The 71,941-nt window shown below is 46.6% G+C and overlaps 3 protein-coding genes across 4 annotated transcripts in view; all 3 read left to right on the top strand.

Moving 5' to 3' along the window:
• LOC146346564 (mas-related G-protein coupled receptor member H-like) overlaps positions 1–985 on the top strand; it is a 5,559-nt gene extending 4,574 nt beyond the window's left edge. For both annotated transcript variants that reach the window (XM_084848727.1, XM_084848724.1), the window contains exon 2: positions 1–985. This exon is cut by the window's left edge. The gene's annotated coding sequence lies outside the window, so the exon portion shown is untranslated.
• A 16,205-nt stretch (positions 986–17,190) lies between these two features.
• Positions 17,191–57,757, top strand: LOC146346562 (mas-related G-protein coupled receptor member H-like). The gene is made up of 6 exons (XM_084848722.1): positions 17,191–17,275; positions 28,299–28,432; positions 32,196–32,455; positions 44,744–45,011; positions 45,611–45,915; positions 55,651–57,757. The coding sequence occupies exon 6, from the start codon at positions 56,161–56,163 to the stop codon at positions 57,163–57,165; it is 1,005 nt and encodes a 334-aa protein (XP_084704848.1). The 5' UTR covers positions 17,191–17,275; positions 28,299–28,432; positions 32,196–32,455; positions 44,744–45,011; positions 45,611–45,915; positions 55,651–56,160; the 3' UTR covers positions 57,166–57,757.
• LOC146346563 (proto-oncogene Mas-like) lies at positions 17,193–23,168 on the top strand. The gene is made up of 2 exons (XM_084848723.1): positions 17,193–17,275; positions 19,984–23,168. Exon 2 carries the CDS (start codon positions 20,419–20,421, stop codon positions 21,415–21,417), a length of 999 nt encoding a protein of 332 aa, XP_084704849.1. The 5' UTR covers positions 17,193–17,275; positions 19,984–20,418; the 3' UTR covers positions 21,418–23,168.
• Positions 57,758–71,941: the final 14,184 nt, after the last annotated feature.

The raw sequence follows: 71,941 nt of genomic DNA, 5'->3' as shown, positions 1-71,941 counted from the left end.
CTTGGTCCATAGAATGTGGCCTGGCTCATTACCACAAGGAATGTCTCAGATCTTAAGAGAGCAATTTGCTCACTGTTGTACCTACTAGGGAATGCCGTAGGTCGGCCTTCCTAACCTGTTGCCTGCCAGATGTTTTGAAAATGCATCTCTCATTAGTCTCAGCCAGCATGGGCAATGATCCAGGGTGATGGGAATTAAAGTCCAAAGTGTCTGGAGGGCACCGCATTGGAGAAAGCTGCTCTCACCCAAGATTCAGTGAACTGGGAGGTGGAAAGCTACTAAATGAGGGAGACATCTTGTTCAAAGGACCATTTTTCCTGGGTGGTTCCAAGTTCCAACAGAAAGCATGCCCCTGGGAAAGCAGAACAAGACACATTCAAAGACTTCATAGATATACATCCCAGCATGTAGATAATACCGGGTATGTGCTCTTGGCAGTTAAATGCCAGGAGATTATGATCTATCATCATAGCGGTTTTGCTTGGCCATATGCAGATGAGAGCTGAAGTGTTGGTGTTGGTGAAGACAGATACCAAAGCAACTGAAACCAAAGTGATGTCCTGTAACTTTCATGAATAATAACTTTTCACTAGGGTGTTCTCAGTGGCTGTGCCCAGGCTTTGGAACTCCTTCCCAAGAGAGGCCAGGTTTGTTTATCTCCATTTTCCTTCCACTGGAAAGGCAAAGACATTTGTATTTAGACAGACCTTTGTCATCTAAGCTAATTCCAGCTGAACTGGCTTTTTAATATGATGGATGCTGTTATGTCTTTCTTATTGATGAGTTTTAAAATATTATTATTTATTGGGTGTGTTTTATTGTACCTGATTTTATTAGATGTGTTTTTAATTGATCCATCGGAATCTTGTAAATATAACTTTGTTATTCTATCTGCATTTTATTGTTAGTCACCCTGGGCGCTATTTTGGTGGAATGACGGGATATACGTTTGGTAAATAAATACATAAATACCTTTTCAGTGCTTAAAAATGATTCCTGAAACATGAATTGCCGATAATATAACATATGGACAGTGATCAGAAAAGCCCTCTGGGGAAAATCCCCTTGTTTTATCAAGCTCTCCTTAAAATTCTATCTAAAAAGAACCACCAAACTTGCTTTAACTTCACTTTGGCAAAAAAAGCCCATGGATGTGCAGAACCTCTCTGAAAAATTTATCTGAACTTATTTTGCCCTCCTTTGAAATTAACCACATGCTTTTGGTGACATTTTGGCTGCAGCTGTTAACATGGACGATGCCTAGAACCATTCCAAACTGGCTTCCAGCCTTGGTGAATGACTTCCACTGGGGAATGGATGGGGAAGCACAACTGTGTTGGTTTTCCTGGACCAAAGTATCCATCTTGATCTTCTTCTTTTGGGTTGGGACTTGAGGGCACTGCCTTATCATGGCTTTGGTCCTAGTTGGTGTGTATGGCCCAGAGGGTGGTGCTAGGGGACTTTGGGTCTACATTGACTTTTGGGGTGCCAGGGTTCTGTCCTCTATGCTTTTTAAAATTTACATGAACACTGGATCTGGTCATTTGGAGGTATGAGCTAAAGTGCCACCAATATGCAGGTGACACACTGCTGTACTGAAGGAAACCCTGAACCAGTGTCTGGGAGCAATTTGGGGGTGGGTGAGGGCAAACAAGCTAAAAATTAATCCAGACAAGACAGAAGTGTTGGAAAATCTGGATTGTGGTGTACAATGACTTTTGGGTGGGGTTTGGGGTTACCTGACCACAAAGGGTCACGTAAAAAACTTGGAAGTACTCTTTCATTCTGAACTTTTAATGAAAGTGCATGTGTCAGCAATATACACCTTCCAGCTTTGCACACTAGGGGTGTTCCTACATTAAGCAAAAAACCTGCAGAAAACATATCCTTTACAGAGATTCTTGCATTCAGTTTCTTTGCAGGATTAGGAAGGTCTCCTTTACATGGCAGACATGTTGTTTGAACTGAGGGAGTGCCTCCCTCCCTCCCTGGCATGTGTGCAAAGGAGGGGGGAGTCTTGTTTTCATAGTTTAACGTCTGCTGTAGTTAGGGATGTTGGAGAATTTTGCCAGATTCCAGGGAGGCCGAATGCTAGCGCACTCGCCCCCTCAGAATCCATGGCGGAATGAAGCCACCTGCCCCACCACTCTGCGAAATGGGCCCAGAACAGATCCTACCTTTGTTGGCCGTTCCTGTGCTCCTTGAATGGCCGTGATAGGCTACATAATTATTTACATAGCCTATCACGGCTAATGCAGGGACGCCATTTGTGTCCCTGCGGAGGCCGTGATAGGCAGGAACACAAATGGCAGCTGCTGTAGCCACCACCATTTGCATCCCTGTCTTTTGCCATGATAGGCTACGTAAATATATATGTAGCCTATCACAGCAAAAGACAGGGATGCAAATGGCGGCGGCTATGGCGGCTGCCATTTGCGTCCCTGCCCAGCCCAGTGGCAGGATGTCTGGCTGCGGCTGGGGAGAATTTCGGGGGAAGGAACGGAGTGCCTCCTTCCCACCGCGAATGACCCCGGATGAAATGGTGAGTCAGTTTCATACATCCCTAGCTGTACTGTTTTCTCACAGTCCCCAGGAAACCTCTGACTTACTTCTGAATAGAGATTACACCACGGTCTAAGTCTACAATCCTGGGCACACTTGCTTGGGAGTGAGCAGCATTGAACTCAATGGGACTTACTTCTGAGTAGACATAAGATCACTCTGTAAGTCTGCAACCCTCCGCGTACTTACTTGGGAGTAAGCCCCATTGAACTTAATAGGGTGTTCTGAAACGACTGAAGACGTTGGTTCTGAGCTTAGTGGGGTGGGGGATCAGATGTGTCTCCCTTCATTGCAGGGAGGCATTTTATCCTCTTCTCCCTCCAATTGAGAAATGTGGAGGCAGGAGATGCAATCAGCAGGTGATCCTTGCCCTCGCGCCTGTCAAATCTGCTTGGATCTCCTTCCCTGCAACCCCGCTCCCATCCTCAGTGCCTTTGCCATCCTGACCATGCCCCCAGCAACAAAAAACAAATGCCCCCAGTAGGCAGACAGAGTGGTTTCTTCTGCTATGGTCGAATTTCATGTGGAGGTCATGGCACTCCTGTTCCATGGGCTGGGAAAAATACTACATTTTTTTGCATTTGGGGAAAACCCGGGATAGGCTGGGGGAAATGGTAGGAGACTCCCTGGAGGGTAACGGCATCATCTAAATAGTCTGCAAACTTCCGTGACAGAGCCATCTCAATAGCAGGATAAAAGCTCCGTGCGATGAGAGAGCAGAGCTGCGAACGGTGAGGAATCTTCCACTGCTAGAACTCCATACACACGTATCAGTTGCCTCACACCTCTTGTGCAGATTTTGCAGTGGTGTCAAACAATCATGGACTTTGCAGGGAATCTAAGAGTCACCTTCTGCACATGTTCCATTTCAAAAGCATCAGTTCTGAGATAGCTGGAATGCAGGGAACAACAGCACATACAACCAGAAACACATATACCCACCAGTGTACATGCATCTTCCAGAATTATATTGGTAAAAACAGACAGCTGCTTTCCCGAAAGGAGCTTATAGTGTAAAGTAGGCTAAAGGGGAAACAACAGAGGGAGGGACAGGAAAAAGAAAGGTAGCAAGAGATGAACCTGGTAAAATCATGTTATGTGTATTTAAGCCTTTGTTACAACTGGGAAAGCCAAAGACTATGTAGGAAAAGTGGATGCTGAGGAAAGATTTGACTGGTGGATGCCGTATAGTAAGGGAGAATGGGCAGAGTTGCTTAAGAAAGCAGGTGAACTCCAGTCAGATGAAGGTGGTGGAGCTGGAGGAGAAGAGTTAACAGAAGAACATATGAAGAACCATGCTGGATCAGACCAAGAGTCCATCTAGTCCAGCATTCTGTTCACACAGGGGCCAAACAGCTGCTCATGGGACAAGCAAGACATGAGTGCAACGTCACCCTCCTGCTCATGTTCCCCAGCAACTGGGGTACATAGGCATACTGCCTCTGATACTGGAGGTAGCACAGAGGCATAAGGACTAGTAGCCATTGACAGCCTTGTCCTTCAAGAATTTATCTCATGCTCCTTTAAAGTCATCCAAATTGGTGGCCATCACTACATCTTGTGGTAGCAATTTCTGTAGTTTAACTATGTGCTGGGTGAAGAAGTACTTCCTTTTATCTGCCCTGAATCTCCCACCGGTCAGCTTCATGGAATGACCCCAGATTCTAGTATTTGAGAGAGGGAGAAAAATGTCTCCCTATCCACTTTCTTCACACCATCCATAATTTTGTACACCTTTGTCAAGCCTTCCCTTACCCTTCTTTTTTCCAAGGTAAACAATCCCAGCTCTTGTAACCTTCTCTCACATGGAAGATGCTCCAGCCCCTTGATAATTCTAGTTGCCCTTTTCTGCACTTTTTCCAGCTCGACAATATCCTTTTTTAGGTGTGAAGACCAGAACTGTACACAGCATTCCAAGTGTAGCTGCACCATAGATTTGTATAGGGGCAGTATGATATTCTCCAGCAAAGGAGATTGTTACCTTGTTGTGGTGCTGGAGCTTGAACACCTCAATGATGCCATGAGCTAAACCATGAAGGGACACCCAAGATGGGAAAGTCATAGCAGAGAGGTGAGACTAAATAAGGTCCCTGGGGAAGGTAACAGCAACCCACCCCAGTATTCTTGCCATGAAAACTAAATGGAAGATTGGAAAAGGAGTATGGAAGGGTTGTATACTCTCACCTTGCCTATTCAACCTGTATGCACAACACATCATGCGATGTGCTGAGCTTGATGAATCCAAGGCTGGAGTTAAAATCGCTGGAAGAAACATTAACCATCTCAGATATGCAGATGATACCACTGTGATGGCTGAAAGTGAGGAGGAGCTGAGGAACCTTATGACGAAGGTGAAAGAAGAAAGTGCAAAAGCTGGGTTGCAGTTAAACCTCAAAAAAACCAAGATTATGGCAACCAGCTTGATTTATCACTGACAAATAGAGGGAAAAACGTGGAGGCAGTGACAAAGATTAATGCAGACGCTGACTGCAGCCAGGAAATCAGAAGACGTTTACTTCTTGGGAGAACAGCAATGACAAATCTTGATAAAATAGTTAAGAGCAGAGACATCACACTGACAACAAAGGTCTGCATAGTTAAAGCAATGGTATTCCCCATAACAACCTATGGCTGCGAGAGCTGGACCATAAGGAAGGCTGAACGCCGAAGAATTGATGCCTTCGAACTGTGGTGCTGGAAAAGACTCTTAAGAGTCCCCTGGACTGCAAGGAGGTCAAATCAATCCATCCTAAAGGAAATCAACCCTGAGTGCTCATTGGAAGGACAGATACTGAAGCTGAAGCTCAAATATTTTGGCCACCTAATGCAAAGAGAAAACTCCCTGGAAAAGACCCTGATGCTGGGAAAGACTGAAGGCAAAAGGAGAAGGGGACGGCAGAGGATGAGATGGCTAGATAGCATCACGGATGCAATGAATATGAACTGGAGCATGCTCCGGGAGAGAGCAGAGGACAGGAAGGCCTGGCATGCTATGGTCCATGGGGTCATGAAGAGTCAGACATGACTTAACGACTGAACAACATTACGGCAAAACAGAGGGGTGCAAATGGCGGCCACTACGCCATTTGCACCCATCTGTTTTGCCGTGATAGGCTACGTAAATATTTACGTAGCCTATCATAGCAGAAAAGAAGGGAATGTAAATGGCGGCCGCCGTAGCCACCACCATTTGCGTTCCCTTAGTTTTGCCATGATAGGCTACATAAATACTTACGTAGCCTATCACAGCTTCCACAGGGACACAATTGGCGTCCCTGCGTTAGCTGTGATAGGCTACGTAAGTATTTACGTAGCCTATCACGGCCATATGGAAGAAGCGAATTTGCAATGCAGCGCGGACAGCAGCAGGTAGGTGCTCTGTTCCGGGCCCATTTTGCAGGGGGGTGGGGGGGCTTCATTCTGCCATGGATTTTTGGGGGCCGAATGCACTGGCATTTGGCCTCACTGAGATCTGTGGCAGAATTCTCCGCTATGCCTACTTTATTGCAGAGAATCCCAGGACAAAAGCTTAATGGTTACACTGTGCTTAATGGTTACACATGCAAGGCATTCCAGGCCACCGCTTTCACATTGGCAACTCCACGCTGCATGAGTTCTGGCAGAGGGAAGTCCAAAAGCCATAGATTAAACCCAGCCTGCCATACACTGAGCTGACTACAAACGCACACACACAATCCACAGCAACGAGAGTTCAAGTCTATGAAAAGCCTCACAGTACTTTTCATGGCAAATCCTTAACAATCCAAAGTTCCAGTCCATGTGCAGAGTGCCTCCAAAAGCCCAGGCGATGATGGATCCAAACAGAGAAGGCTTCAGGCAATGAAGATGAGATGTTCCTAGCAAAGGCTCTTCCCCTTTGCATCAGCTTAAAAGGGAAGGTGTGACTGTAAGACATGCCCTCCTGATCCCTTGACATACAGAGGCCTTTAGCCTTTCAGCAAGGTCCCTGTCTAAACAGGGTGGCACTGCTTGGCCCTCCAGCAGTGACACTTCAACCTGGGTGACCTTTCTGCAAACCACAACCAAACTCTGTCAGGTCCTCACGGGCAGCTTCCAGCCTCCCTGCCTGCCAAGGCCAGACCAGCAGGTGGACAGGGAGTTGGGCGTCTCCTGGCTCTGCTCTGAGAACATTGACAGAGACAAGCTCCCACAGACTCTTGACATTCCAGAGGCTGAATAGGCCCAAGCCCTTCCAGGCTACTTCTAGTCAAATACTGGCTATAACCTACAAGGTCCACTGCAGTACTGAAGCTGACTTTGCAATAAAAGAAAAAAAAAAAACGCCCCCTGATAGGCTACGTGACGATTAACGTAGCCTATCACGGCTAGATTTGCAAAGTCAGCCGTGATAGGCTACGTCAATCGTCACGTAGCCTATCACGGGTGACTTAAAAAAAAAAAGATTTACATAGGCTAAAACGGTGAATCAAAAAGGGATGCAAATAGCGCCCACTACTCTATTTGTGTTCCTCTTTATTTTTGCCGTCATGGTCTACATAAATATTTATGGAGATTCAGATGGCCAAAAATAAGGAACGCAAATGGCGGCGGCCATAGCCGCCGCCATTTGCGTATGCGGGTTTTTTGTTTTTTGTTTTCCCCAGAGCCCTCCGCAGCCGGAAATCCAGCTGCGGACAGCTCTGGGCTGGGCTGGACCTGGCCGGCTGCTCCGCGGAGCTGCCGTGGAGCACAGCTGGCCATCGAGGATTCCAGGGGGGAGGAACAGAGCACCTCCCCCCTGTTGAGGATTCCGGGGGAAGGGACGGAACGCCTCCCCCCCCACCATCAACATAATCCGCGAAAGGTAAGTCACTTTCATACATCCCTACATTTTACCAAATCTACTTTCGTGAAGGGTGTATTTTATGGCTATAGAACCTTATATGGCAAAAGTCTCCTCCTTCTGAATTTAGTACTATCTTGATAGCCAATAAAAGAGTATCTTCTGGTTATATAACGTTAACAAGCTGTTTCAGTGAAGATAAGGGTTGTATCTCCTGTATATATTTCTGTGCGTTTAGTGAGACATCTTACTTTTTCCTTTGACTTGGAGTCTCCAAGGTTTTCCCTGCCGGTCACCCCATCACCTGCCATTCCAGCACAGAGGACCTATGCCACATCGTCAGGACTACTGTTGTCTTCCAGCTTCTCCATCTGGAGACTGCTGATCTGCAATTACTCACTCACAGGTATGTAAACAATTGTAGTTATCTACGGAGGCCTAGTAGAAGACCCCAAACTCTACAATTTGCAATAGAGGGAGGGAGTTATCATGAGAGGAATATGAACAATTAAGCTAGATGTATACCTGCTTTCTTGCTCATCTTTCTTGGCCCCTTCAATGATTATACACAAACTTTCTTAAAATCCCATTTCCCAGTCCCTTCTCTAATAGCAAACTCAGTTATTTATATTATAAACAACTCTATATTATAGAGATCATGAAATGTTTTTCTTCTGTCTTTTGTACACACACACACTCACAGAGTGAGAGGAAGCATGAGAGAGTGCTTGGGGGTGACTTTGTATTCAGCCAAATCCTGAATCCAGAAATGAACTGGATTAATTCAGACAGATTCAGGAGATGTCTGAATTTAAGCAAGGCTCCTCTGAATTCAAACAAATTCAAATCTGAGTAATCCTGACAATTCATTTTGATTTCTGTTTGTTTGTTTGTCTGTTTTTAGTAGAAGGGACATAGAGATACAGACAGAATGTGGACATTAATTGATGAATTTCTCCCCAAGCTCTCCATATGTGGAAAACAGCTCTTGACTTGTTCTCTCCCCCAAGAACAGGAATGTAAATGTTCTTTGTGGAATCTGTGGGACCTGGGCAACTGTAGCACTGGGTGCTTGTTTAAAAAATGCTGACCATCAAATTGCTTTGCTACTGTATGCTTCATATCCATCATTTAGGCCTGTCCTTTGGTACTTTCTGTGACTTTGGTCCCTACTGAGCATAGGAAAAAAATCTTAACCTGTCTAAATCAGTCTAAGAATGCAATTTTTCTACACAGCTCATTTTTGTTTTGTTTTTTTCTTGATCATTAATCCATGAGAAAATCACAAGAAAATAATTTAAACTTAAGCTGTAATAATAAAAGCTTTATGTGAAATTTCAGACAACAGTATCAATGTATGTTGGAAAACTGAAACAAGTATTTAATCTTAAGTAATTATATCAAGAGTGGACATTACTACCCGATTCAGAGCAAATCCTGAAGAAGAGCAGAAGAGGAGCTATACAAAAAGCAGGAACAAGAACCCCAAAATCATAGTTGAAATATGAGGAGCAATCTCAATCTGACAACTATGTTCCCTGAAAAGCTAAATGTTACTCTGGAAACGTACAATTATTTCACATACAATTATCCTGAAGACTTTAACTATGGTGACAGTTATACTACTGGCTCAACTTTTGATGTACCACCTTTCAAATTAATTATTATTGTCTTAATGATTGTTTTCTGTAATTTGAGAGTGGTGGGGAATGGAATTGTCATCTGGCTTCTTGGCTTCTCTATTAAAAGGAACTCTTTCACCCTCCCAGCCCCTGCCCCACTTGCATGTACCTGGACCTGTGCTAGAGCTCCCCATTGTTCAACAAGCCACCTGCATTCACCCAGGCAGCCTCGTCAAGCTCCTCAATCACTATTTTGTAGAAAATACAATGGCAATTGCAAAAATGTGCAGATTTGCACATATTTGCACATATACAAATATGTACAATTTCGTGGTCACCATTTTATTTTCCAAAAAATAGCGATCGCGGAGCTCGATGAGGCTGCCCAGGCGAGTACAGGCAGCTCGGCAAGTGAAGGCAGGGGGCAGGCGGGGGTAGGAGCTCAGCGAGCACAACTCTGGGTATGGGCAGAGGGGATCCGCAGGATTCCCAGATGGAATACGGTGCCCACACAATCCCTAAATGTGCCCTTTCTCAAATTATGTTGGAAGGGATAGGGGCTGGTTATATAGACTGGGTCTTTTGAGGATGGGAGCTGGGTCTTACTCACAGGCCTATTCTCCCATCCCTGAGCCTCACACAGATGGAAGGCGGCCATGATATTCATAGAACAAGCAAGCTACAACTACCTTGAATCATGGAGCTTTCAGTGGGACATTGAACACCTATTTATTTAGCCTTATGGGGCAAGGACACTAAAATTAGCGCATGCTGTTCTGGTCACCACCTCAAAAAGAATATTCTTCCTTCCTTGCCTTTTGAGGATGAGGCCTGGGTCTTACCCACAAGGCCTGCCCTCTTACCCTGAGCCACGTGCCCTCCTGACCATGGAGGAAATTCCCCCGTGTTTAGGGATGTTAGAAAATTCCACCATGGACTCCAGTGAGGCCGGATTCTTTAGAATCCGCCCCCCCAGAGTCCGTGGTGGAATGGAGCAATCCCCACCACCACCCTGCGGAATCCCCCCGGGATGGAGCCTACCTTTGTCGGCGGTCTGCTGCCCTGCAAATGACTGCCCCAGTCTGCGGCCACCATTTCCTCTGTACTTTAGCCATGATATTTTAGCTATCACGGCTAACCCAGGGACGCCATTTGCATCCCTGCCTTTTGCCATGATAGGCTACAATTATTCCCTATTTTTCGCGTGGTGGGCGCTATTTGTGTTCCTTTATTTTTCGTCGTTCTAGCCTATGTAAATATTTACACCAGTTCTCTTGGGGGCTTTGAGGGCAGAAAGCTTATGAAGCAGGCACCAAATGGAATGAGAGTAAAACCTTGGCTCGCAAGCAGGCTGAGAGATGTAAATATCTGGAAAAGATGGAACAATTCAGGGAAAAAAGACAAAAAATTCCCCCAATTTCCCAAAAAATCTCTCTTTTTTTTTGCATTTTAACCCCTGTCCTAATCCCTCCCCCCATGGCTCCTGAATAGCTTATAACAAATTCATTTGCCCCATCCCCTGCAATTTTGATTTCTTTTACTCACTGATGAGGTCAGACTTCACCACCCTTTCTCCTTTTCAAATGATTTTCACATCCTGTCTGCATTATTTTTTTTCACTATCTGGATGTTTCTGGGTGCTATACCATGGACCTTTAGAATGATCCCTTCTGATCTTCAATTGGGTATACATGAGCATGTTCCTCAGATCTCTGCTTATGGGTAGCTATAATTTCCCTTTTGCATTTTCCCTCTCCTTTTCCTCCATCTTAGAATTAAACTGTTACATAGTTGGAAACTTTATGAGCTGCATTTACCTATTCTGGACTGGTAGGTGTTTTGGTGGAGGTAAGTAACAGTTCAAAGTACTGCTGATTTTGCCTACCATAACTTCTGTATGTCACAGATATTTCATTTGATGCTTTAATACAGATTTAGTATTTGTTTACTAGTAGGTTTCAAAAAGATTTTGCATATTGTAATCTTTGTATGTAACCATCACCCTGCCTTGTAGTTATCTAATTGTCATTTTTCTGTAATCATTATATATTTCTAATTTTATTTCTGCATGTAATGTTGCATCTACTTTTCTCTATAAATCATTTCCATTCAATACAGCACGATATTTCCTGTGTGGCAAATTTTCACCTTTTCTTTTTTATTTTGTGAACGTGATCACAAGCTCAAGGATTTGTGCGCTTTTTTCAGAAAAGGTGATTGCATTTGCAAAATGCACTGCATATTTTACAAAAAAGGACAGGTTTTCATGCTTTCAACAAATGTAGGGGTGTACGAAACCCCAGTTACCTGGCTCCTCCGGGTTCCGCTGGGGGGGGAGGCACTCTGTCCCTGCCCCCGGAATCCTGGCTGGCCAGCTCTGCTCTGCGGCCAAGCCGTGGAGGCCCGCAGCCGGACATCTGGCTGCTGGGCAGCCCTGCAGGGACGCAAATGGTGGCTGTCATAGCCGTTGTCATTTGCATCCCTTTCTTTCACCGTGATAGGCTACGTAAAAATTTATCTAAAAAATGGTAGCTGCCGCCATTTGCGTACGCTCGGGTTTCCCCCCCCCCCGCTGTGATAGGCTACATAAATACTTGCGTAGCCTATCACGGCCTCTGCAGGGACACAAATGGTGTCCCTGCATTGGCCGTGATAGGCTACATAAGTATTTACGTAGCCTATCACCGCTGAAGAAGGAGGAAGTGAATGTCAGCTGCAGAACGGCCGCCATTCACACAGCAGCGCGGACGGGAGCAGGTAGGTGCTCCGTTTCGCATGCCTTCCGTTGGTTGGGGGGCGGGGGCTTCGTTCCGCGATGGGTTTCGGGGGGCCAAATGCACTGGCATTCGGCCTCACCGAGATCCGTCACGGAATTCTCTGACATCCCTACAGATGTGTACATTTGGGTGTGAGCTTCAAAAAATGTGCATTTCTCCTTTTGTGAAAATGAAAATGTGCACTGTTCCTGTTTGAGAAATTCCCACATGCTGAAGCTTGGCACCAAGAAAAAGGAGAAACAAGCACTGAGGTAGAAAAAGGAGAACCTCAGTGAGCTCAAATATCACTCATTTGCCATTCTTAGAAAAAGATACAAATTAGGCTTTTTACATTATTGTATTTCTACATCCAATGGCAAAAAAGCCTAATGTAAAATGCCATTTCCATAAAGTTTAATTTTTAATAGATAAAAATGGCAATGCATTAAGGAATCCATATCATTGGTTTTTATGGCATCAGTTGGACTGAATCCATATAAATGGGGTCCAATTTGAAGAAACCCTCGCAAAGGTTTGTCCAAGAGTCCTTCTCTCCAAGTATTTTGGAAGCTTGCCTAGATCTGAGAAGATAATCAAAAAGTTAGGGCTGGACAGAATCTTGATCCTTGGGCGGAGAACATGGGCTTGGACATGCAAGGTCAGATCTCACTGCTCTTCACAACCTGGTTCAACTGCATACCCTGGGATGAACCCAACTCAGTTGTTCAGGTGGCAGAAGCAGCTGTGTCAGCAGAACAAGGCAATTCCCCTCACTGCCAAATAGCGTTGCCCTTATTTTCGCCGTAGTCTACGTAAATCTTTACGTAGACTACAGGGACCAAATAAGGAACGCGAATGGCGGCTCCCTATGGGGGCTGCCATTATCCGTACGTGCTTTTTTTTTTTTAAAGTCACCCGTGATAGGCTACGTGATGATTAACGTAGCCTATCATGGCTGACTTTGCAAATCTAGCCGCGATAGGCTACGTTAATCGTTACGTAGCCTATCTAGGGGTGGACGAAAGTCACTTACCTGTCCTTGAAGCTTGTTCGCGGTGGGGGGGAGGCGCTTCGCTGCTCCCCCCGTGAAGTTCAGGCCGGGGGGGAGGCTTCCCGCCTCGCCCGGCTGAAATTCAGGCCGGGGAGGAGGCGCCTCGCCTCGCCCGGCCACGAACTCCAAAGTTTAAAAAAAAAAATGCCCCCGTGATCTTTACGTAGACTACAGCGACCAAATAAGGAACGGGAATGGCGGCTCCCTATGGGGGCCACCATTATCCGTACGCACTTTTTTTTTTTTTAAAAGTCACCCATGATAGGCTACGTGACGATTTACGTAGCCTATCACGGCTGACTTTGCAGACCTAGCCATGATAGGCTACGTTAATCGTCATGTAGCCTATCACGGGGGTGTTTTTGTTTTTTTTTTATTGGAATGGCGGGGTTGGCAGCCGGTCGAAAGACCAGCTGCCGCTCCCGCCTCGGACGAACACCCACTGAACCGCCAGCCGGACCCGCCGCCGGGAAGGACATTCAGCAAAGGTAAGTCCCATCCCGGGGGGGGGGGGCAGGGGGCGGGGGGGCAGAGAATTTATCCCCGAAACTTGTTCGGGGGGCCGAACATGTTGGCGCTCGGCCCCTCGAAGTTTCGGGGAGAAATTCTCCGCCAACCCTAAGCCTATCACAGGGGCATTTTTTTTTCTTTTGAAGTTCGCGGCCGGGGAGACGGGGCGCTTTTCCCCGGCCTGAATTTTGTCCGGGCGAGGCAGGAAGCCTCCCCCCTGGCCTGAATTTCGGCCAGGAGAGGAGGGAAGCCTCCCCCCCCGGCCTGAACTTCGGGGGGAGCAGCGAAGCGCCTCCCCCCCACCGCGAAGCAAGCTGCGAGACCAGGTAAGTGACTTTCGTGCATCCCTAGAGATGGTACAGTAGACATATTACCACTGGCTGTATATCTATGTCATGATGGATGGATGCAACCAATTTTATCCTCAAAGTTCCCAGCACAAGATACCATGAGGGCTCCTGAACATTACCCTAATTTTGACCCTTTGAGCAGTGGGTGGCTACTACTGACACCATTTTGTTTTCCAAAAAGTAGGTTGTTGCTGTTGTTGTTTAGATTGGGGTTCCCCAATTGGGGGGTGGGGGCACACAGGTTGGATGTATTTGGCCTGTGGACTGTATATTGCCAACCCTGGGTTAGGTGCTCAAGACCATTTTGGAAAGCTCCCCTTTTGGCTATTCATCTCCTTCTGCTAGTCTGATACCTCCATCCACCTCCATCCTGAATGGTGCTGGGATCAGAAGGCCTATTAAGATGCTTCTACATTCACCTTTGTTTCCTTCTCTTCCTTCTCTACCCTCATTATCTAGCTTGTGCAGTTGCTTGGAGTCAAACTAGATGATATGCGGAATGTATGGATGCAATTTTCTTATCTTTAAACCAAACAAACAAAAGCAATGGGGGAGGAGAAGGGGTGATCAGGGCTGTGGTACATGCAGGTGGGGGTTGATCTCTTCTGCCCACCCCTACCCTATGGCCTTGATGAAAATTACCCCCTTCATGGAAACACAAGACAGAAGCTGCTATGAGTACAAGTGGAAGATTCCTTCCTGGACTAACAGGAGCTTCAGAGTGGGGGTGCAGATTTTCTTTGGGACCATGGCATGTGAGGATAAGGGTTAACCACCTCCCCATGAGATACAGTCATGAAAGAAAGAAGGGGATGCCTCCCCCCTCAATTGGCACTTCTTACTAAGAAGTCCATTTTCTGCCAAGCCCCATGACATGAGCTGTGTTCCATTCTTGTATCTTTCCTTCTTTATCAAAATTCATTACAGGAAATGCCTCACTAGCTCATGGGCATGGTGAGCAAGATTTCTGTGTGTTGATAGATAACAGCTTCCTGCCACTTATCTGCCATGAGCCTTTGCCCAGCATGTGTACATGCTCGGGGCTTCGTATCAGATGGCTGATATAACTATCCGAACTCTCTGGCTGTCCTGCTGCAAACAGAATCATCTCAAAGGCAAACACAGAAGCTGTTAACATTATTTGTCTCTGTCTTCACTACAGAAGATGCTGGGTAAACACTTCCCTAAACTGATAGTTTTTTAGGAGAGGAGCATGAGAAATGGAGGCATTGATCAGGAAACTGATAGTGAAATGGCAGAGAACTGCTAAGGGATGACATTCTAGACCAGGGGTGCACAACGTTTTTGGCTCCAAGGGACACATGTGATGGTGGCTCAGGAGTCAGGGGCTGCATGCACACGTATGCACACATACCTACAGATACTCCCCCCACACACACACACATCAATTATCCTTGTACAGACTGTTCTTGCCTACTCTTTCCTCACAGCTAGAAGTGACAGGGAAAGAGTGATGTCTATCAGAGTGTCTGTGGGAAGGACTGGAGAGTAGAGGCGGTGGGGAAATTGGTGTGGGTGTGTCAGGGGACCACTGTAAATGTCTTGGAGGGCCATATGCACCCTCTGAGTTGCAGGGTGTCAACTCCTTTCCTTGACGTTATTGACAAATTGGAAACAAACAAATTCCTGGGTCAGGATTATATTGATCGGACAATTCTCAACGAACTCAAATGTAAAATTGCTGACCTTCTAACAGAAATATGTAATGTATGCCAGAATGGAAAGTGGCCAATGTAATAACATTTTTTAAGGGATCCACCAACAGGACTCTGAGGGAAATACAGAGTGATTAACTTAACATATGTTCCAAATAAATTGGTAGAAAACATTATTACATCTAACATTAACAGATTTGTCTGTGTAGAATACGTGAATGGAGCCTATGGAACTGAAGCTATCATACAACTGAACCTACCATTCCACATCATGAAGGAAGTGTGGAAGGGGTTGGACTAGATGACCTCCAAACCCCTTCCTTCTCTATCTTTCTACATGAATGGTGTTGGTTGCCAGGTGGGTACTTGGAACATGTGTGGCTACATGTGACAGGGGCCCATGTGTCTATTCCAGGAAATGGAGAAACCTGGGACTTAGGTCTGACTTTCTGCCACTGACCACCATCCAGCTCCAAGGTGAAGATGGAATAACCAGTGCATAGGTTTCCATACCATATGATTATTGCCTAAATCATACATCCGTTAAGGATGTGGCTCTTAATTGACATAATTTCTCAGCATTTTGGAGCCCGCGTGAACATCACTTAACACAAACTATTTTGTGTGTTTTGTTTTGTTTATTGAACGTTATTATGTTTCAAGAAGACTATACCTATATGTATTTACTTATTCTCTCCTCAGTCAAAAAAAGCTCCCTATGAGGCTAATACTCAGTCAGAAAGCTGACCTGTCCTGCCCACAAACTTACCATCTAAAAAGGCCTGATACACAAGGAAAAAGGGGGGGGGGACATCTTTTTAAAATCTCAATTGTGACAATGTTTACAACTTTAAGATCGGGCTATTGTTTGCCCCATTAACACAATTTGTTCCCTATAAATGACTCTATCTTCCTCTTGCTGGTTTAATCAGAAGGACAATCAAGACATTCAGAGAACCATGAAATAATCCAGTTTAAGTGTTGATCCGATGTAGCAATTCAATTCGGGCTATGTGCAGACATCACTGAGGACAAACAAAATCAGTTCAAGTCCCCTTCATGTGTCACTCACTCACATGAAGGTCGCACCCACGAGCAATCAGGTGCTTCTGCCAATTCCTGCCATGTCAGACATTCTCCATATGGCTCTGCCAAGGAGAGAGGTTAGCAGAATCATCTGCAGCAAAAAAAAAAAAAGTCTATATGAAAGCAGCTTATCATTATGCCCCTCCTTCAATTGTGTAAGACATTGAGGGTACAATTCTAGGCATGTTTAGACTGAAAAGAAGTCCTAAGACTCCCAGTATGCCATAGCCAGCTTGCATAGGATTGTGTCGTAATCAGGTTCCAAAGTAAAGGCAATCCTTCCTCAACAGGGGCACATTTGAAACAATAAATGAAAAATTGGAAAGAAAGAGTGCCATTTGAAGCTGCTGAAGTGATTTACCAGAATTTTCCTTTTTGTGTAACCACATCAAATAAAGAGGAAATAATAAATAGCGTATTGGAAAATTGCCTAAGATTGTGTACATTGCTCTTTCAGCCGAGGAGTTGCAGTGTTGTGGGTACTTTCCTTTTTCTTACCTACTGTATGCCAAATATGTTCTTGGGAAGGGTGTATTTTATGTTTGTAGAACCTTATATGGCAAAAGTCTCCTCCTTCCAACTTCACTTATTAATATCTTGCCAGCCGATAAAAAAGCATCTTCTGGTTATATGATGTTGACAATCTGATTCAATGAAGATAATGGTTGAACCTCCTGTATGTGTTTCTGTGAGTTTGATGAGACATCTTATTTTTTCCAGTGAACTTGGAGGATTCAAGATATTCTCTGCTAGTCACCTCATCACCTGCCATGGCAGCACGTATCACATGGTCAGGACTACTGTGGTCTTCCAGCTCCTTCATCTGATGAATGCCAATCTGCAATTACTCACTCACAGGCATGTAAACAATTGTAGTTCTCTATGCCGGCCTACTTGTTGCTGTTGTTGTTCAATCGTTAAGTTGTGTCCAACTCTTCGTGACCCCTCTGCAGTTTGCAACACAGGGAGTGCCGTTATCATGAGAGCAACATGAACAATTTAACTAGAGGTATACTTGCTTTCTCACTCATCTATCTTTGCCTCTCCGATGATCCTACACAAACTTTCTTAACATCCCATTTTCCAAACCCTTCTATCATAGAAAACTGAGTTCTTTATATTATAGACAACTCTATATTATAGAGGTCATTAAATACCCCCCAAAAAAAATATTCTGTCTTTTGTGCACACACACACACAAGCACACAGAGAGAGGGGGTGCTTGTGAATCTGAGTCAGACAGATTCAGGAGCTGTCTGAATTTAAGCAGGGCTCCTCTGAACTCGAACAAATTCAAATCTGAATAATCCTGAAAATTCTGTATTACTTTTTTGTTTAATTTGAAGGGACATAGAGATACAGATGGAGTGTGGCCATTAATTGATGCATTTCTCCCCAAGCTCTCCATATGTGGAAAACAGCACCTGACTTGTTCTCTCTCCCAAGAACAGGAATGTTCTTTGTGGAGTCTGTGGGACCTGGGAGGGTGTAGTGCTGAGTGCTTGTTTAAGAAATGCTGACCATCAAATCACTTTGCTACTGTATACTTCATATCCATCAGTTAGGCCTGTCCTTTGGTGCTTTCTCTGACTTTGGTCCCAATTAATCAGGACAAAAATCTTAACCTGTCTTTGATTCAGCACAATTCCCTAGCCCCTGCACTTGTCCCATGGAGGGAGCTAAGGGAAAGTGAATCACCTTGCCCCAACGGAATACTCTCTTTCCATGCAAAAAGCGTTTCACATATCCTTTTTAAATGTTGCAGGTTTCTTAACTAGGGCCACCTCTATGCTGTATGCCATTTTCAAAGAAGAAATGCCCCCAAACTGCAGGGGGATGAGTGCATCCTGTTTTGGAAACTGCTACGTTGTAAATGCTGCTGTTACACAAAACTCTCTGCACATATCTAGGGATGTCAGAGAATTTTGCCATGAATCTCAGGGAGGCCGAAATCGGTGGCGAAACGGTCTGCCCCCCCGACCTCCCGGGACAGGACTTACTTTGGGCGAATCTCCCTGGTGGTGGCGGCTCTGGTGGCGGTGCGGCGGTGGTGCAGCGGCGGTGGCCGGTCTTCTGACCGGCCGCCGCCGCCGCCATTTCCAGTAAACAACAACAACAACAACGTGATAGGCTACGTAAAGATTTACGTAGCCTATCACGGCTAGATTTTTTTAAAAAATACCGTGATAGGCTATGTAAATCTTTACGTAGCCTATCATGGCTGAGTAAAAAAACCAAAACAAAACCGCACATACACAAATGGCGGCGCCCATGGGCACCGCCATTTGCGTTTCTTATTTTGGCATGTCTAGTCTATGTAAACATTTACGTAGACTATGGTGAAAATAAGGGGAACGCAAATAACATAGCGTCTATGATATTTGTGTTCCCCTTATTTTCGCCATAGTCTACGTAAATGTTTACATAGACTAGACATGCCAAAATAAGGAACGCAAATGGCGGCGCCCATGGGCACCACCATTTGCATATGCGCGGTTTGGTTGTGCTTTTTTTTACTCAGCCATGATAGGCTACGTAAACATTTACGTAGCCTATCACGGCTGACTGCAGGGACGCAAATGCATTTGCAGACCCGGCCGGCCAGGATTCGCAGTGGGAGGGATGGGGCGCCTCCCCCCTGGCCAGAATTTCAGGGGGGGAGGGATGGGGCACCTCCCCCCTCCTCGAATCACATTTCATCAAAAGGTACATTTCGTACATCCCTACATATCCCTCTGCAACTTTGTAGGTTTGATTCCCTCAGAAGGGGCAACTCGCTCTACAAATTCCATCTAATCTGGCCAACAAGAAAAGCACGTTATTTGTAGTTCCCTATTTTTATCTCTCTCTCTCTCAGCCCCCCCGTCTCTGTCTCTCTGTGTCTGCCTGCCTGCCTGCCTGCCTGCCTGCCTTCCTGTCTGCCTGTCTGTCGGTCTCTCTCTCTCTATCTCTCTCTCATCTATCCATCTATGTATCTTACATATCCCTTGGAAGGTGCATAGCAGAAAAAATCTTGTACAAATTTGTCTATACTAATTTGCCCATGAATTTTACCCACACCTGACAAAGAGAGAGAGAGAGAGAGAGAGAGAGAGAGAGAGAGAGAGAGAGAAACCCTTGTTATCCTTTGTTGATTTCCAGTGATAGTCAAGGGGTCACACAAAACTCTGTATTTCCAAATCGAGACTCAGATTCTGACCCTGGTCATATGAGAAAGCCTCCAAATCATTCAGCGCCGAACTGCTTTGTTTTCCAAATCGCCAAGGTGGTATCCAAACTTAATTTTGTGATTGGTGCACACCGCTAATGTATCCAGACAGAGATCATAGGGTGAAGAGATGGTCTGTTCCTCTGAAAAGACAGCAAAAATACATACATATGTTACTTTTGGGATGCCATTTTTAATTATTCCTAAAAAGAAAACAGCTATAGATCCCAAAGGAATATATCTATTTTCAATGTTCTGAAATTCTGCTATCGTAAGAGAATTGGAGTGGAATCCATAACATAAAGGATCTGCACATTAATAACAGAACGAAACTAATATAATCCATTCTGTCCTACAGCATTTTGGTGCACAGCAATGACTCTGGGTGCATGAGAACAAGCTGACGGCTACTGTTGCGGATTTCCTATTGTCTGAGCAGCCCTGAGTCCATACTGCATGAAATGGGTCTAAAAATGCGATTTTTCCACACAGGCTCGTTGTTGCTGTTGTTGTTGTTGTTGCATGCAGATGTTTTTCTTCTTGACCAGTAATCCATGAGAAAATTATGGGGAAATAATTTGATCTTACACTTTAGGAATAAAGTCTTGATGGGAAATTTCACACAATTCCAGAAATTTATGTTGGAAAACTGAAACAACAACAACAAGCATGTAATCTTAACTAATTATATCAAGAATTGACATTCGTACTAGATACAGAGCAAATACTGAAGAAGAGCAGAAGAAGAGCTCTACAAGAAGCAGGAACAAGAACCCGCAAAGCAAATTTAAATATGAGGACCAATTTCAATTTGACATCCATGTTCCCTGAACAACTAAATTTTAGTCTGGAAAATTTCACATACAACTATACTGAGTACTTTGACTTTGATGACAGATATAATACAAGCTCAGCTTTTGAAGTACTACCTTACAAACTAATTATTATTGACTTAATGATAATTACCTGTATTTTGGGATTGGTGGGGAATGGAACTGTCATTTGGTTTCTTGGCTTCTCCATTAAGAGGAACTCTTTCACCACCTATATCCTGAATCTGGCTGTTGCTGACTTCGGAGTCCTCACTGTCTTAATCTCAATTGGCATAGAGAGTATTCTTCAAGAATTTTCTGAGAGTAATTTCATGCCTCTTCTTTATAATACTATACTTCAAGACCTCTTTACGTTGCTATACTCCACTGGCCAACTTCTTCTGACAGCCATCAGCACAGACAGGTGTGTAGCTATTCTCTTCCCCATTTGGCATCGGTGCCATCGCCCACCACACTTGTCCACCACTCTGTGTGTCCTCATATGGGTCCTCTCCTTCCTCCTCTGTGGAATTCACTTCACTGTCATCATTGCAACGGCCTCTGAAATTGTTCCCCTACATTATCTACTTATCATAACTGCCCTACTTTGCCTCCCGCTCATGCTTGTCTCCAGTGTGACCCTGTTCATCAAAATCTTCTTTAAGATACAACAAAAAAGGCGAGGAGAGCTTTTAATGGTCATCTTGTTCACACTCTTCTTCTTCCTGTTCTTGGCTTTTCCATTGACTGTCATTTACTGTATGCTGCTTTTTCTCCCATTTAAATATCTCTATTTGTTAGATTTTGGCATTTTGTTGGCCTCCCTAAATAGTAGTGTGAACCCACTGATTTATGTCCTTGTGGGAAGAAACAAGAGAACTCGGTCCAGGGAGAGCATGAAGGTCATACTCCAGAGGGTTTTCAAGGAAGAGGAAGAGAGTAGAAAGCAACTGGAACTCAGGCATCAAACACAGTTATGATGCTTCATAAGAGTGGAAAGCTTCAAGCTTTTTACATATAGCTCTCCTGATGTTGTAGAATCCTTTGGATGTTTGAATCTAACATGAAAAGCAAGCCAATTTAATGGACGTAGGTTTGCCACAGATTCTATACAGAGAAAAAAAAAGCAGAGCTGGTCCCACATTTCCTTAAAAGGATTGTTGCCATGCTCAGCCATGTCCTGGTGGTAACATTGTGTTTAGTCTAATTCACTCTACACGGGTCTGCTATTGAGGACTATTTGGAAACATAAATTGGTTCAAATGATGCCAGAAAAGAGAACCATGCTGACAAAGCTGTGATCAAGCCATGGAAAAATAATCCAGTATGAGGAAAATTTACATTTGTTACTGCCTATGACACACACCTCTATAAGTCTGGAATGTTCCCTTGCACTAATTTAGAACAGAATTCGAATGAGGAGAAGGATAATGCCAGTCAGATTCCCCCAAAATTAGGGCTGCCACTGCCAGTCGATCAAAAAGCACCCTAGAAGATGGGTTTCACTTCACTTCTTTTTTGTTTGTTTTACTTGTATTTCCCCCCTTTTACTTAGCTTCACTCTTTGCTTGGCTTCCCTATTTCACTGTGTTTTGCTTGTTTTGGGTCCTCTGGGGCCATCGCTTGCTCTTTGTCTTCTTTGAGAAGAAGGGATTTCTTAGTTTGGCCATGTCTCTCCTTCAGTTTGTGAAGCTGCTCCTTGCCAGCTTTTCTGAGCTAGCATTTTGGGGGTGGATGCTTGGCTTCTGAATAGTTTAGAACAAATTCCTTTGCCTCATCCCCTACAATTTTGATTTATTTTAGTCACTGGTAAGGTCAGACTTCACCACCCTTTTTTCCCTTTTAAAACATTTCTTCACATTTTATCTGCACTATTTCTTTCACTATCTGGACATTGATGGGTCCTATACCACCAACCCTAAGTCTTATCCCTTCTGATCTTCATCTGGGCTCACATGAGCATGATCCTAAGATCTCTGCTTGGGATGGGTAGCTATAATTTCCCTTTGCATTTTCCCTCCCCTTTCCCTCAGTCTTCAGCATTAAACTGTTTATATATCTGGAAACTTCATGAGCTCCATTATTTACCCTTTCTGGACTGGTAGGTGTGTTGGTAACACACCTACCAGTGAGTTGGTAACACACCTAAGTAACAGTTCAAAGTGCTGCTAATTTTGCCTACCATAACTGCTGTATGTCACAACTATTTCATTTGATGTTCCAATACTGATTTAGTATTTGTGTTTCAGTAGGTTTCCACAAGAATTTTCATGGTGTAACCTTTGTATGTAACTGTCATCCTGCCTTGTTGTTATCCAATTGTAATTTCTCTGTAATCACATGTTTCGGGTTTTATTTCTGTATGTAATATTCTTAGAATAGAATAGTAGGGTTGGAAGGGGCCTACAAGGCCACCGAATCTTGTGTATCTACTGTTCTCTATAAATACTTTCCATTCATTATCTCGTGATATTTCCTGTGTGGCAAGCAAGGGCGTCATTAGGCCCAGCTGTGCATGGGCCCTGGCTCTTTTTTGCGCTGGGACCTGGATCTTTTGACCTGTCCTTATTGCCTTTTTGTTTTTTTACATTTTCCCTAATTTAGGGATGTACAAAAGTCACTTACCTTATGACGAAATTGATTTGCGGTGGGGGGGAGGGGCTCCGTCCCTCCCACCGAAATTCTGGCCAGGGGGGAGGCACCCCGTATCACCTGCCGCGAATCCTGGCCGGCTGGGAATGCAAATGCGTCCCCGTTTGCGTCCCTGCAGTCAGCCATGATAGGCTACGTAAATGTTTACGTAGCCTATCATGGCTGAGTAAAAACAAGAACCAAAAAACTGCACATACGCAAATGGCGGCGCCCATGGGCACCGCCATTTGCGTTCCTTATTTTGGCACGTCTAGTCTACGTAAATGTTTACGTAGACTATGGCGAAAATAAGGGGAACACAAATAGCGTAGCTTCTACGCTATTTGCATTCCCCTTATTTTCACCTTAGTCTACGTAAATGTTTACGTAGACTAGACGTGCCAAAATAAGGAAGGCAAATGGCAGCGCCCATGGGCGCCGCAATTTGCATACGCGCGGTTTTGTTTTTTTTACTCAGGCTACGTAAATACGTAAATCTTTACGTAGCCTATCACTTTTTTTTTTTACTGGAAATGGCGGCGGTGGCAGCCGGTTGGAAGACTGGCTGCCGCCGCACCGCTGCCGCACCGCCGCCGGAGCCGCTGCCGCCAGGGAGATTCGCCCAAGGTAAGTCCCGTCCCAGGGGGGGCGGGGGGATGGCAGACCATTTCACCACTGATTTAGGGAGGCCGAATGCGCTGGCATTCAGCCTCCCCGAGATTCGTGGCGAAATTCTCTGACACCCCTACCTTTGACTTGCATTGGAAAACAGAAATGGCCATAACCTTTTTAGTTTGCATGATAAATGCATGGAATTTGGATATCCGGTAGCCCCCATGGACCTAATTGAACCTGCCCAATGTCAGTCAGTTAGGTCCAGTGGCTTTTGTGCTAGTTACAGGTAAATTTTGCTGTTTTCAAGAAACTCTGTCAAAGCAAAGAGCGATAGATTTATAGATAGATAGATAGATAGATAGATAGATAGATAGATAGATAGATAGACAGAGATAGTGCTTCCACATATGTGCATGAAAATTGGAGACCTGGCAGCCACTATGGAGTTGACTGAGCCTGCCAAAGTTCAGACAGTTAGGTCCAATGGCCTTTGTGTAAAGTTTCCTTTTTTCAAAGACTAAAACAAAAAAGCATATGCTCAGAGGCACTCTAAGAATATAAGAAGAGCTGCGCTGCATCAGACCAAGGTTCATCTAGTCCAGCATTCTGTTCACAGAGTGGCCAACCAGATGTCCACAGGAAACCCACAAGCAGAACATGAATGCAATAGCACCTTCCTACCCATGTTCCCCTGCTGCTATCATTGGTGAAATGTAAATAAATTCTAGTCATTATAAATTTGCATGAATGTATATCCTTCAGAAACTTTGCAGGTTTCTTGCCTGACCGACACTTCTAACGACCTGTGCATTTTCATACCAATTTATCCAAAAACTAATGGGGAAGGGGTGAAGGGAAGGGAAAGCCAATCACTCCCTCCCCCAAAGTGGAGAACACCCCTTCCACATGGACTGCTGCACCTGCCCTTCTGAAAATTGGCTGGTTTGTTACTTAGGGACAAGTCAAGGCTGTCTGTAATTTTCAGAACAGGTCCACAAGGAAAATAGGGAGATAAGTATGTCCTCTTTTGGAGACCTCAAAATGTCAAGGCCACCCTTGCACAAAAAACCTTGTGGCTAGCATTCTGTGGCTAGCATTTGGCAGACATGATCTCCTCTGATGGGGCAATGAGTCTTGAAATTTGTATCCAATTCTTCCAAGTAATGCAAATGTTATTGGCAGTTCCCTTTAAAAGAAAATCCAAATATAATCCCTGCACCTATTTTTCCGACATTGTCCAGGTAGGGATGTCAGAGAATTCCGCCACGGATCTCGGTGAGGCCGAATACCAGTGCATTCAGCCCCCCAAAATCCATGGTGGAACAAAGCCCCCTACCCCCCACCCCACGAAATGGGCCCAGAATGGAGCCCCCAACCCACTACAGGTGTGCGAAACAGGGCATTTACCTGCTGCTGTCCGCGCCAACTTGCGAATGGCGTCCGCATCCGCCATTTGCTTCTTCTTCATAGACGTGATAGGCTACGTAAATACTTACGTAGCCTATCACGGCAAGGTAAAAAAAAAAAGGTGTGCAAATGGTGGTGGCTACGGCGGCGGCCATTTGCGTTCCCTATTTTTTGCCATTTTATCCTACATAAATATTTACATAGGCTATTATGGCGAAAAAAAGGGGAACACAAATAGCGTAGTGGATGTACGAAAGTCACTTACCTTTTACGAAATTTGATTCGCGGTGGGGGGGAGGTGCTCCATCCCTTCCCCCAAAATTCTGGCCGGGGGGGGAGGCGTCCCGTCCCTCCCCCCCGAAATTCTGGCCAGGTTGGATCTATCTATCTAATTGTTCTTAAGGAGAGCCTATCTTAAGGAGCGCCTCCAGCAACACCAGACAGGCTGCTTAACAAGATCAGCCTCCGATGGCCTTCTCTCTGTCCCATCAGCCAGGACAGCTAGACTGGTGGGGATGAGGGAGAGGGCCTTTTCTGTGGTGGCCCCCACTCTATGCAACTCCCTCCCTAGGGAACTCCGCCATGCCCCCTCTTTAATGAGCTTCCGCTGTGCATTAAATACGTGGTTGTTCAGTCAGGCATTTGGGGTGGGTTAGCATATTTTAGAAAATATCTTTATTGTAGGATTTTATTGTTTTAAACGGTTTTATTATATGCTGTACATCGCCCAGGTTGGCTGGCTGACCAGCCAGATGGGCAATTAATAAATTTAATAAATAAATAAATAAATAAATAAATAAATAAATTCTCCCCACTGCCACCTCCTGTGCACCCTCAAATTCTGCTTTGGGGGACTAAAAAACAGAGCAAATGTTCAGATGGGGGGTGCATGTAAGAGGAGAGAGGGAGAAAGTCCCACCACACAGGCAAAAGTCCACTAGCCAGATATTAGAATTACGTCATTTTCTTAACAGTAGGATATTCTTTTTAGGGTTTGGCTCTGTTCAAATGGACTGAGCTACTCAGATTCTCTCCGCTGCATAATTAGTGGAAATGCTCTGGTTTCCACAATAGCACTGTTTCCTGACAGTAAACTCAAGACACTATTTCCTGATTTCATTAAAGGTTTAGCAAATTCCTTGATTCATGGGTGGCCCAAAATTAGGGAAGGCGGAGAATTTCTCCACGAATCTCAGGGAGGCCGAATGCCTACGCATTCGGCCCCCCGAAATTGGCGGTGAAATTCTCCACCCCCCGCCCCCCACGGGATGGAACTTACCTCCTTCGAATGTCCCTCTCGGCGGCGGGTCCTGGCGGCATTTCGGCGGGGGCGGCGGCCGGTCTTCCGACCGGCTGCTGCCACCGCCATTACAAACTAAATGTAAAAAAAACCCACACACACACACGTGATAGGCTACGTAATGATTTACATAGCCTATCATGGCTGACTTTGGAAATCTAGCCGTGATATGCTACGTAAATCGTTAAGTAGCCTATCACGTGTGTGTGTGTTTTTTAGGGATGGCGGAGAATTTCTCCCCGAAACTTCAGGGGGCCAAGCGCCAACGTGTTCGGCCCCCCGAACAAGTTTCGGGGAGAAATTCTCCACACACCCCCGCCCCCCCCACCTCCCCTGGGACGGGACTTGCCTTTGGTGAATATCCCTCCCGCCGGCAGGTCTGGCCGGCGGTTTGGCGGGTCTTCGTCCGGGGCGGGAGCGGCAGCCGGTCTTTTGACCGGCTGCCGCCGCCGCCATTCCAATAAAAGAAAAAAAAACACCCCCGTGATAGGCTACGTGATGATTAACATAGCCTATCACGGCTAGATTTGCAAAGTCAGCCGTGATAGGCTAAGTAAATCGTCACGTAGCCTATCACGGGTGACTTTAAAAAAACAAAACAAAAAGCGCGTACGGATAATGGCGGCCCCCATAGGGAGCCACCATTCCAGGTCCTTATTTGGTTGCTGTAGTCTACGTAAAGATTTACGTAGACTACGGCGAAAATAAGGGCAACGCAAATAGCATTCCCTTATTTTCGCCGTAGTCTACGTAAATTTTTGCGTAGACTAGACGTGCCAAACTAAGAAACACAAATGGCGGTGTCCCATGGGTGCCGCCATTTGCGTACGCGCTTTTTTTTTAAAAAAAAGTCACCCGTGATAGGCTACGTGATGATTAACTTACCCTATCATGGCTGACTTTGCAGATCTAGCCGTGATAGGCTACGTAAATCGTTACGTAGCCTATCATGGGTTTTTTTTATTTTCACCGTAGTCTACGTAAATCTTTACGTAGACTACAGCGACCAAATAAGGAACGCGAATGGTGGCTCCCTATGGGGGCCTCCATTTGTGTACGCGCTTTTTTTAAAAAAGTTTACGTAGCCTATCACGGCTGACTTTGCAAATCTAGCCGTGATAGCCTACGTTAATCATCACGTAGCCTATCACGGGGGCGTGTTTGTTTTTTTTTAACTTTTGAGTTCGTGGCCGGGCGAGGCGAGGCGCCTCCTCCCCAGCCTGAATTTCGGCCGGGTGAGGCGGGAAGCCTCCCCCATGGCCTGAACTTCGCGGGGAGAGCAGCGAAGCACCTCCCCCCCACCGCGAAAAGCTTCGAGGACATGTAAGTGACTTTCATACACCCCTAGTGTTTTTATAACTTTACTTTGTAATGGCGGTGGCGGCAGCCGGTCGGAAGACTGGCCGCTGCCCCCGCCGAACCGCCATCGAACCGCCGCCGGGACCCGCTGCCGAGAGGGACATTCAAGGGAGGTAAGTCCCATTCTGGGGGGGGCGGAGAATTTCACCCCCAATTTCGGGGGGCTGAATGCATTGGCATTCGGCCTCCCCGAGATTCGTGGAGAAGTTCACCATCCCTAATCACAGCCTCTGCAGGGACGCAAAAGGCGTCCCTGAATTAGCCATGATAGGCTATGTAAGTATTTACGTAGCCTATCATGGCTATGATGAGGATGCGAATGGCGGCCGCAGCGCAGCTGCCATTCGCAAGTCAGCGCGGATGGCAGCAGGTAAGTGCTCTGTTTTGCATGCCTTTCATGGGTTGGGGGGGGTGGGGGCTTCATTCTGCCACAGATTTTGGGGGGCCGAATGCACTGGCATTCTGTCTCACCGAAATCCGTGGCAGAATTCTCTGACATCGCTAGCTGTAAGTATGTGTAAACACAATTTGTCTCTGTCTTCACTACAGAAGATGCTGGGCAAACACTTCCCCGAAATGATACTTGCAGGAGAGGTGGATGAGGAATGGAGGCATTGATCAGGGAACTGATAGGGAAGTGGCAGAGAACTGCTACAGGATGAAGTTCCAGATCAGAGATACAGGTACAGCCTTTTCAGCTCCAAGGGACACATGTGATGGTGGCTCAGGGGTCAGGGGCTCCATGCACATAATGTATGCACAGATGCACACATACCTACAGATACACACAAACACACACACCAATGGTCCTTGGACAGATCACTCTTTCATTGCACCTAGAAATGACACGGAAAGAGTGTTGTGTATCAGGATGTCTGGGGGAAGGACTGGAGATAAGAGGCAGTGGGGAAATTGGTGTGGGTGGGTCAGGAGCCACTGTAAATGCCTTGGAAGGCCATAAGCAGCCCCTGAGTTGCAGGTTCTCAACCCCTATTCTAGACATTATTGACAAATTGAAAACAAACTAGGGATGGACGAAAGGGACTTACCTGGTCCTGCAGATTGCTTCACGGTGGGGGGGAGGCGCTTCGGTTCTCCCCCCAAAGTTCAGGAGAGGGGAGGGAGGCGCCCCGCCTCGCCCGGCCGAACTTCAGTCTGGGGGGGAGGTGCCCCATCCCTCGCCGCCGAAATTCATGCCGAGGAGGAGCGTCCCGTCTACCCGGCTGCGAAAAAAAAAGGAAAGTAAAAACAAAAACCACACCTGTGATAGGCTACGTAACGATTTACGTAGGCTATCACGGCTAGATTTGCAAAGTCAGCCATGATAGGCTATGTAAATCGTCACGTAGCCTATCATGGGTGACTATGAAAAAAAAAAAGTGTGTACGCAAATGGCGGCACCCATGGGACGCCGCCATTTGTGTTCCTTAGTTTGGCACGTCTAGTCTACGCAAAAATTTACGTAGACTACAGCGAAAATAAGGGAATGCTATTTGCGTAAATCTTTACGTAGACTAGACGTGCCAAACTAAGGAACGCAAATAGCGGCGCCCCATGGGCGCCTGCATTTGCGTACACGCTTTTTTTTTTCCCCCAAAGTCACCCGTGATAGGCTATGTGACGATTTACGTAGCCTATCACGGCTGACTTTGGAAATCTAGCCGTGATAGGCTACGTAAATCATTACGTAGCCTATCATGTGTGTGTGTTTGTTTTTTTTTACTTTTCTTTTTTATTTTGCAATGGCAGCGGCGGCAGCCGGTCAGAAGACCGGCCGCCGCCGCCGCCGCCCCCGAAACGCCCCCGAAACGCCGCCGGGACCCGCCGCTGGGAGGGACATTTGGGAAAGGTAAGTCCCGTCCCGGGGGGGTGCGGGGTGCGGGGGGGCAGAGAATTTCTCCCCGAAACTACTTCGGGGGGCCGAACACGTTGGCACTCGGCCCCCCGAAGTTTCGGGGAGAAATTCTCCCCCATCCCTACTCGAGGGTGGCAAAAGCTGATGTCTTCCAGTTTTAGCTGTACCCAGCAGCTAATTCCTGTTGTTAATTTTTTCCCCTGATCTTTGAATTGGATATTTATAAGCCCGTGTGTTAATCAGAAAATAAAAGTCAACCAGCTTTTTAAAAAAAACTTATTGGTTTGCTGTGCTATGCTTCAGCATTAAGTAGCAGAATGGTTAACAAACATTTAGAGTGCTACACGCAGGTCCTAATATTCATTTTGTGTTTCATTGTGCGGCTTCTAACTTACCTCGCGTTGCTTCCCCTGGTGACTTTTGAATGGAGACAGTCTTCGAGAGTAGATGACAAATTGTTAAGATTTTCTCTGTGGCAGTTGATGGGAGCTGTTTGGGCCTATATGTATAGCAGGAGTTTTCTTATTATTCAGCTTCCTTTACTATGCCCAGTGCTATGGTAGTACAGGAGATGTGTCCAATCCTGGCCTTTAAGTAAGATCTAGTCTAGGCTCTTACCCTACCCATAGGGTATCCTGCTAGAGTAACTATTGTTTTGGCTTCAGCTTCTTCCCAAGCAAAGGCCTCAGCATCCTGTTCAGCTGGAATTGATTCAGGACTACAATCAGTTTTCAAAAGCCCATGAAAGGGACTGCCCAGACTATTTGGGCAGGCTTGCTGCACTGGCCTTCTGGGCAAAAGATGAAGGGTGTGGTCGACAACACTGCTGACTTCCTGGTCAGGCAGGTGCTCCAGGGTTGGTCTCAGGGATCCCTGGTGCCTCTAGACTCCAGAGCCCTTCTGCTGCCAGACATATTGCTGGGTTTACGGGTTCTGTGGCCTTTGGTTACCTCACCACACGAGGCTTGGCAGTTTAGTGATGTGCAATTTCCCCAGCAGGTGGTCTTTATTCCGCTGAGGAAGTCCAAAACTGACCAGGTCGGGAGTGGGGTTAGCGCGTCGCTGTTCCCAGCCATGTTGCTGGACCTTCGTCCGGTCACCACCCTGGGGGCCTTTTCTCTAGGTCTGGAGGAGTCTCCCCGGCCCTTTCTTCTGCCTTAGTGACTCCTCTCCCCTAACCAAACATCAATTCTGGGTAGTCACTCTGTGGCCTTGAAGGTGTTGGGCTTGCGCTGTATCTCTGGGGCTCACATCAGACAAAGTGCAGGCTGTCAGCAGGTGGAGCTGCAAGGCGTATTGGGCCTCCGCAAGGCCCCTGCTGGGCCTTTTCGGACATGGGGATGCTGGTGTTCACATGTTTGTCTCTTGTTCTTTCAGATGTCCGGAGTGCGAGGGAACCGGTATGTGTGCTCATCTGGGGGCACAGCATGGTTCTCTGGGCTAGTCAGAGTGCCTCCTCAAGTGGCGGAGCCTAGCTGGGGCTCAGCCGGTGTGCCACCATCTAGTGGTTGTGCAGACATGGCATGTGTTGGTGCGCCTCCTGTCCACGTTCTTCCAGCAAGGGCTGGTGAAGGTTCCCCCGCAGATTCTGGTTCTGCACATGGGGGGAACGATTTATGCCTGCTGAAGGGCAAGGCCCCGATTCTTCAAGCCTGAGATTTACAGCTGATTCGGTGTCGCTGGCCCAGAATTGCCATCACTGGGTCCATCCTTCTGCCGAGAGGGGCATGGAATGATGGTTGGGATCCCTGAAGATGGTGGTCATCTCTGACCTAGGCAATGTTTTCTTGTTGGAGTATCTGCGAAGGGGCATCATGGAGTGTTTTGCTGTGTAGGTTGGGGGGAGGGTGACTAAGCAGAGGCTTGTCGCCCTCCTGTGGCGATTCCGGGTGGGCACTCCACTGGGGGAGAGGACAGGTGAGCATTTGTGGGCACCGTTTCAGGTGACTGGTAAGGCCCGAGGCTCTCGGCTCCGGGTTTTCTGGCCCCGAGTTGGGAGATAAGGCTTACCTCTGAGGCTGACCCTCCTCACCCACTCGGGTTCCGTGGCTCGAGGGGTGGTGACAGGAGAAGGTCTCCCAGCCCAGAATTGGGTGGATCGATCCGCAGGATGGCTACAGTAGACGCCATGCCTCAGACGACGAATGCCTCACTCTATACCTGTCATGATTACTTGTTTTCTATGTGCCCGCCGGTGCTTCCTTCGCAGATTGTAATATGTCAATAAATGTGGCCCAGTTTTATCCCAACTCTATTTGTGTTGTCTCGTCATTTCTCCCCCCTACGCACCCACAACAATCCCTGAAAAATCGCCCAAGGAGGATGCTGTTTGGAGCTGCTGAAAGTATTTGCAAGAGCTTAGCTTTTATCTTAACCCCATCAAATTAAGATGAAATAATAGTTAATGTATTGGAAGGTAGATGAAGATCACACGCATTGCTCTTTCACCCAAGCAGCTTACTGTGTAGTGGGTTGTTTTCTTTTTTCTTACAAATGCCCAATATGCTTTTGGGAAGGGTATATTTTAAGTTTATACAATCTTATGTGGCAAAAGCTCCTCCTTCTAAGTTTGCTTATTATTATCTTGATAGCCAATAAAAGAACATCTTCTTCCAGTCATACGATGTTGGCACGATGACTCAATGAAGATAAGGTAAGATCTCTTCTATATATTTCAGTAAGTTTGGTGAATCCCCTTATTATTTCTCCAGGACTTGGAGGATCCAAGTTTTTCTCTTCCAGTCACCCCGTCAGCTGCCATTCCAGCACAGGGTACTTGTGCCACAATTGTCAGCACTACTGTTGTCTTCCACCTACTAGATCTGGAGATTGCTGATATACTCACTCACAGGTATGTAAAAATTGTAGGCAGCCATGCAGTTCTACTAGAAACTCTGCAAATTGTGCAGTTTGTTACAGATGGAGTGCAGCTTTCATGAGAGGAATAGAAATATTTTAACTAGATGTATACCTGCTTTTTCTTTCATCTATCTTGTCCTTCTCTTCTATAATAGCAAACACATTTCTCTGTTGAATAGAGCACTCTTCATGATAGAGAATATTATATACCAAAATATTTTTTGTACACACACAGTGAGAGAGATTGGTGGGGGGGACTCTCGCTTCAGCCAAATCCTGTATCCAGAAATGAATTGTGCTGGTTCAGATAGATTCAGGAGATGCCTGAATTGAAGCAGAAGTCCTTCAAAGGGGACCGCTCCTTTCTCAGAGCAAGCCTTTCTGGTCTGGTGGTTTCTCCCACAATGACTCGCTCCGAGAAAGCCCCCGTCCTCATAGTGAAGAATTTCTTCCAGTTGGAGATGGAGTTGTGTCTGGCTCTTCGCTGCATCTCTCCCAGGGTTCAGCTTTAAAATTACCTCTTCAAGGCTGTCATGTTGTTTGGGCATTTGCAATTAAACTCGCTTGAGCTTCTGTTTTCTGTTTGCACATTCATATTTGCCTGTTGTCCTTTTGGGATTGAGAGGAGGATGGCAACATCAAGGGGGAAGAAAGGCTTGGGAACACTACCTACCCCCCCCAATTGCCCCCCCCAGCAAAGGTTTGTAAAGACATGAGAGAGGGAGAGGAGTTGCTTGCTTTGATAAAAACTATGTCTTCACAATTATCAGTGCAGCCAAAGAAGCTTTTTCTGTAATCACAGAAAAAGCTTCTAACACCAATAGAAACACCATGCTATCTTCTCTAATTTTCTTAAATAAAGTACTTCATAGATTTCAGTTTATGTTTTAGTCTGTGGTGATGTTTGCCTGTTTGGACTTAGACTGGGTGTCCGCTGGGGTGTTTAGAACCCAATTAATGTTCATCTTGAATTTAAACTGACTGGGCTAACAGGGGGTTGGACTCGATGGCCTTGTAGGCCCCTTCCAACCCTACTATTCTATGATTCTATGTTTCTATGATTCTAAGGGGCTGAGATCCAGTGAAGGTTCCTAGTAGAGGAAGGAGGAATGGAAATGTTGTTTTCTGATTCCCCCTTCCCTATTCAGCCCCCTGCACCACTCCTCAGAATGTTCTGATGGGTTTCTTAGCACTCCAGAGCCAATCTTCAGAAGGATTAGGGGGAAGGATGACTTCACCAAAATCACTTCTCCCCACTTTCTCTGGCTGGATGGTTCTATGAGCAGCTATCCACTGACAGAAACTCTGGGTCTGACCTTTTAGGTGCTTTTAGGGTACAAATGCATTAGGTAGAAAAGGATGTTTTAATTTACCCTGCCCATTTCCCACTTCTGATATGTCCTGTTTTAGTTGTTGGAGCTTGTTTCACTCTATTCTTAGTATTCAGATCCTTTAGTTGCAAGCTGCCTTGGGTATTTTTCACTGAAATCTAAAAACAAAAATGAACGGTATTAAATAATTCATGCTACTCCAACAGGCTGTGACTGTTGGAACTACTACCATAGACGTTATCAGGAATTCGTGTTCCCCAGCAATGCACGCACTGAAAATCAAGCATTATGCCTTTCAGGAAGTTCTAACAACAAAAAGTCCAATTGTACCTTAAACTAACAATTGTATTGTGGGAAAAGCTGTATTGCCAGATGAGAGAAAAAGTCCAGAAAGCAGAGGTATTATACCTGAGTACCACATTAGGCTAGACATGAGACAAAGATCAGACGTTAATAGAGAAATGCACATGGAATTGAATGAACACCCAGGAGGGTTTCAGGGCTGCTCAATATGGCTCTGTGGACCACCAGAATTGTGCACCACCTCTCTGCTCCCCTGATGAACTTCTGTTGAATGTTTGTAGGAAATAATTCTATGCATGTACAGATGTGAGCACATCTAAAGTCAAGGAGGGATGAGTGTAGGAGTTTATCACATATATTTTTACATGTGTCTCTAAGTAATTTGTATGGAAGACACAACACTGAATGCGTAGAGGAGTTTGAGTGAACCCCCTCCCCTTATGAGATTCAATCTCAAGAGATCAACAGTCATATTGCTGTAGGATATCCACATGAATGAATATGATCGCAAGCCCAAGAATGTATGAGCTTTTTTGAAAAAGACCATTTCATTCACAAATTGCATCTTCTTCTTTTAAGTGCACTTTAAAATATACATTTTTCATAAAGGATACATTTTCATGCTTTAATCAATGGTGGGAACTGCATATGATGCATGATTGGAAAATGTACATTTTTACTAGGGCTGTGCACATTACAGAGCCCAAATAACGAGGCGAAGCGGGCTGTTTCAGAGCAAAAGCCTCATGATACGAAGTGGGTCAGAGCAGTACCAAGGCACCCCGAGGTGAAGCGCCCCCCCCAAAGCGCCTCCTCTGCCTCATATGTTCAGTAGGGGTGTACGAAACCCCACTTATCTACGCGAGAGGGGGGTCTGCGGGAGGGGGGAGGTGATCCGATCCAGTGCGCTGGGGTCCGTGGGGGGGGAAGTGATCTGTCCCTCCCCCCCAGAATCCTCCCGGGCCGGATGCAGCTGGACTTCTGGCTGCAGCCAGGCTGTGGCCGCAAATGGCTGCTATGCCATTTGCCTCCCTGCCAAGCCATGATAGGCTACATAAGTATCAACATAGCCTATCACGGCTTGGCAGGAATGCAAATGGCAGCCGCTACGACGGCAGTGGCCTGCAGCAGCGGCCAGAAGACAACCCGGAGCCGCCGGAGCCACTGGAGCCACCGGAGCCACCGGAGCCGCCGCCGGAGGCGCCGCTGCCTCCAGGTGGGTCCGTTCCGGGGGGGATTTTGGTGGGTGGCGGGGGGTAGTCCGTTCTGCCACAGATTTCAGGGGGCCAAATTCTAAAGAATCTGGCCTCACTGGAGTCTGTGGCAGAATTCTCCAACATCCCTAATATTCAGAGCTCTACTGAGTGCCTCAGCAGTCCAGACAGGCTGTCTCCAAAAAGTATCATCTCAAAGTTCCCCTGGAGGGGCATGAGGAGGAGGAGGAGGGAAGGGGAAGGCGAACGGACGCGTGAATGCAGGGGGAGGCGGGAAGGCAAGCGCAGGAGGAGGAGGGAGTGTGCCTTGGCAAGTAGGCACCCTCAGCCAGAACCGACACTAGCAGTCTCCAATCAGAGAGAGAGGTGGGGGAAGGGGCACATATACTTCGGCAAAAGGCTGCGTTCGGTCATTGCTCTAGCTGTGTCTTTGGGAGAGAGGGCTGGTGTGTGTAGATGATTGTTTGTGCATGTGTGTGCACATGCACATGCATTCCTAGGAGTTGTTCCTTCAGTTTATTCAATTTTGATCACCATTTGGCTTTCCTCAAAATTTAAATTAAAAGGAAACAGCTTGGTTGTACTGGGAGCGTTCCCTTCCCTCGCTCCTTGATCGTCCATCCCCATTGGGATGATGTTTTTTGCAGCACCTCTTCTAGCCGCTTTCTCCTATATCTTTATACCCCTGACTCGTTTGTTATTTGTATTTGATTAGATTCATCCTTCCATATTTTTTCAAACTAACATAGCTTTTCCTTGCAAGTTGCTGCTACACTCCCCCTCACCCACCATTCCTGTGTTTGTTTGTTTGTTTGTTTGTTTATCTTGATTTTGGACTCGGAAAAGGCTGCATTTGTTGTGTAACATCAACCCTTACTTCTGCTTTCTCCATTCTATTTCCTTGTCATTTTTGTCAGTCAACTCTGTCTCTTTTAGATTTTTACAAACCCACTCTTATTTTGATTTTTAAAAACAAGCATTGATTTCTGGGCATGTCCCCCCCCCCCTTTAAGTCATATTCAAGCATTTAGTTTTTTCTGTCTAAATTCTTAAAGAAAGGCATATTATAGCAGCCTATATGTGTAGTGTTTGCCCCTCCACCCCCCTGCTGAAGTGAACCATCTGTGTCTTCTCTGTGTTGATCCTCCCAAAATAGCCTATCTCAAGGAGCGCCTCCAGCAACACCAGATAGGCCGCTCAACAAGATCAGCCTCGGATGGCCTTCTCTCTGTCCCATCAGACAGGACAGCTAGGCAGATGAGGACAAGGGAGAGGGCCTTCTCTGTGGTGGCCCCCACTCTGTGGAACTCCCTCCCTAGGGAATTCCGCCATGCTCCCTCTTTAATGAGCTTCCTCCATGCACTGAAAACTTGGTTGTTCCAGCAGGTATCTGGGGTGAGTTAGGGTACTTTTAAACAATGTTTTAATGTATAATTTTACTGTTTTAAATTGTACTATTGTACATCGCTGTCAGGGTGGACACTGAGCCCATAGAATCCCAGAGTAGTTCTGATTCTGAGGAAGAGCAGTCGCTCCTGGGAGAGGAGTGCAATCCTCTTTCCCAGGGCTCACAGCTGATGGAGATTCCTCCCACCAGCATTCCTAGCTTAGATAGCAGTCCAGGGAGTGACAGAGTGCGGATAGCAGACTTGGTGGACACGCGACGCCGACGCAGAGAGCGGCGCCAAATGGAGGGTGCAGAAAGGAGGCGTAGTGCCCAGTTGGCATGCAAACAACGGCTGTGCCCAGAGGCTCCAAGGGAAAAGGGGAGGGACTCTCTCTAGTCCTCAAGTTCAGGGGTCTGCCAGTAATTCCCTTTCAAACAGGGACCAACTGTTCCAACTTAGGGCATAAGTACAGTGCTGCTCCCCCTTCATGGATCACTACCTTGTTGTGGCGAAGGGGCTTGCATAACTCAGTGAAGCCATAAGCTATGCCGTGCAGGGCCACCCAAGACGGACAGGTCATGGCAGAGAGTTCTGACAAAATGTGGTCCACTGGAGAAGGAAATGGCAACCCACTCCAGTAATCCTGACAAGAAAACCCCATGGAAAGTATCACAAGGCTAAAAGAGATGACGCCAGAAGATGAACCCCTCAGGTCGGAAGGTGTCCAATATACTACTGGGGAAGAGCAGAGGGTATTTCCAAGTAGCATCAGAAAGAGTGAAGCGGCTGGGCCAAAGCCGAAAGGACACTCAGCAGTGGATGTGTCTGGTGGTGAAAAGAACATCCGATGCTGTAAAGAACAATATTGTCTAGGAACCTGGAATGTCAGATTAATGAATCAAGGTAAGCTGGAGGTGGTCAAACATGAGATGGCAAGACTGAACATCGACATCTTGGGAATCAGCAAACTAAAATGGACAGGCATGGGTGAATTTAATTCAGGTGACCATCATATCTACTACTGTGGGCAAGAATCCCTTAGAAGAAATGGAGTAGTACTCATAGTCAACAAAAGGGTGGGAAAAGCAGTACTGGGGTACAATTTTAAAAACGATAGCATGATCTCAGTACGAATCCAAGGCAAACCATTCAACATCACAGTAATTCAAGTCTATGCCCCAGCCACTGAGGCCGAAGAAGCTGAGGTTGATCGGTTCTATGAAGACCTACAACACCTTCTAGAACTAACAAAAAAAAGATGTCCTGTTCATCATAGGGGATTGGAATGCTAAAGTAGGAAGTCAAGAAATCACCGGGATAACAGGCAAGCATGGCCTTGGTGTACAAAATGAAGCAGGACAAAAGCTAATAGAGTTTTGCCAAGAGAACCCGCTGATCATAGCAAACACTCTTTTCCAACAGCACAAGAGGCAACTCTACACATGGACATCACCAGATGGTCAATATCGAAATCAGATTGATTATGTCCTTTGAAGCCAAAGATGGAGAAGCTCTATACAGTCAGTAAAAACAAGACCTGGAGCTGACTGTGGCTCAGATCATGAGTTGCTTCTTGCAAAATTCTGGCTGAAATTCAAGAACGTAGGGAAAACCATTAAACCATTCAGGTATGCCCTAAATCATATCCCTTATGAATATACAGTGGAGGTGAGGAATAGATTTAAGGGATTAGACCTGATAGACAGAGTGCCTGAGGAACTATGGACAGAGGTCTGTAACATTGTTCAGGAGGCAGCAACTCAATCCATCCCAAAGAAAAAGAAATGCAAGAAAGCCAAGTGGCTGTCTGATGAGGCTTTACAAGTAGCTGAGGAAAGAAAGGAAGCCAAAAGCAAGGGAGAAAGGGAACGATATATCCAGCTGAATGCAGAGTTCCAGAGAATAGCAAGGAGAGACAAGAAGGCCTTCTTAAATGAACAATGCAAAGAAATTGAGGAAAACAACAGAATGGGAAAGACTAGAGATCTCTTCAAGAAAATTGGAGATCTCAAGGGAACGTTTTGTGCAAAGACGGGCATGATAAAGGACAAAGAAGGCAGGGACCTAACAGAAGCAGATGAGATTAAGAAGAGGTGGAAAGAATACACAGAAGAACTATACAGGAAATATCTTAATGTCCCTGATAGCCATGATAGTGCAGTCACTGAACTTGAGCCGGACATCCTAGAGAGTGAAGTCAAGTGGGCCTTAGAAAGCATTAGTAACAACAAAGCTAGCAGAGATGACAGTCTTCCAGCTGAGCTATTTAAAATCCTAGAAGATGATGCTGTTAAAGTGCTGCACTCAATATGCCAACAAATTTGGAACACTCAACAGTGGCCGCAAGACTGGAAAAGGTCAGTCTTGAAAAAATCAACCCTGAGTGCTCATTGGAAGGACAGATACTGAAGCTGAAGCTCAAATATTTTGGCCACCTAATGCAAAGAGAAAACTCTCTGGAAAAGACCCTGATGCTGGGAAAGACTGAAGGCAAAAGGAGAAGGGGACGGCAGAGGATGAGATGGCTAGATAGCATCACTGATGCAATGAATATGAACTTGAGCACGCTCCAGGAGAAAGTGCAGGACAGGAAGGCCTGGCGTGTTATGGTCCAGGCGGTCACGAAGAGTTAGACACGACTGAACAACAACAACAGTGCTGCTCAGATCTAGTTGCAAACGGTAGAGTTGTTAAGTTGTAAAAGAAGAATAAAGCTTTGAAAGGAATCCCTTTGTCTGTGTCTGGACTTGGCTACTGGATTAGACTGAGAGAGGCCTCCAAGGAGCCCTTGACAATCGCCCAGAGTGGCCAGGTGACTAGCCATATGGGCGATTAAGAAATTTAATAAACAAACAAACAAACAAACGAAAATTAAAGAAGGGTTTTTAAATTATTGTTGGATTTGGCTCTTATCACCTGCGTTGTCATCCTGTATTTCTTGAAGTTACCTTGCCTTCCATAAAAGAACATGATATATAAAACAATAATCATTTGCTTAGGTAGTTCTGCTTTTCTTTTGCTCTTGTGTGTTTGTGTCTCTGTGTGTGTGCATGCTAGGTTGTAGTTCCACCAACACTATGTGTTCAATTTCAAGGCAGTGTGGAAAAGTACGAGACACATAGTATTTGCATTAATCCAATAACACTCCACTGTATGGCAAAGCAATCCAGTGCAATATGAGGCATCTTCAGGGTGTTGACAGGGGCAGAGGTGGGGAGAAGTTACAGCTTCTTGCTTTGGGAGTTTTCCTGGAAAAACTCAAATTTCACCTGTGCCTAGCACACAAACCAGTGGGCCAGACTGTCTGGGCTTTGGGGGGATGCAATGTTCTCAAGGGGAGCTGGGGGGGCAAGATGTCATGTGCAACAGGGGGAAGTTACAGCACTTTGCTTTGAGAGTTTTTGTGGAGAAAATCAAACTTTAGCTGCTCCCAGAGCAGCAACAACTGGGTAAAATACATTCAAAAAACTCATTTAGTGTGTGTGATAGAAATAAACAAAAGCAGATTAAAAAATAACCTCTTCCAGCCTGCCTGTGATGTGTGTATTCAGCCATAGAGAGGCAGAGCTGGTGATTCTTCTGAATACGAGTTGTTTTGCACTTCAAAGAAACCTGCAGCCGAGATGAGGGACCTCTGCTTCAACACACTTTCCCTTCTGAGTTTGGTCTGAGTTTCTGGGAACATCAAATTCAATCTGTGCCTAGCACACAAGCCAGTGGGCCAAACTGCCTGGGCTTTGGGGGGTACAATGCCCTTGAGGGGGACTGGGAGGGGCCAAGTTGTCGTGTGTGTGTGTGTGGAAATAGGGAGAAGTTACTGTTCATTGCTTTGAGAGTTTGTGGAAAACATTAGATTTTAACTCCACCCTGCACAAAAACCACTAGGTCAAACTGTCTGAAATCTTGCAGGTGAACTCCTATCCAGGGGGATGGAGAGGTCCCCAAATGTCATGCCAGTATCATAAAAACTAAAAAGGTTATGACCATTTGTGTTTTCCCATGCAAGTCAAAGGGGAAAAAGCCCTAACGGGCGATCTGGATATCTGAATCTCACTTTGGATTTGGATCCGAGTTGGAGCGGAGGGGGACTGAATTGGTCCGAGGTAGATAGGAGTCACTTATAAGGATGCCAAGTGGCATCTGGAGCAGATCGGGGGTGGGGGGCGGGTTGTGCACTGTCCTAATTTTTACTCTTCCAAAATGTGCCCTTTTCCTGTTCAAAAACCCTCCCATACACTCACTTTCATGAGCAAGAACGTGGTGAAATGATGGACAAGGTGGAAAAATGTGACCCTCGATTAGCATAAACATTGCCCGTTCTTCCATTCATAATAATAAAAATATAGCTAATTATTTCATTATTAAATTTCTACATTATATTCATCCAATGAAAAATGTTAGAGGTATAATCCCTCTAATACTGCGCTTATTTAGCTTTCCCAGCTCCAATCTGTGCGTATTTAAATATGCACATTTTTAAGCTTCCTGTTTTACCTAGAAAGCAAGGCGCAAAAATGGCGGGCGCTCACCAAATGGGATCGCGGTGAGTCCTAGTGGGCATGAGCGGGGTCAAGCAGGGTCATGCAGGTGTCACGTGAGGACAACGTCTCGGCAGGCACAGTTCGAGGGTTATGGGTGGGGGTTGCCTGATGATTTCCCGAACACCGAACTGTGCTCGCAACATCCCTACACAAGGATGCCTGTTTCTGCTATATAGTCCTGCAGACATGTTCCCCTTTAGTAAATATCGTTGTCAGTTTTATTCTCTCCACATCATTTTGTTTAGCCCAACAGAGATATATTTTGTTCCTGTCAAACTGCTTGTCAAATCCCCACCCCCCACCCCTTTGCTTGGTGATTTGACAGCTGACAGTATCCAGTCTGTGCAAACTATCCACTGACAGTTTGGGAAAAGGAGCAGATCTCGTACCCAGCACCCTGATCCCCAGGGGTGTTACGGACACTTGGGGATGCCCTGCTTCCACTGCATACTTCCCCAAGTCGCAAGCAAATGATTTTAACACAGTTGATGGTCCATCCCTTTCTTGCAGCTCCCATTTGCAGTAACACAGTTTGTAAGTATAAGAAAATATACAACTGAAGAATGAATAGGAAAACAGACCCAGAGGTTTAAGTGGTGTCCCATGCCACATGTGTGTGTGGGGGGGCGGGGTATGAAGGGGGAAACAGGGATTAACAATGCGATCCTATGTATGTCTAATCTGAAGTAAACCCTATTGAGTTCATTGGAACTTATTCCCAAGAAAACCCACTGAAGAAGTTAAATGAACCAGGAAAACAAAAGGGGGGGGGGCATTGTCAACACACCCTTCAATACTATGTCTAAACACCATGGCCAAAAGCTGCTACCTCATCTTAAGTCTAAGTTCCGGTATGCCACACAAGCCCCATCCACCACCTTTCTTTCTCTGGATTCTTAAACAAGTAGATTACTTCAATGTTTTGCAGATTTTTTTTCAAATTCTTCTGTGCCTGAAGCATAACCATCCTCTTGTGGGGAACATGTATGCAATAGCTAAGAGCTCAAGGAGTTACTGGATCCTGCGATGAAGGGGAGAATGTCAGAAATCTTCAGTCTAATTCAGAGACTATGCCATTTGAAATGCTATCACATTTTCCTAAGTGCCCAGTATGAGTTTCATTTGAGATTTAAATTGGGAAAGCTATTGCCTCCGCACACGGGATGCATCCAGGCAAAGGAACAGGATGGCTTGGCAAGCCAGTGGGGGCCTCCATGCTTCCCTTACTTGGTGCTCACTGGGTCCAGCAAGCACTGTGGTCCCCAGACTGGAGTCCAGGAGGCTGGGTGGGGGGACCATCCAGTGGCTTGCATCGCATAGGGGTCCAGCATGTGGTGCACGACGCAGACTGGGGGGAGTCTGTGTCCATCCCTAGTGCCTACATTCTAGCCCAGGTGCCAAGAATCTCCTTCAGCCCAAGTGAGAAATTTCTGTCTGGGAAAGGTCTTGGGTTCAGCATTCCATCCAAGGGTAAAGGCAATCTAGCTGTGGCCAAAGACAGACAACAAATGTGGCCAGGTGGGTGTGTACACACATACACACATGCACACACACACACACATTTCTAGGCCATAATTTGTGGGGAAATGGCATAATTTGCACAAATTGTGGCTTAATTTTAGGGATGTACAAAAATGACTTACATTTCGTGGATTATGTTGATGGTGGGGTGGAGACATTCCGTCCCTCCCCCCGGAATCCTGGACAGGGGGGGAGGCGATCCGTTCCTCCCCCAGAATCCTCGATGGCCGGCTGTGCTCCGTGGCAGCTCCACAGAGCAGCCGGCCAGGCCCAGCCAGGCCAGAACCGTCCGCAGCCGGATCAATGATGAAAGCTCATTGATCTCCCCCCAAAACAGATTCTTTCCTCTGTCATGCCTAATGCTGATAGATAACAGCTTCCTGGCACTTATCTGCCGTGCCAGGGAGTATTTGCCCAGCATGTGTTCGTCACTGGGGCTTTGTATAAGAATGTTGATAAAACTATCCGAACTCTCTGGCTGTCCTGCTGCAAATAAAAACATCTCAAAGGCAAACAGAGAAGCTGTATGAATTCTTTGTCTCTGTCTTCACTACTGAAGATGTAGGGAAAACGCTGCCCCCAACTGATCTTTCCAGGAGGGGAGCAGAAGGAACCGAGGCACAGATAGGGGAACCGATAGGGAACTGGTAGGGGATGTGAAGCTCCAGGTCTGCATCTGAAGGCTCCGAGGACTGCATGCGATGGCGGCTCATGTGCACACATATGCATACAGAAGGCATTCTCACGTGCTGCCTGTGAGAATACTTTTTCAAAAAGGCCTTTCTGATAGCAGGCAACACCTTCCACCACACACACAGTAACACTGCCACCAGGACCTCTACCTCAGGTCCAACACCATGCTCCTACTTGGATGGCCAATTCCAGAAGGTGGTGCTGGGGAAGCATTGCTCTGTGCCTTGGCAACTATGCCACGGGGTCCCTCAGGGCTCTATTCTATCCCCCATGCTGTTCAACATCTACATGAAACCGCTGGGGGAGGTTATCCGGAGGTGTGGGCTGAGGTGCCATCAATATGCGGATGACACCCGGCTCTGCCTCTCTTTCTCATCAAAACCAGGTGAGCCAGTGGCTGTTCTGAATCAGTGCCTGGGCACGGTAATGGACTGGATGAGGGCCAATAAACTGAAACTCAATCCAGACAAGATGGAGGTACTGTTAGTGGATTGTTCGTCTGCCCAGCTAGGTGATGCTCAACCTGTTCTGGAGGGGGTTGCACTCCCCCTAAAGGAACAGGTTCATAGTTTGGAGTGCTCTTGGACCTAGAACTGTCACTTGAGGCACAGGTGGACTCAGTGGAGCACCTTTTATCAGCTTAGGCTGATATGCCAACTATGCCCTTATCTGGACAGAGATAGCCTAGCTACAGTCATCCATACTCTGATAACCTGTCATCTGGATTACTGCATTGCATTGTATGTGGGGCTATCTTTGAAAATGGTTCAGAAACTTCAGCTGGTCCAAAACAGGGCAGTGGGATTGTTAATGGGGACTGGCCAATGAGATCCTATTATGCCAGTACTTTTCTAGCTGCACTGGCTGCCAGTCCATGTCCAGGCCTGATTTAAAGTGCTGGTATTAAAATTCAAAGCCCTAAACAGTTTGGGGCCAGGTTATCTGAAGGATCATCTCTTCCCATATGTACCTGGCCAGACCCTAAGATCATTTTCAGGGCTCTTTCTCCGCGAGCCCCTGCCAGAGGAAGTGAGGTGGGTGGCTGCCAAGAAGAAGGCCTTTTCTGCTATGGCACCCCAACTGTGGAATGAGCTCCCTAAAGAGGTTCACCTAGCACCCACGTTGTACTTCTTTCAGCGCCAGTTAAAGACCTTTTGATTTTCCCAGCATTTTAGCATTCTAGTCTTTTAACTTTGCTGTTTTAAATCAGTATTTTAAAGCTCTGCATTGCTTCTAGGTTTTATTCTGGTTGTACTTTTATATTGTCGTTTTACGCTTTTAAATTTTAGATTGTTTCATGCTGTACCTTTACTGCCCAGAGAGCTTTGGAGGTATAGAAATGTAATAAACAAACAAACAAACAAACAAGTACTTGCTCATCTTTCAATGACTCAGAAGGCAGCAGCACCGGGAAGCCCCAAGGGAGGAAGTCCTGGCTAAGTTCTCTAGGGGGCTTTCCAAGAAGCTCAAGCAGCCGGAGAAGCTGCAAGGACAGAAGGCGGGGAAATTGTAAAAGAAAATCACACAGGAACCACTCAGCCATATGCATACTGTAAGGTAAGCACTGAGTCCCTGCACCCAGAGCAATCAGTCTGAAATTCTCAACACCCCAACAAAACAGGCAGAAAAATGACTGCCTCTTTCACGGGGAAATGAAGAGGTTGCAAAAGGGCAGGTGGGGGGTTGGCTCCCTGCTCCCATAATATCTCTTCCAAGTATGATTGGTTCATCTGGGTCTGAGGCCCGTCCCACACTGTATACCCCTTCCTTCCCCCTCCATGAGATCTTCACCTTGGCCAGAGGAAACTCATTTGCACCCCGCTGACTCCTTTTATTTCCCTTGGCTCATGGGGAATTATATTTGCTGAGCTGATTATATCTTCTCTGATGAGTTTGATTTTAGCTCCAGTACCCAGAATCCCCAAATATCCTTTTTCCCTCCACCAGAATTTCTTCTTTCAGCCCGGAATCAAAGTCTTGGGCCTTCTCAAATCTGACTTGACAGAAATGTACATTATGTGGAAGGTCTGAATGGTTTTCGACCATCTTTACCATTCTGACTGAAGATGGTGTATAAGTATGAGATACCTGTTCGATTATATTGTGAATGGCCCGACTTTCCACACAGATAACAAATTCTCCCTTCATTTTTACAGGAGCTTTCTTTAAACGGTCCTGTCACACCCCCTTCAGGCTGGGAACCCAGTTCCTTATCTTTTACCGGCTCCCTCTTCAGCCCCATAGAATGATCTCCGTGGGAAGCTGGTTTGTGACGGTTTTCTCCGTGGAGTCTGCCTGCCTCTCCGCCTCTGCTCTGCTGCACATCCCAAGGCCTTTGTCTCTCACCAGCAACTGGATTTCTGAGGGGAGCTGAAAGAGAAATTGTTCCAGGATCACCGAATCTCTTATGCCCCCCTTTGTATCTGCTTTGGCACGGCTTATCCACTTATCAAATAAGTCGGTGAGCTTAGCTCCCAATTCTGCATAGGACTTGACAGATGGCAAATGACAAGATCTAAATCATTTCCTGAAGTGATCTGGCCCAAGTCTCAATCTTTTTTGACACAGCTTCTATGAATTCATCATAGGTTAATGGGTGTTCTGAATTAGGGATGTATGAAAGTCACTTACCTGGTCTCGCAGCTTTTTTTGCGGTGGGGGGAGGCGCTTCGCTTCTCCCCCCGAAGTTCAGGCCGGGGGGGGAGGCTTCCCGCCTCGCCCGGCCGAAATTCAGGCTGGGGGGGAGGCTTCCCGCCTCGCCTGGCCGAAATTCAGGCCGGGGAGAAGAGCCCCGTCTCCCCGGCCACGAACTTCAAAAGAAGAAGAAAAAAAAAGCCCCGTGAAAGGCTACGTAACGATTTACGTAGCCTATCACGGCTAGATCTGCAAAGTCAGCCATGATAGGCTACGTTAATCGTCACGTAGCCTATCACGGGGGACTTTCAAAAAAAAAAAAGCACGTACGCAAATGGCGGCCCCCATAGGGAGCTGCCATTCGCGTTCCTTATTTGGTTCCTGTAGTCTACGTAAAGATTTACGTAGACTACGGCAAAAATAAGGGCAACGCTATTTGCGTTGCCCTTATTTTCGCCGTAGCCTACGTAAAACTTTACGTAGACTAGACGTGCCAAAATAAGGAACGCAAATGGCGGCGCCCATGGGCCGCCGCCATTTGTGTACGCGCTTTTTTTTTTTTAAAGTCACCCGTGATAGGCTACATGACGATTAACGTAGCCTATCATGGCTGACTTTGCAGATCTAGCCATGATAGGCTACGTAAATCCTTACGTAGCCTATCACAGGTTTTTTTTTTTCACTTTTTGTTTCGCGGCCGGGGAGATGGGGCGCTTCTCCCCGGCCTGAATTTCGGCCGGGCGAGTCGGGGCGCCTCCCCCCCCAGCCTGAATTTTGGCCGGGCGAGGCGGGAAGCCTCTCCCCCTCACCTGAACTTTGGGGGGAGAAGCGAAGCGCCTCCCCCCCACCGCGAAGCCAAGCTGCGAAAAGGTAAGTGACTTTCGTACATCCCTATATTCTGCCACTAATTCTTGTTGAACTCTCAATTGTCTCTCTTTTCCTTCCAGTTCCATAACTTCCAGCTCCTATTCAGTTCCCTCTGAATTTCTAAATATGCAGGGTCTGTGGTTTTTACCTCAGGGTTTTTCTGTACCCCCATTTCACTAGACACTTTCACCTGATGTTGAATCAACATAGCTCTCAAGTCCTCCACACTTTTTCCCTCATGAGAGAAGTTCAATGCTTTACACTTCTCCACAAGTGCCTCCTTCTTCATACTCATAAATACCACAGTTTTTTCTTACAATTTTCTCTCATATTTCACATTCAACACACTTTTTTCTCATCTCCCTCAGTCCACTCAGAAAGAATCTACCCAGACTGCATCTGGTTCAAAAAGGGTTGAGATGCTTCTATTCCACAGGAGGGCCATTCTCCTCCTCCCATCCTGCGAATAAGATGTTATGAAATTCCACAGGCTAAAATGGGGTGAAAATGTGCTCACCCAACCCCAAAATTTACAAATAGAGATTCCATTGCAGGTAAATACAGGCCTTTTGGGGCACAATAGATTCCCATGGCCTCCTCAACTTGGCCTGCATTCATGAGTTGAGCCAGGCTTTCCCCCCAAAATCTGGGAATTTTTTCAGCCCACCCGTAAAAAGCAATTTGCATAATCTATGGCTGTGATTTGCACAAATTACGCAAATTTCCACCATAATTTGCACAAATTACATAGATTATGGTGAAATTTGCACAAATTATGCAAATTACAGCCACAATGTATGTAATTTGCACAAATTGCGTCAGTAATAATCCTGAAAAATCATTGAGTTTTTTTTTAATTTGGCGGGACATGGAGAAACAGAGTGTGGCAAATAATCGATACATTTCTCAGCAAGCTCTCCATGTCTGTAAAATAGCACTTGGCTAGTTCTCTCTCTCAAGAACAGGAATATTTTCTGTGTAGAAGATAATAGAATAGGAAGGACAAGAGACCTCTTCCAGAAAAGTACAAACATCGGAGGTAAATTCTAGGCAAAAATGGGTATGATCAAAAACAAAGATGGCAGGGACCTAACAGAAGCAGAAGAGATCAAGAAAAGGTGGCAAGAATATACAGAAGATCTCTATAGGAAGGATAATAATATCAGGGATAGATTTGACGGTGTGGTCAGTGAGCTAGAGCCAGACATCCTGAAGAGTGAGGTTGAATGGGCCTTAAGAAGCACTGCTAATAACAAGGCAGCAGGAGACAACAGTATCCCAGCTGAACTGTTTAAAATCTTGCAAGGTGATGCTGTCAAGGTGATGCATGCCATATGCCAGCAAATTTGGAAAACACAAGAATGGCCATCAGATTGGAAAAAATCAACTTATCCCCATACCAAAAAAGGGAAACACTAAAGAATGTTCAAACTATTGAACAGTGGCACTTATTTCACATGTCAGTAAGGTAATACTCAAGATCTTGCAAGGTAGACTCCAGCAATTCATGGAATGAGAATTGCCAGATGTACAAGCTGGGTTTAGAAAAGGCAGAGGAACTAGAGACCAAATTGCCAATATCCGCTGGATAATGGAGAAAGCCAGGGAGTTTCAGAAAAACATCTATTTCTGTTTTATTGACTATTCGAAAGCCTTTGACTGTGTGGATCATAACAAATTGTGGCACGTTCTTGGTGGTATGGGGATACCAAGTCATCTTGTCTGCCTCCTGAGGAATCTGTATAATGACCAAGTAGCAATGGTAAGAACAGAGCACGGAACAACAGATTGGTTTAAGATGGGGAAAGGAGTACAGCAGGGTTGTATATTCTCACCGTACCTATTCAACCTGTACACACAACACATCATGCGACATGCTGGGCTTGATGAATCCAAGGCTGGAGTTAAAATTGCTGGAAAAAACATTAACAATCTCTGATATGCAGATGATACCACTTCGGTGGCTGAAAGCGAGGAGGAGCTGAAGAACCTCATGACAAAGGTGAAAAAAGAAAGTGCAAAAGCTGGGTTGCAGTTAAACCTCAAAAAAACCAAGATTATGGCAACCAGCTTGATTGATAACTGGCAAACATAGGGAGAAAACGTAGGGATGTCAGATAATTTCTCCACGAATCTCAGGGAGGCCGATTGCCAGCGCATTCGGCCCCCCGAAATTGGTGGTAAAATTCTCTGACATCCCCCCGCCACCCCCCCCGGGACAGGACTTACCTTGTTCAAATGTCCCTGGTGGCTGTGGCGGTGGTTCGCCGGCGGTTTGCCGGCGGTGGCTGTGGTGGCCGGTCTTCCGACCGGCTGCCGCCACCGCCATTTCCAAGTAAAAACAACAACAACAACAAACAAATGTGATAGGCTACGTAAACATTTACATAGCCTATCACGGCTATATTTTAAAAAAAAAACGTGATAGGCTACGTAAACGTTTACGTAGCCTATCACGGCTGACTTAAAAAAAAAAAAAAACACGTACAGAAATGGCGGCGCTTTTTTTTTTTTAAGTCAGCCATGATAGGCTATGTAAATGTTTATGTAGCCTATCACGGCTGACTGCAGGGACGCAAACAGCGGCGGCTATGGCCACCGCCATTTGCGTCCCGGCAGGAGAGGAGTTTTCGCGGCCGGAGGGACGGGGCGCCTCCCCCCCAGCCAGAATTTCGGGGGGGAGGGACAGGGCGCCTCTCCCCCAGCCAGAATTGTTGGGGGGGAGGGACGGGGTGCCTCCCCCCCACCGCAAAGCAAGCTTCAGGATCAGGTAAGGGACTTTCGTCCATCCCTAAGAAAACATGGAGGCAGTGACAGACTTTGTCTTTGTAGGCGCAAAGATTACTGCAGATGCTGACTGCAGCTAGGAAATCAGAAGACGTTTACTTCTTGGGAGGAGAGCAATGACAAATCTTGATAAAATAGTTAAGAGCAGAGACATCACACTGACAACAAAGGTCTGCATAGTTAAAGCAATGGTATTTCCCGTAGTAACCTATGACTGTGAGAGCTGGACCATAAGGAAGGCTGAGCGAAGGAAGATAGATGCTTTTGAACTGTGGTGCTGGAGGAAAATTCTGAGAGTGCCTTGGACTGCAAGAAGATCAAACCAGTCCATCCTCCAGGAAATAAAGCCAGACTGCTCACTTGAGGGAATGATATTAAAGGCAAAACTGAAATACTTTGGCCACATCATGAGAAGACAGGATACCCTGGAGAAGATGCTGATGCTAGGGAAAGTGGAAGGCAAAAGGAAGAGGGGCCGAACAAGGGCAAGATGGATGGATGATATTCTGGAGGTGACAGACTCGACCTTGGGGGAGCTGGGGGTGGTGACGGCCGACAGGAAGCTCTGTCGTGGGCTGGTCCATGAAGTCACGAAGAGTTGGAAGCAACTGAACGAATAAACAACAACATTGCATGAAAAAGCAGGGACGCAAATGGGGCCCACAATGCCATTTGCGGCCATAAAGGTCTTAGTTTAAACAAACTAAGTTTAAACAAAGTGGACCAATTGCATCCACAGTCAATCAGCCCAGCCAGCGACATGGCAATGGCGCAAATACCGTTGCCCTTATTTTCGCCGTAGTCTACGTAAATCTTTACGTAGACTACAGCGAACAAATAAGGAACGCGAATGGTGGCTCCCTATGGGGGCCGCCATTATCCGTACGCGCTTTTTTTTTTTTTAAAGTCAGCCGTGATAGGCTACGTGACGATTGACGTAGCCTATCACGGCTGACTTTGCAAATCTAGCCGTGATAGGCTACGTTAATCGTTACGTAGCCTATCAGGGGGCTTTTTTTAAAAAAAAAACTTTCGAGTTCGCGGCCAGGCGAGGCGGGAAGCCTCGCCCCTGGCCTGAATTTCGGCCAGGGCGAGGCGGGAAGACTCCCCCCCGGCCTGAATTTCAGCCGGGGCGAGGTGGGAAGCCTCCCCCCCCGGCCTGAACTTCGCGGGGGGAGCAGCGAAGCGCCTCCCCCCCACCGCGAACAACCTCGAGGACAGGTAAGGGACTTTTGTCCACCCCTACTTTGGAGCTGGCTGGTGGCTCCGCGGAATTGCTGTGGAGTGGAGCCAGCTGGCCAGGATTCCAGGGGAAGGGACGGATTGCCTCCCCCCCTGTGGACAACCCCCCCTAGCTCTATATCCCTCATCCATACTGGTGCTATTGTACTTTCTGTGTCTTTCATACCAAGAATTTCATTCAGCACAACTCCCTAGCCCCTGCACCTGTCCACTGGAGGGCGTAGGAATCACTCCACCCCCACATTGAACAGTCCCCTTTGCACACACAAAAAATGCTTCCAATGCACAAATCATATTCAATGGGTATATTGCTACTTCCTTGGCAGCAACAAAACCCTCAAATAGCGGTAGACCTAGAGCAAGACTGCTTTGTCCCATTTCTGCATCCCTTAATATGGAAGTAGTTGCACTCCCTAGCTGTGGAACCATTGCTATGGCAATTATAATCAAGAATAGCTGTCTGCAGGTCTTATTGTTTAATGTCTATGCTCCTCCAACTAAATGTTATTCTGATAAGAAAGCTCAGTGGGAAGAGTTAGAACAATATCAGCACAGGCCCTTATGGCCAGGGACTTCAGTGCCCTGTTAGGCTCTGATGACCATGTTGGAGCACCAAGAACATCCTGCCTGTTGTATTTCCAATTATGAGTGGGAAAGACACTTTTCTGCAATTCTTCAGGAACCTGATAACTTCTCTTTACACAGTTTTGAACTGTCCTCTGACACACCAGAATGGCAATCTGTTACTCCGAGTGAAATTTTTGATTTGATTGCTGAACTTATATCTGGTTAAGTTCCTGGCCCAGATTCTATCACCTCCTATCTTTTAAAATCTAACTCAGAATGGTGGGCTCCTTTCCTTTCAGCTCTATTTACTTTCATTAATAACTCTGGAAAGATCCCCAATATTTGGAGTAAAGCGATTATAATTCCAGTTTTCAAGAAGGGTTACAGGACAAATCCAGGTAACTACCATCCCATTAGTCTCCTCTCAGTTACTGGCAAACTATATGTGAGGTATTCAAAATGGAAGTTATTAACTTGTATGGAGGATAATAGTATAATAGGTGAGGAACAAATTGGGTTTAAAGCTGGCCGTTCAACTTTAGATCATGGTTTTGTGTTCGCTCACTTGGCAGAGAAATATACTTCAGTTCCTGGTGGGAAGCTTTTTACTGCTTTATTGATCTTAAGTCTGCCTTTGATTTGGTCTCAAGGGAATTACTATGTTCTAAATTACACAAAAGTCCTATGCACAGGCACCTACTGTTTGTCATTAGATTTTTGTATTAGGTTTTTTATGATTTCAATGAAAACTAGGGAAAAATGATGTCATCTTCTTGAAAGAAGTAGGGGTGTACAGATTCCCCACCGTCCGTTCCAGTGGTGAATCTGTCAGTGGGGGAGGCAATCCATTCCTCCCCCCCCCCAGAATCCTCCAGAGCGGCTCTACTACATGAGGATTCCCAGGGGGGGAACCAGCTTGGGGGATGCTTACCTTCCCTCCTGCCAGTCAGAGCCATGCGGCGCCTCCCTGTATCTGCCAATCGCCGCGTCTTTTCTTAAAAAAAAAAAAAAAAAAAGCCAGTTGGCGGGATGTGCCCATAGATGTAGACGCAAATAAAGTGATGAATCTTGCTTATAAGTCCATGTGTCCATAGGCGTATACACAAGATTCACAATTCTATTTTGCATTTAAGTCTATGGGCACATCCTGCCAATCCTCATTTTTTTTTTAATTCTTCTGAAATTTTGTAGTTGTTTAAGCTACTACATCTCTGCCCAATGTCATTTTCATGTCAATTGCCCACAAAAACATAGGGAGATAACCATGTCCTTCTTTGTGGATCCCCCAAACTGTAATTGCTGACCTTGCACAAAACTCTCTGCACCTATTCTTCTGAAACATTGGAATTTTGATCCTCCCAGAAGCTATCCCTGCAAATTAGGGATGGACAAAAGTCCCTTACCTGGTCCCGCAGCTTTTTTCGGGGGTGGGAGGAGGCGCTCCATTTCTCCCCCCGAAATTCTTGGTGGGTGGGGAGGTGCCCCATCCCTCCCCGCCGAAGTTCTGGCCGGGGGGGAGCACCCCGTCTACCTGGCCGTGAAAGAAAAAAGTAAAGTAAAAAAAAAAAAAAACGTGATAGGCTACGTAAAGATTTACGTAGCCTATCATGGCTGACTTTGAAAATCTAGCCGTTATAGGCTACGTAAATCTTTACGTAGCCTATCACATTTTTTTTTCTTTACTTGGAAATGGCGGCGGCGGCAGCTGGTCGGAAGACCGGCCGCCGCTGCCGCTTCCGCCGAACCGCCGCTGGGACCCGCCGCCGTGAGGGACATTCGCACGAGGTAAGTCCCATCCCGGGGGGGCGGGGGGTTGGCGGAGAATTTCCCCACCAATTTCGGGGGGCCGAATGCTTTGGCATTCGGCCTCCCGGAGATTCGTGGAGAAATTCTCCGACATCCCTAACAAATCTCATCCAATTCAGCCAAGAAATGAAAACATCAGCAGTTCCTTTAAAATAATACTGATAAAAGATTAAAGGCACCTAGCTCAAAAGCTCCTACTATTATTTTCTGTGGTAACATGCCAGCAAATTTCATCCACGTCATCAATCAGGGAAAAAAAATGATATAGCTGTTTCTTGATTTCCAGTAGGGACGTCAAAGAATTCCATCACGGATCCCAGGGAGGCCAAATTCCAGTGAACGAAGCAACCCCCTCCCCCCGCCGCCCCGGGAAATGGGCCTGAAACGGAGCTTACTTTGTGTCGGCTGTCCGGTACTCCACGAATGGCGGCCGCATCTGCGAATGGCCGTGATAGGCTATGTAAGTATTTACGTAGCCTATCACAGCAATAGTAGGGTTGGCGGAGAATTTCTTCCCGAAACTTCGGGGGGCCAAGCGCCAACGTGTTCAGCCCCCCGAAGACGTTTCGGGGAGAAATTCTCTTCACCCCCCCGCCCCCGCACCCCCCCCCCCCCGGGATGGGACTTACCTTTCCTGAATGTCCCTCCCGGCGGCGGGTCCCGCGGCGGTTCATCGGGTCTTCGTCAGGGGCGGGGGTGGCAGCCGGTCTTTCGACCGGCTGCCGCAGCTGCCATTCCAATAAAAGTAAAAAAAAAAAAACGCCCCCGTGATAGGCTACGTGACGATTAACGTAGCCTATCACGGCTACATTTACAAAGTCAGCCGTGATAGGCTACGTAAATCGTCAAGTAGCCTATCATGGGTGACTTTAAAAAAAAAAAAAAAGCTCATACGGCTAATGGTGGCCCCCATAGGGAGCCGCCATTCACGTTCCTTATTTGGTCGCTGTAGTCTACGTAAAGATTTACGTAGACTACGGTGAAAATAAGGGCAACGCAAATAGCGTTGCCCTTATTTTCGCCGTAGTCTACGTAAAGATTTATGTAGACTACAGCGACCAAATAAGGAACGTGAATGGCGGCTCCCTATGGGGGCCGCCATTCGCGTATGCGCTTTTTTTTTTTAAGTCACCCGTGATAGGCTACGTGACGATTTACGTAGCCTATCACAGCTGACTTTGCAGATCTAGCCATGATAGGCTACGTTAATCATCACGTAGCCTATCACGGGGGTGTTTTTTTTTTTTTAACTTTTTATTTCGCGGCCGGGCGAGGCGAGGCGCCTCCTCCCCGGCCTGAATTTTGGCTGGGTGAGGCGGGAAGCCTCCCCCCCGGCCAGAATTTCGGCCGGGTGAGGCAGGAAGCCTCCCCCCCGTCCTGAACTTCGGGGGGAGAGCAGGGAAGCACCTCCACCCCACCACGAAAAGCTGCGAGACCAGGTAAGTGGCTTTCGTGCACTCCTAAGCAATAGGCAGAAATGCAAATGCCACCATTTGCGTCCCTGTTTTTTGCCATGATAGGCTACATATATATTTACGTAGCCTATCATGGCAAAAGACCGGGGCGCAAATGCCATAGCAGCCGTGATAGGCTATGTATATATTTACGTAGCCTATCACGGCAAAAGACAGGGGTGCAAATGGCAGCCGCTACGCCTTTTGCACACCTGTCTTTTGCTGTGATAGGCTACGTATATATTTATGTAGCCTATCACGGTAAAAGACAAGGATGCAAATGGCAGCGGCTACAGCGGCCGCCATTTGCATCCCTGCATAGCCCAGTGGCTGGATGTCCAGCTGCGGGCGGCCCTGGCTGGCGGCTCCATGGAGTCGCTGCAGAGCGGAGCTGGCCGGGGAGGATTCCCTGGGGAGGGATGGAGCACATCTCCCCCACTGCGGATTTACTGGTGCGGAGCCAGGTAAGAGTTTCGTACATCCCTAATTATTTCCAGTGATATAGTCAATGGGAGACACACATATTTGGATTTCTGAATTACGTTTCAGATGTAGACCGAACTTATATCAGGCAGCCTCTGAATTGGTCTGAGCTGAATTGTTTTCCAAATTGCTGAACTGTGTTCATATATAATCTTATGGTGTGGGCATACACCTAATATGTACAGGCATACATTGAATGGTGGAGCTCTGGTCAATTCCTCTGGAACGACAATAAAACTACATAAATATTTTACTTTGGGAAAGTCAATTATTTATTACCCCTTAAAATATAAGATATGTGGCTCTCAAAGGAATAAATCCAGTTTCAACATTCTGAAATTATGCTTTCTTAACAGGAGACTACTAGTAGAGTGGAATCCATAACCTAGCGGAACTACAGCTTAATAACAGAATAGAACTGATGGAATCCATTCTCTTCGGCTGCATTGTGTGACAGAGCAAACATATCTGGAGAATGGAAAAGAGCTGACTGATATTGATTCAGTATGCAATTATTTGGATATACCACAACCTGTGCTGCTTCAAATGGGTCTGAGAAAGTAATTTTGGAGACACACTGACTTTGTTGTTCCACAGAAATCTTCTTCTTCTTGAGGAGGAATCCATGAGACAGGCACAAAAAATAATTGAAATGTAAGCATATTGGACAAAGCCTTTATGTGAAATTTCACACAGCTCCACCAATCTATGTTGGAAAACCTGAAGCAACAATAACACACCTTTGATCTTCACTAACTATATCAGGAATGGCTCTTAGCTAAGAGGACTCAGGGAAATACTGAGGGAGAGCAGAAGAAGAGCCATACCAGAAGCAGAAACAAGAACCCACAAAGCACACTTTAAATATGAGGACCAATTTCAATCTGACATCTCAGTTCCAAAGATCATTCGATGTTAGCCTGGAAAATAATACACACAATTATCCTGAATACAATGACATCCATAACCTCGGGCCAGATTCTTATTTTTTACTACATCGACATGTAGTACTTTCTGTCAATTTCTTAATGGTTGTTATCTGCACTTTGGGAATTTTGGCAAATGGAAATGTCATCTGGCTTCTTGGCTTCTCCATTAAGAGGAACTCTTTCACCACCTATATCCTGAATTTGGCTGTTGCTGACTTCGGAGTCCTTATAGTCCTACTTACAAGAATGTTAACTTTTCATGTGAATAAATTTATACATTATACTGCCCATGATATCCTTCATGAGCTCTTTGTATTCACCTGTGGCACTGGTCAGCTTCTTCTGACAGCCATCGGCATAGACAGGTGTGTATCTGTCCTCTTCCCCATTTGGCATCGGTGCCGTTGCCCACCACACTTGTCCATCGTTCTCTGTGCCCTCATATGGGTCCTCTCCTTCCTCCTCTCCGGAATTGGAACTGGAATGATTGTCTCTACTGAGTACAGGATGAGACAGGAGATGCTAAAGTACCACATTATTATACTTTCCCTTTTTTGCCTCCCACTCATGACTGCCTCCAGTCTGACCCTGTTCATCAAAATCTGCTGTAGATCCCAACAACAAAGGCGGGAGAAGCTCTTAACAGCCATCTTTCTTGCACTCCTCTTCTTCCTGCTCTTGGCTTTTCCACAGATTGCCATTTACCTTATTATTTCATCTCCTTCTATGCAGTTTTCCTTCTTAATAAATGATCTTATGTTAGGTATTGGGTTCTTATGTGCCTCCCTAAACAGCAGTGTTAACCCACTGATTTATTTCCTTGTGGGGAGGAACAAGAGGGCTCAGGCTAGGGAAAGCATGAAGGTCGTACTCCAGAGGGTCTTCAAGGAGGAGGAAGAGAGTGGAGAGCAACTGGAACTTAGGGTTCAAACCTATTTATAATTAGGGATGTCCCAGAAGTCTGGGAAGGGGGTGGAATCTGCAAACATCCCTCTCACTCAGCCCCTGAGATGCCAGTCCGCACACACCAATCACTGTGATTACCTAATCACTGTGAGGTGGTCAAGGCTGCTGTGCCTGTGGTATGGATTTTTTCCCCCTTTTACGCACAGGGATGTCAGAGGCATCTGGTTTGTGGGTAATGCTCAGCAAGTTTTCTCTGGCTTGACTGCCCCAGATTCTGGCTCACTCATCCGCTATCTGGTTCAACTCAACCAGTGTGAGCAGGGCCAGCTTGCAGATCTCCGCCACCTCCAAACCCTTCTGCCTCCTTGCTGATGCATTAGGAAGGAGAGCACACAAGGGGTTGGTGGGCAGCACTGGCAGGAGTCCCCTTGCAAGGAGAGAGTGACAAGTTGACAAGTGGTGAGGGCCAGAGTCCTGTGCCACCAACCAACCCCTTGTTCTCTCCTTTCAAGGAGATCACGAGGGGTTGGCAGGCAGTGCCAGGGATTCCCGTCCTTTCAGCCTGTCACCCCCTCACACTCTCCTGGGAAAGAGAGAAGGGTTGGTGGGCGACAGCAGGGAATCCCATGAGCTGCCATTTTGCGCAAAAATGGTTGGTATAAATATTACAGAAATTGCAATTTCTGCACAAACTTGTGGCGTAAAGTGCGCCATTTGCACCATATTAGTCAGAAATGGCCTATTTACAGCCGCATGTTTGTGTAAATCACAGTTTCCATAATATCTATACCTGCGTTTTTTGTGCAAAATGGTGGCAAGGAAAAAAACTTGCAAGCACTTGTTGGGCACTCGCAGACCATCTGGTGGCTCAGCCTGCACACACGTGGATCGGGCCGCCAGCGGGAGTCTGCCGGCAGCCCTTAAGAAGGACACAGGGGAGTTTACCTATCCCAAATTATGCCTGTTCCCATTGCTCTGCAGCCTCCCAGGCTGCCTGCACTTTCTGATCAGAAGAATCCTCATGCTGGGGGTTACATCAGGAGGTCTTCTGCAGGATTTTAACTGAAGGGTTGTACAAAGAACGGCAGTACGCTCCTGCAAACTCCTTGGCCACTGCATAAGTAGGGATTGTGCGGGTGCCCAAATGGGTCCTGGAGTCCGTCAGGCTACCCCCCGCACACACCCCTGAACCTGGCTCAGCAAGCCCCTGCCCTCATCTGCTGAGCCACATGAGCAGGCAGCGCTTACTGGCCCTGTCGGTGTGCACCCCACATCTGCCCATCCTCCATGCGATCTTCCACTTTAATGCAAGATGGGGCTCTGCATTTTTGTAGATCTAATGTTGCACACAATGGCAGCCATAAAGGGCCATTTCCCTAACTCTGAACCCAAACCATGGGGTTCGGGTTCCAAGAAAAAAGGAGCTGTTGACCACTTAAAAGAAGAACTTAGGCCTGTTTTGGAGTCAACATGTTACGTCAAAGAGAGAAGTGATTTTGGGGACAAAAGTTGGACTTCCTGGAGATAGGATGACATATAATGTTATGTGAACCAATATATGTAAAGATTTCAGAATCTGTATTAGAAAGGAGGTTATCAATTAGGGGGGGGCAGCGGTATTTAAGTTGATACATGGAAGAGATCTGGGTCTGGCTTTCTTCTTTCACCCTCAACCTGAGACATTACTCTGAGCCTATCACTTAGGCCTCAGTGACTCCATGTTTGCTTGGCTAAAGGTTTGCATGTCAGTTAAACTTTATCTTTCTTTAATAAATGCATTCAGCTCATATCATTGTTTTAGTCCTGATTTGCAGAATTTAAGTAAATCTGAGTGAATGGGAACACTCTATCTCAGTACCCAAGGGAACCTCACCTACAACATCAGGGCCAAGCTGAGGCTGTTTAAAGTAAGGTATCCAATACCAGGGACCCTGAAATTTTAGGCTCCAGTTTTTATGTTTTTATTTATTACATTTATATTCTACCTTTCTTCCATTGTGGAACTCAAGGTCGCTACATGGGATTCCCAGGTAGTCTCCCCTGCAAGCACTGACCAGACCCAGACTGGCTTAGCTTCAGCAAAGTGGCTGCCTCATGTGCCTTCAGACTATGCCCTTGAAGCATGCTTTCCCTTACATGATGCTTTAGTTGTAAGCAGCCTCAGGTATTTTTCAATGAATTTAAAAAAGAGTGACATGAAAATAATTCATGCCACTGCAGAAGGCTGTGACATGTGAGGGAAAGAGCTACTACCACAGAGGTCTTCAGGAATTCCTGTTCTCCAACAAGTGGAACACTGAAGCCCGACATTATGTCTTTCGGGAAGTACAAACAACAAAGAATCAAACTGTACCTTAAACTAACAATGTTGATTTGGGAGAAGTTGTATTGTAAGATGAGATCCAGAGAACCAGAAAGCAGATGTATCTGGTGCTGTTGCATGAAAGTGGTGGTGCTCCAAGATTTACTAAGCTCTGCCTGATCAAGATTTCCCCTGGCCCAGGGCAGTTAATCAGGTCCCTTCGGGGGGGTATCAGGTCTTAGGTACAGGGAGCTTATGAGGCAGCCATGGAATAGAAAGAGAGTAAGATATTAGGGCAGTGCAGAGACCCCCTGGTCCGACCCGGAAGCTGCTTTGTGGCTTCTGAGGTGGGTCCAATCTGGTTCGAGCAGATTTGAGGGCCCCCACCCAACTTGGCCCCAAACTTGAAGTAGAATTCAGATGTCAAACTCCGCTTCAGGTCCCTCCCCCAATGCCCCCTCATAAACCCCCTTACCTTGCCACCACTTCCTCCTCCGCCACCACCACCGTCCTCGCCGCTGCCTCCGTTGCTTCTGCCCCCAGCACCTCCACATCTTTACCTGCACCACCTTCTCTGCCACTCCCATGACCACCTTCTCTGCCGCTACTGTCCTCACTGCCACTACACTCACCACTGCCACCATCACCATCCTTGCTGCCGCCTCCACCTCCACCGCCATTTGTGAAATGCGTCCTTTGGGGAGGGGGGAAATGTGCAGGTTAGAATGGTGGAAAGTATGCATTTTGGGTGCATGCTTGGAAAGATGTGCAATTTTCCCATTTAGAAATAAACCCACACACTCCTATCTAGGAATTAAATTTCTACATTTTATTCATTGAATAGAAAAAAAATCCATAGTTATGTTTACAAACATAAAATGTCATTTCCTTAAAGTTTAAAGCCCATTTTAAATAGATAGAAATTGCAATGAGATAAGAAATCCATACCATTCTTGTATAGGGGTCACCCGTACTGAGACCATATACATTGGTTCTAATGTGATTAAACTTTCCCAGACTTTTGTGCAAGAGTCCTTTGCCCAAACTATTTTGGAAGCTTGCCTAGCTCTGCATGGAACATCAAGGACCAAAATGTCAGGTTCAGACAGAATCAGGATACCATTGGCTCAAAGTGGCACCTCCACGAAACAGAAGTGTGGTTCAGGGAGGATCACAGCAGAACAAGGCAAATAAAGGGCCAACGAAACCAAGCAGGTTAAAGCCACAGCCATGGAGGTCTGTGTGGGCTGGTTGACTAGACGTATATGAGCTCTTTTTTGTTGTTCTTCTTTTAATGAAATCAATGCAGATTCTACACATGCGTACTCAAATGTGTTTGGGAATGCCAGCATGTAAAGTTGGAGATCCAAGAAGAGATTCCCATGACTCCAGCAATAGTTTCTTTGCTGTCTGAACCCCTTTTAACAGAAGGCTGAATCTGGCCCGGAGAACATGGGAATTTGACATGCCAGGTACAAACTCACTGCCTTTGCAGCCTGTATCAAATCAATTATATACCCTGGGTATAGGTTCTGCTAAAATATATTGAGGGACCTAGATTCCCTGCACTGCATAATGAGAGGAAATGCTTTGGATTCCACAATGACAGTCTTTCCTGAGTGTGAAATCTGGACAATATTTCTTGATAGCATGAAAGATTTAGAGTGTCCTTTGATTCGTAGGTGGGCCAAACAAGAGTTTGAGGGCCACTCTTCTATTTTCATGGAAGACCCTGCAACAATACTGGGGGTAGGGATGCGGAAGAAGAAATGCATTATGTTCTCATTTCAGTACAAACTTACCCAATTTCACACTTTCAAACCAATACATGAACTATAACTCAGGTATCCATCACTATTGGACTACACCAAATTTTTCAGTGAAGTTCTGTCTGCAATCAGAAAAGGCATGGAAATAAGCAGGTATTGGGGGGGGATATAATAGTTAGGGAAATAATGCATTAAATTGGGGAAATTGCTTGCAATGTGTTTATTAGGCAGGCATGCGGACAAAATGCATCTATTGGGAGAAATGTGCAAAAAAAAGTGTTTATGAATTTTCATGAGCACTTTACCAAAAAGATTCCTGAAGTTCAAGATGAATTGAATGTAAGACTGGAGAAATTCCCCAAATCTGAAATAACCAGAACTTAAGGGCACATTCCTTTGCATGTTTAGACATAGGAAAATGAATAGGATTGCACTCCAAGAATAGAAAAAAATAACAATGGAAAGGTACCAAAATTGACAGATTCATGCATCTCTTTCTGGGTAGACAACTGATGTTTCAACTTCCACAAGATACATATTTTTAAAATGAAAGAAGAAAGATGGTGGGGCCCTGTCGAGAAGAATATGTGAATGGTATCAAAAGCAATTGAGTGATCCAGAAGAATTAGCAGGGTTGTACCCTCCCGTCATTCCATGGCAAACGTCATCCATCCAGATGACCAAGGCCATCTCTGGGCACTAATCAGGCATGGATACAGATTGAAATACGTCAGATAATTCATCTCATCCAAGGCTCCTTGAATTTTACAGCCACCACAGCTTCCTTACCCACCTTACCCAAGAAGGGGACATTCGTGATAATTATTGCACTCCTTGTCATCAAAAGATGATTTATTTAGGAGCAGCTCTACCACTCTCCCTCTTGCAAGATTAATGAAACCACCCTGTCTCTCACAGAGGCTTTAATCACCCCTAGGACACAGCCGCCCAATCCCCGTCTGCTTGCTGTTGCTTAGGGGAGGGGTCAAGCAAAGAAAAGGTTTGCCAGCCACACTTCTCCAAAACCCTTGTCCATATTTCCATCATCTCACAAAACAGGGTGAGATGGTACAGTAGACAGATCAGCTGCACTGTATCTATCTCATGATGGATGCAACCAATTCTATCCTCAAATTGCCCAGCACAGCGTACTACTGAGGGCTCCTGAAGATCACCCTGCTTCCCAAGCTGGAGTAGACCCTAAACCACTCTGAAAAGCTCCATGAGATGACACCCTAGGGCACAGCATAGTGGTAGAGAAGTGCTGCTTCTGCCATCCCTGCCATGGGATAGGGAAAAGACTGTGCTCCTTCCTGTGCATGGGCACATTCATATCACATTTTATGCCTCCTACATTCTAGCCCAGGTGTAAGGAAGGGTGTGTGTGTGTGTGTACATGTGTGTGTACGTGTGTGTTTTCAGTCCAAGGGCCAAATTCCAATCTGGGAAAGGTCTCGGGGGCAGCATTCCATCCATAGGTTGGGCTAAAGGCAAACTAAGGGCAGAATGCCCTGGGCAGTCTTTGATTCTTACCACTTTTAAGCTTACTCAGAAGTCACAGGACAAGCCTCTCAAAAACAAGCCTTAGAACTCAGCAGGACAGAATCACCCAGCAGCTTTTCCCCCAGGTTCTGCACTCCTCTCACAGCCTGTGAAGGCTCCACACTCCGATCAGCAGTAGAGATAGGAGTATTTGCCTCCAGGGAGAAGAGGGTGGGGCCTGGGGAAGAAGCGTATGGGCAGCATGGGCCCTACTCGACTCAGCCAGACAAAGATCCTAGCATGGGCAATGGGATCCTCATAGATCACACTGCCAGAATTCCCAGGTATCAAGTCTATTTTCGTGCTGTACCAAAATGATTGATACTACCCAGCTCATCCACCCAGGTCTCATTAAACAATAGTGCACCAGCGCTTAAGGTTTACCTAATTTTTACTTTTTTGGCATCCTGTTGCTGCTGAGGACTCTGTTTTGTTCTCCAAAAAAAGAGAGGATTTTTTTTTTTTAAAAAAAAGTGCTCCCCCAACATTTGGGGGCACACAGGGGGGTACGGGGCATGGATGTGGGCCAAGGGCTACATCTTGCCCTCCCTGGCTTAGGTGCTCAACGGCAGTTTGGAAATCTCCCCTTTTGGAAATCTCCTCCTGCTTCTCTGATCCCTCCATCCTGAACAGTGGTTGGGTCTGAAGATGTTTAGGATGCTTCTCCATTCCTCTCCATTTCCTTGTCCTCCTTCCCTTCCCTCACTGTTGAGTTGGTGCAGTTCCTCGTGGCCAAACTAGATCATATACAATGCATGAATGGAATTCACGTATCTTTAAAAGAAACAAACAAAAGCAACCGGGCGTGATCAGATCTGGGGAAGTGGTACCTGGAGATGGGTGCTGAACTCTTGTCCCCACCACTATTGTGGTCTTATTGAAAAACAATACCCCCCCCCCCCGTCATGAAAAAACACAGGGCAGAAGCTGCTAGTGGAAGCTTCCTTCCTGCAAGAGGAAGCTTCCTTCCTGGGTCAAATAGTAGCTTCAGCAAGTTGAAGTGTGTGTGGGGGTCTTTTTTTGGGACCATGGCATATGAGCAGAAGGGTTAGCCCACCTCCCCATAAGCCATGGTCCTGAGAGAAATAAGGGGAATATCTGCTCCCCCCCCCACTGCACCGAATGGGCACTTCTAAGAAAAAGTCAATTTTCATGACACAGGGTATGCTCTATCTGCTTCTTTATCAGAATTCATCTAAGGAAATGCCTCACTAACTCATGGGCACGGCAAGCAAGATGTCTATATTGATAGATAAGAGCTTCCTGGAATTTATCTGCCATGAGCATTTGTCCAGCATGTGGATATGCTTGGGGCTCTGCATCAGAGTGCTGATATAACTACCTGAACTCTCTGGCTGTCCTGCTGTAAATGGAGTCATCTCAAAGGCAAATACAGAAGCTGCACAAAGCCGTTTCTCTGCCTTCACTACAGACAGTGTGGGGGAAACACTGCCCCAAACTCACATTTTCTGGAGGGGAACAAGAGGACCTGAGCGCACTGATAGGAGAACTGGCAGGGAGGGAACTGGCAGGAGATGTCGTTCCAGACCAGGGGTGCACAAACTTTTTGTCTCCACGGGACTGATGTGATCGTGGCTCAGGAGTCAGGGCCTGCCTACACATATGCACACATGCACATACTGTATACATACAGATGTGCACACACCCACACCAGTGATCCTTATCCTGATCACTCTTTCTTTGCAGCTAGAAGTGCCAGGGAAAGACTCATCACTTTCAGGTTCTCTGGGGGAAGGACTGAAGGTGAGGCAGTGGGGAAGTTGGTTTGGGGGCCACGGTAAATGTTGTGGAAGGCCATGTGCAGCCCCCAGGTCACAGGTTGTGTATCCCTGTTCTAGACATTATTGACAAATTGAAACAAACAAATTTCTGGGTCCAGATTATATTCATCCAAGAATTCTCAAAGAATTCAAATGTAAAATCACTGACCTTCTAACCAAAATGTGTAATGTGTTCCAAAACGGCCCCTGTACCAGAGGACTGTGGCCAATGTAATACCATTTGTAAAGGGATCCCTTTTTAAACGGGTCCGGGCATAAATGGTGCATTTGCACGTGTAATTTTGCATAAAAGGCTGCTTTACGGCCAATCTTTGTACAAATGGGCATTCACGAAAACGGCCGAGCAGCCATTTTGACTCAAAATGGCGGCACGGCAACGGATCGGGGATCCCTGCACTTGCCGACTCAACATGCACCAAGTTGGGCAAGCGCAGGGGTCTGTGGACTGGACTGCAGGGGGCCAAACAGTGGGATGTCTGCAATACTCCACTCCCTTCCCGGACTCGCGTGACAGCACTTCCTTCAAGGTAGGGGTGCACGAAAGTCACTTACCTGGTCTCGCAGCTTTTCGCGGTGGGGGGGAGGCGCTTCACTGCTCTCCCCCCGAAGTTCAGGCTGGGGGGGAGGCTTCCCGCCTCGCCCAGCCGAAATTCAGCCCGGGGGGGAGGCTTCCTGCCTCGCCCAGCCGAATTTCAGGCCGGGGAGGAGGCGCCTCGCATCGCCCGGCCGCGAAATATAAAGTTTAAATAGCGTTGCCCTTATTTTCGCCGTAGTCTACGTAATCTTTATGTAGACTACAGCGACCAAATAAGGAACGCGAATGGCGGCTTCCTATGGGGGCCGCCATTAGCCGTACGCGCTTTTTTTTTTTGAAGTCACCCGTGATAGGCTACGTGACGATTTACGTAGCCTATGACGGCTGACTTTGCAAATCTAGCCGTGATAGGCTATGTTAATCGTCACATAGCCTATCACAGGGGCATTTTTTTTTTTTTTTAGTTTTATTGGAATGGCGGCGGCGGCAGCCGGTCAAAAGATCAGCTGCCGCCCCTGCCCCTGACCAAGACCCGATGAACCACCGCCAGGACCCGCTGCCGGGAGGGACATTCGGGAAAGGTAAGTCCTGTCCCGGGGGGGGTGCGGGGGGCGGGGGGGTGCAGAGAATTTCTCCCCGAAACTTGTTTGGGGGGCCAAACACGTTGGCGCTCAGGCCCCCGAAGTTTCGGGGAGAAATTCTCCGCCAACCCTACTTCAAGGTCCCTTCCAACTCTGTCATTCTACATGTGGATGGTATTGGTGGCCAGGGGGGTACTTCTAACATGGAATGATTGCAAGGATCCATGTCTGTATTCCAGCAAACAGACAAATCTGTGACTTAAGCCACTTAAGCCACATTTCTGCCACGGGCAAGCATCCACCTCAACAGTGAATATGGAAATGACCACAGCATAGTTTTCATACCATATGCTTATTGCATACTGTATTACTGTGCAATCCTATGCATGTTTAGACAGAAAAAAGTCCTGCAACTCCCAGCATTCCCCAGCCAGCATGTCTCTGTTCCCAGCATGGCTGGCTGGGAAATGCTGGAAGCTGTAGGACTTTCTTCCATCTAAACATGCATAGGAGTGCGCCCTAAATCACACATATGTTAAGGGTGTGGGTCTTAACAGCTGTAATTTCCCATCGTTGTGGAGCTTGAATGAACATGGACATCCCTTAACACAAAGTATTAAACCAAAAGGACCTTAGTTTATTGGATTTCATTACGTTTTGAGAAGGGTATGCCTAGAATATTATTCATTTAATGTATTTGTTTATAGTATTTTTATCACTCTCCTCAGTCAACATAGGCTCTCTAAGCAGTTTACAATCAACCAGCATAAAAGGTCCAGAGGGATGGGATGAAGGAATGTACAGGTAGGGATGTACGAAAGTGAGTTACCTTTTGCAGATTATGTTGATGGTGGGGGGGAGGCGTTCCGTCCCTTCCCCCCAGAATCCTCGATGGCCGGCTGTGCTCCACAGCAGCTCTGTGGAGCAGCTGTCCAGGCCCAGCCCAGCCCAGAGCCGTCCGCAGCTGGATTTCCGGCCACGGAGGGCTCTGGGGGGGGGGGAACCGCATACACAAATGGCAGCTATGGCCGTCACCATTTGCGTTCCTTATTTTTGGTCATCTGAATCTACGTAAATATTTACATAGACTATGACGGCAAAAATAAAGGGGAACGCAAATAGCGTAGCGGGCATGTCCCAGCAGATGCGCCGACCAGAACCAGGTAAGGGATCCGTACATCCCCACCCACAAGCAGATAATCTAAAAAAAATTACACAAAAGGAAAACTGGATGGGGAGGAAAAAGGAAAAGAATAAGTAGATCGTCAGGAATGGGTTTGCTTCTCCTCTCATATCCCACATCTTTCTCTGTCATCCACTACTGGGTGTATGTATAAAACTGCATCTCATGGTTTCCACAATCCCACAGGATGACTGGTAGGGAAAGGCACTGTGCTGGGGCATAACATTCGGGAAAGGCAAGTCCCACCCAGGGGGGGGCGGGGGGCGGGGGGGGAGAATTTCTCCCCAAAACTACTTCGGGGGGCTGAATGCGTTGGCACTCGGCCCCTCGAAGTTTCGGCGAAAAATTCTCTGACACCCCTAGTAGCCTATCACGGCTGACTTTGGAAATCTAGCCGTGATAGGCTACGCAAATCGTTACGTAGCCTATCACGGGTGTGTGTGTGTTTTTTAACTTTTTTTCGGGGCCGGGGAGATGGGGTGCTCCTCCCCGGCCTGAATTTCACCGGCGAAGGATGGGGCGCCTCCCCCCCAGCCTGAATTTCGGCCGGGCGAGGTGAGGCGCCTCCCCCTCTCTCCTGAATTTCAGGGGGAGAACCGAAGCGCCTCCCCCCCACTGCGAAGCAAGCTGAGGGACAAGGTAAGTCCCTTTCGTCCATCCCTAGCATTCTGATGCAGAGCCCCAAGCATATCCACATGCTGGACAAATGCTCACGGCAGATAAATTCCAGGAAGCTCTTATCTATCAATATAGACATCTTGCTTGTCGTGCCCATGAGTTAGTGAGGCATTTCCTTAGATGAATTCTGATAAAGAAGCAGATAGAGCATACCCTGTGTCATGAAAATTGACTTTTTCTTAGAAGTGCCCATTTGGTGCAGTGAGGGGGGGGAGCAGATATTCCCCTTATTTCTCTCAGGACCATGGCTTATGGGGAGGTGGGCTAACCCTTCTGCTCATATGTCATGGTCCCAAAAAAAGACCCCCACACACACTTCAACTTGCTGAAGCTACTATTCGACTCAGCCTCAGGAAGGAAGCTTCCACTTGTACTAATAGCAGCTTCGGCCCTGTGTTTTTTCATGATGGGGGTGTATTGTTTTTCAATAAGACCACAATAGTGGTGGGGACAAGAGATCAGCACCCATCCCCATGTACCACTTCCCCAGATCTGATCACGCCCGGTTGCTTTTGTTTGTTTCTTTTAAAGATACATGAATTGCATTCATGCATTGTATATATGATCAGATTGATTATGTCCTTTGCAGTCAAAGGGATGTACGAAAGTAACTTACGTTTCGTGGATTATGTTGATGGTGGAGAGGAGACGTTCTGTCCCTCCCCCCGGAATCCTGGATGGGGGGGGCGGCGATCTGTTCCTCCCCTCCCGGAATTCTCGATGGCCGGCTGTGCTCCGCAGCAGCTCCGCGGAGCAGCCGGCCAGGCCCAGCCCAGCCCAGAGCCATCCCCAGCCAGATTTCTGGCTGCGGAGGGCTCTGTGGGGGGGCAACCGCGTACGCAAATGGCAGCGGCTATGGCTGCTGCCATTTGCGTTCCTCAGTTTTGGCCGTCTGAATCTATGTAAATATTTACGTAGACTATGTCGGTGAAAATAAAGGGGAAAGCAAATAGCATAGCGGGCATGTCCCAGCAGATGCCCTGACCGGAACCAGGTAAGGGATCTGTACATCCTCACCCACAAGCAGACAATCTAAAAAAAATCACACAAAAGGAAAAGTGGATGGGGAGGCAAAAGGAAAAGAATAAGTAGATCGTCAGGAATGGGTTTGCTTCTCCTCTCATATCCCACATCTTTCTCTGTCATCCACTACTGAGTGTATGTATAAAACTGCATCTCATGGTTTCCACAATCCCACAGAATGACTGGTAGGGAAAGGCACTGCTGGGGCAGAACTTATTGGACTTAATGTTTCTCTCCCTCCACCTCCTGCCACCAATTTCTGGTTATAATGGCAGAATGTGACCCAGCTGCCTCATCCTAAACATAGGCCTTGGAGCCCGATTGGCACAGACATAGGTCTCATTTTGGTGCCAAGTAAGAACACGGCTTTTTACCAAAGCCTTTGAAGGCTACATGCATTCCCTAAAGTCGCACACTGCTTTAACTGTTTTATTCTTCTAAGAGTTTAATTGGTATCAGTTTCTTTAATGGTTTAATATGTTTTTAGGTGTTTAAGGTGCGATCCTATCCAGATAGGCAGCCGCCTCCGAAGTCGGGGGCGACCGCCTATCCAATGCAGGGCAGGAGAAGCACAGAGGGGTCGTTCTCTCCACGCTTCTGCTGCCCTGCATTTTCTGCCAGACAGCCGATCTCGGCTGTCTAGCCGCGGGGGTGGGGGAGCGGGGGAGGAGGCTGCAGTACGACACTTTGGATGTATCCTACAGACAGTTCCACCGTCCCTGCCTGGGACGCCCCCAGACATGCGCCTTCTTGGTGGCTCCGCGTTCCCCTTGCGAGTGCAGAGGACAGGGCTGTTCCACTCTGTCTCGAAGGCAGCGCGGAAGTGCGGGGACATCGGTTCTCCAGGATACAACCCTGGAGGACGGGCTCTGAGGTCGGTTCCCGGAAAACAGCATATCCTTTGGCCGTCTAGCCACTGTCTAGGGGTCATATGAATGCTCCCTAAATTATTTATTGTTTTATGCTGCTTTTTATGCTGTTTTATGATTTTATCTGTATGCCACCTTGAGATTTTAATGATAGGGCAGGAGACAAATGTTTCAAATAAATGCATACATACATACATACACACTGAATAGGGCCACAACTGTGGCCATATAATCAAGCATATAAAAGGTTGACACTTGTTGAAGAAGGATCAACATGCTTTCTTATAAAGCGAAGTGTTGTCCGATGAACATTGTAAAGTTCTTTGAGAGTGTTAACTAGCACATGGAAAGGGGTGACCTGATAGACAATGGGCTCGTTCCTACGTCAGAATAAGCCACGCTGAGCACAAGCCATGGTTAATCGCTCATAAGCCCTCCGTTGCTGACAGATTATCAAGCAGTCGCTGGGATTCCATGGTTTGTTTCCCCGTTCATCCTCCCACCTGCTCCCAGCACATCTCCCAGGGACTTTTGCTGCACCTCTCTATACACCTGCTGTGATGAGATTCCCCCCCTCCACTCCATTGCTGCCTTGCAAAGCCCTGCATTGACATATGTATGTCATATCTTTGGATTGGAGGGGGTGGGGTTACCTTGCTGTATAGCATGTGGTGGCTGAGAGATTTATGCATCTTTCTTTCTTTAACATTTGTCTTTAATAAAGGCTCCTTGGCTGCTACTCACAGCTGGGGACGTGCAAGGGTCCTCTTCCTAGCACAGCTGTGCTTTCATGTGTGATTGACTTACCTTTGAGGAAGTGTGCACAGCTCCAATTCAGGACCATAGAGATTAAGGAGGGGGATTGAAGCTTCCCCGCTCCTGTTTTCATGCTGACCCCCCCTCATTTTCCCCATGCTGAACATTTTCTCTTTTTACTCCCCCCCAGGGGGGATTTTGGCATGAAGAGGGAGGGGGCAGCTTCAATCCCACCCTCCTGAAACACCATGGTCCCAAACTAGGGCCATGCATGCTTACACAGAATTCAGTCAATGGCAGATATGTGTACAGCTGTGCAAACTCAGCTCACAAGGAGATAAAGCCTCAGTGGCATTCCTGCCTGGGTTCCACCTTTTCCTCAGCTTCACCTCTGAAGCTGAGAAACGAACCCCCCAGGAAACACCCACTTTCACCTGGATCAGTTGTTCCCATTGAGACATCAGCTTCAGCCCTTTTACACTCTCTGGGTTCCAGAGAAACTCAATATGCTCAATTGGTTCTCTCAACCCACTACAAGAGAAGTAACATGGAAATAGATTTAATAATGGTAGCATAAGAATTCAATGAACACAGGAGAGTCTCTATATTTTTTAACAAAAGAAAAGATTTACTTGTAACATGAAGGGTTCTATGTTATTATTATTCATTAATGCATGGTCCTAACTTCCCCACCTACTCTACCCCTTCCAAAATCCTATACACAGACCCATTTACTAACTAGATGTAACTTCGTCAATCCCCATGGCCCTGTCTGACTAACGAACTTCAGCTCATCCTTTATATTACCTCAGAATTCTAGCATGCACTCAGCCAGCCCACCACTTTCATTCACTCACTGACACATTATGAACCCTACCTAACCTGGGTCACATTTAACAATGTGAACCACCCAGAGAGCTTTGGCTATGGGGCAGCATAGAAATATAACAAACAAATGAATGTATGAACTGGAGGCGAAGGGGTGGAGGGCACTGTGAGTGGTCATTTTTTTTGTCACTCTTGCCAGGCATCTCTGTAGCTCTTTGGAACAAGCCAACCACAAGTAGGTATGTCAGAAGAATCTGTCCAGGGTTTGGGGTTCACCAAGCTTTCATCAGCTGGGCCCCCTGGACTCCAGCTCCTGGATTTTTTGGGTTTGTTTCCCCCCCCCCTGTGAATAGTAAGTTGCTCAATTTGCACAAATTCTGGTTGTAATTTGCACAAATCACACACATTGTGACTGAACTTTGTGCAACATTTTATTTGCAAGGAAGATCCCCCCCCCCTTCCTGGATTTCAGGAAAAACCCTTGACACGGTTCACAAATGCAAGCTAAGCCAGGTGGGCAGCAGGAATTGATTGGGCCCAGAAAGGGCAAGATTTTCAAATGATGGACATCCCTAACCACAAGCCATCATGCCAGGTTCACACAACATGACAAAGCCAGTCTGAAAAGAAACCACCATGAACAACCCACCAACAAGCCATGGGTTCTCAGCATGGCTTTTGTGTGGTTAACAGCCTACGCTTAAGCCAGCATGCTGGTTTCGGACGACACTACAAGCCACTCCCAAACAAACAACGGTGACAAAGGGTTGTCATGTCATACAAACCAGGTGATTGTTCACTTGGACTTTCAAAAGGCTTTTGATAAAGTCCCAGCTCCACTATCAAAATGATCAAAGGACTGGAACGCTTCCCCATGAGGGAAGTTTACATGGTCTGTGACTGTGTAGCTTAGAAAAGGCAAGACGCGATACAGGTGTACACAA

This window comes from Heloderma suspectum, chromosome 4 (assembly GCF_057233095.1).
Source record: "Heloderma suspectum isolate Gila_16-S chromosome 4, 16-S_ref, whole genome shotgun sequence".
In the NCBI taxonomy this organism is placed as follows: Eukaryota; Metazoa; Chordata; class Lepidosauria; order Squamata; family Helodermatidae; genus Heloderma; species Heloderma suspectum.
This window is presented reverse-complemented; position numbering and strand designations above follow the sequence as displayed.

Excerpts from the sequence above, each read along its gene's own strand:
- LOC146346562 (XM_084848722.1), top strand. The coding sequence starts at position 56,161 with ATGAGGACCAATTTCAATCTGACATCTCAGTTCCAAAGATCATTCGAT.
- LOC146346563 (XM_084848723.1), top strand. The coding sequence starts at position 20,419 with ATGAGGACCAATTTCAATTTGACATCCATGTTCCCTGAACAACTAAAT.